A 61,416-nucleotide genomic window follows, 5' to 3' on the forward strand; every position below is an offset into this window, starting at 1 on the left:
TATGCTGTTTCTTGGATTACGGATTTTATTCAAGGAAGGTTTGAAAGTGTAATAGTGGTGAATTTTTTACTTTTTATGTAACCGTAGGCTATGCCTAGTATTACGGGAAGAGACAGTCTACCATTTCTTGCCATTTGAGGGACAAAGAAGTGCACACAAGTCCTACGTGAGATGGAGAACGAATCTGGAACATAACCTCAGTGTTATGTGGAAAGTTTTAGTGATAAAGTAATGAACAAAAGATAGCAGATAGTACTATTGGTACACGATACTACCACAATAGTAACTCCATACCACCATTAAAGGTACAATAGAACACTTATAAAACAGTGTATTTTTATTGTGTTTTTCCTTAAATTCGTTAAATTATCATCGGTTTATTTTAAAAAAGAAACGTATCTTTTATTATGTTCCGCTGGATACACAAATTATTAGACAATTCTTTATTTTTTTTTTTTTGTATGAATTTAAAAGTTTTAAATATCCTAACAATAAATTCGTTCCTCTCAAAACATTGTCTAGGTAAGAGGTGAGACCCATGATCATCATCATAATCGAAATTTACTCCTTCGAAGCACCTCCACCATATTTTAATAGTTTTCCTGCTTACTGAATGCACCACTATCGGTACACTTGCCCTAAATGGGTTCTTCTTCTTACTTTTCTTATTCTTTACCGGCACAAAAATCTCAAGATAGATGTCTAGGCCTGGCATTTCTAGCCCTCTATAGCTTTATTTATCCTTAGCGGGATAATCAGTCCTGCGTACGGGGGATTTGTCCGGATGCGATTTTGGACAGGTCTTGCTGTGTGGAAACCGGCGCCGCTACCAAATAAATCACCGAGCAGTTTCTCAATTGCGGAATATAATAGATCGTATGCAACTGCAGATATCAATAATTCCACACCAAGAGGAAGTTTGTATATGCATTATTTGCCCGCACTGTTGCCTAAACCTTCTTGCAATATCGTCCTTCAATGCCCAAAAACCTGAAAAAGGTACCAGTTGGAAGTGCTTCTTCGTGGCATATTATCACTAAACGTTCCACCAACGCTCCAAACGACCCTGTAGGTACTGAAGCGTGAAAGCGAAAGGCTTCCGTACCGATAAACCTACCACATAACAGATCGGGTGGATCTAGAGCCACACAGCACTCTAGAATGCTTAACACCGCCCCACGCGCTCGTTGAGTTTACTCTTTCGCATCAACATCAACATCAATATACAACTTCCGTCAACCGGATTTCTGAAGGTTATGCCCAACCGATCATACCGTTCGACCGGTGATCGATGGTTACGCATGAGAAAGTTGCCACCAGGTGCATGTGCGGCGGAGAGCACACCGCCGCCAATCAGACAGGAAGTGTTCAATAAAAATGCGACCGATTGTATAAATGTTTCCTAAAAATCGTCCAACAACCGAATCGTTTTTTCTTCCAGTCGTCTATACTTAGTAGCTCTTCCGATTGAATGACGTCTGAGTTTTGAATTAATTGTTTTTTTTTTTTTTTGGTATAACAATGTCGATGTACAAGTTTAATTTATATGTCCCTGTACCGGTGTTTGGTATTTTAAGATCAGCCTTGAGGTGATCGGATACTTGAACCACAGAGTTGATTTTGATGCACGACACGCTTCATGAGCGCAAGGGATGTGTAGTTGGTTGATCTGATTTGAACGAAAATATTTGACGAGTGATTTTGTAATGCTTCCTGAATGTAGAATGGTAACACGGTAAACAACATACAAAAATGTGAGCCTCTTATTATTTAACCAGTGGAATGGGTTGTTACTCGTTGTGATTGTTCGTGGAATGTTCTTTTTAAAATGCAAAGACACTGACCTTATCACATAGCAGACGCACGAAAGCCATCAAACCGACTCAGTCTGAAATTGAAATGGTCGATCGATTCTGCGCCAGTGTGATTGTTCGATCACTCTCATCCATCTTCGACCGATGAGGCAATTTTGAAAGAATCGTTCCAAACTATCACTTCAAATGCATCGAATTATTGCGATTATGAGTTTTAAAGGGGCGGCCCGGTGGCATGATGATAGCGGCGCCGGTCTTCACACGAACGGACTGGACCGCAAAATCCCATCCGGACTAATCCCCCGTAGCAGAGAACTTACTATCCGGCTACGTGGTAAACTACGTCTAGTAAGCCAGAAATGGTAGCCATGATCTAGCAGGTCGTTACGCCAAGAATAGAGAGAGAGAGAGAGATTTTTAAAGTGTTGTATTGAAAATAGTTTTACCAAAAGTACATCAAATGAGATAACTGCTACTGAGATGCTGCCCAAAAATTCGGTAATAGGAGGGTTTGGATTTTATTAGTGGATATTTTCAATCAAAAATACTTGTTTATTGAAAGTTGAGCTTGTACAATGTATTTCTAGTTCAACTGCTTATATACACCTGTGAAACATAAATTCTGGTGTGTGTTCTGTTTTATGAACTTGTAATCTAAGTTCTAAGGACTTCTTAATGAGACAAAAACGTCGATTATCCGGGACCTGAATAACCGAAGGGTGACCAATCCGTGAGATAAAAAATGAAAGCTAGTAGAATAGTTTTGAATTTATATCCAGTTGACCCAAGAGGAACTTGAGAATTTTCTATAAAGAGTTTCAATTCCATTTATGAACTTCTAATCATAAAAACATATGGATTCTGGATTGACGTAGACCTGTCAACTTAATCTTCAATTATTGCAAGTACAAAGCTCAAGGGCCTATTATTCGTGAAAATCGGTTCACCGACATGCCCGGATAATCGATGTTCTACTGTATTATCACCGAAACCAATGCCATTTGTCAAACGACATCCCCTAGCCTTGTACCCCGCTATTTGATCTACGGCAATAGTAGTGCTAGTAGTAACAAAATGTTAGACAGGTAGGAACAGTAAGGTACAAACCAGGACAAGAGCAAAAGGAACTCTACAAAATATCTGCAACACTGGGCAATAGCTTAATCAGAGACCAGACCATTATCGTTCTAACTCCGACGATGAGTTCGTTCATCGCTTAAACTAAGACATGAAATTCAGTTATCGCTCAGTCTCCCACGTGGAGTTCTGTGATCGTACAAATTTCGGCTTGGAGTTTCGTCAAGATCAAAGTAGTGGTCAAGGAGTGGACCGTACTTAGTAATAACGAAGATTAATAAAGATGTATAGAACTAAATATTTATGAATCTGAACCTATAGAGGGTATCTATACTTTAGTTCCGTAGCAATAAGGCTTGGTCGTTCTTCATAAATAAAAAAAAATCAATAAACTATTCGTTTACAACTGTATGATCTAAAAACAGAAACCAAACGAAAGTTAGATTATTTCCAATAATCTGCTCCAAATGTGGATCATAAATCATAAATCAGTTTTTCGAACAAGATTCAGAAATTATTTCTTGTAACTATTCGCTTTTATTATCATAAATTAAGTAAAAACCATGACAACAAACATAAATACCAACACCATGCTGTACACAGAATCACACTGTTTTTTTACATTTCCTTCTTACGTTGTCAGTAAAACACTTGCTGTCGGGGAATACCACACCATCTTTCACAAACAGCGTTGAGGATCACTTCGGAAAGATTTCACTGAGGGCCATATTTATTCGGTACGTTCCAATCAAACACCGTCCCACACTTTTTGTCCAAGAACGTCACCACAATTTGCAATCTCAGTCCCCGTTCAATTATCTCGGCGTCCGCTCCTGTACGAAACTCTACACGGTTATGCAAATCGCACCGCTACTTGAGGATCGCTTGCTGACCTCATCGCACTTGACAGCCTGATAGTAAACATCGCCGACCCGCCGGTAGGTCGGTGATTCGTCAGCAATCAGCGCAAGTAATAATTCACCGAAATCTACACAGATGACAAATATGCCGTGCTTCCAGCTTCCATTGGGGGAGATGGTTTATCAAAGGTTTCCTGCTGCGCAATCGGGAGCAGCCACTATCAGTTGCAAAGATGCGTGTACCACGATCAGTTGGTTCCTGGTCAATCCTGCCGTCGCTACTGGTGCTGGGTATTTGTTTGGGGCCTGTGCTTGGTTCTTCCAGCTGTAGCCGAGTGTACGACAGTAATGTTCAGTGTGGTTTGCCCGTGTTGCATCCTTCCGGTCTGCCGAAACATTCCTCCGAAGCGTTGCGTGGTGAATTTCCGTGGCATGTAGCTATCTTCCAGATTGAGTACCGCATCCCGGTGTATAGTTGTGGAGGATCACTCGTCAGCAACCGGTACCTGCTGACCGCGGCTCATTGTGTGGTTAATCCGAATAATGGTTACACACTGAGCCCGGATAACTTCCTGCTGCAGATGGGTTACCATGAGTTAGGTTTGGCAGTGGAAGGATGTAGCCAGCAGATGGGTGTGAAACGGGTTTACGTGCATCCAGAGTTCCGTACCGGTACATACCGTCATGATTTAGCCATTATCGAGCTGGAACGACCGGTGCAATTCAATGACCGCGTGCTCCCGGTGTGTTTGGATACGGAGGAAGAAGATCCGTCTTCGTTTTACAGACAGATGGGCAAAGTTCCAGGTTGGGGCTATACTGAGTTTGACGAAGTGTCCACCGAATTACGCATGACCGAAGTGCCGACCGTCAACTACACGCGCTGTCTCGCAAGCAATACACAGGTGTTTTCCAACACAATCTACGACGGGATGTTCTGTGCTGGGTACGCCAATGGAACGAACGTGTGCAACGGTGATTCTGGTGGTGGTTTCGTCACCTATCGGAACGCACGTTGGGAGCTGCAAGGGATCGTGTCTTTTACCGCTTTGCGTGACACAGAAATGACCGTCTGCGATACGCAGCAGTACGCCGCGTTTGTCAAGTTGCGCTACTATAGAGGCTGGATCGGAAGTGTGCTGGATGGTACGTGGCAGTGGTCTAAAAGTGAGAAGTTGGTACAATTAGACGACGAGCAACCGGCGGAGATGCCTACCGACTGTGGTAAGCGCAAGATCAACAAGATGCCACTGATCGTGAACGGTGTGCGTAGTATGGCTGGCGAATGGCCCTGGCATGCGGCCATCTTTGTGGTGTCGAAACGTTCGCGTGACTATCTCTGCGGTGGGACGCTCATCAGTCGGCGGTACATCTTGACGGCGGCCAGCTGTGTCACCGATTGGCACTACCGGAAGCGACCGTACATCGTGCAGCTGGGTCAGCACCAACTGTGGGAAAGTTCACTGACTGGGCGGGAAGTGCGCGTACTGGACATTGAAACCAGTGACGATAGCATGATGGCTCTGTTGAAGCTAGAGGTGGATGTACAGTACGACGACTACATACAACCGATATGCCTGCCTGCTGAACAGCAAAACACTACCAACGAAGCACTGCGGATCGGTACGAACGGGCTTATTGTCGGCTATGGGCAAACGGACCCCGACGGTAATCCGTCTGAGCTCCTGCAGGCTACACTGATGCCCATCGTTGACAGCGGACTGTGTGCGATCTATCGCATCTTTGACAAGCGCGAAGCGCACAAGATGTTTTGTGCCGGACATGGCAACGGTAAGAACCGTGGTCTCCAAACTGCGGATCACTTTTTCTAACCGAATCGTTCAATTGAATTTCCCTCCAGGTACTAATGCGTGTCGCGGTGACCAAGGTGGTGGATTCTACGAAGAGTCGCAACAGAGCATCTGGACACTTACAGGCGTGATCGGTAAGATCAATCTCTATCGCAAGCGATGTGATCCGTACGGGTATGTTGGAATGGCTAACGTACTACACTATCTCGAGTGGATACTGGGGCGACTGCGAAGTGCACTGGCTGGACCATCCGACACCTTCGAGGTAGTGCCTCCGACACCCAAGGGACACTCGAAAGGTTGTCGACGTAAGCATCATCATCATCATCATCACCATCACCATGGATCACAAGAGCATGGCACCGTCACCAGTAGACCTCACAGGCAAAAGGGAGGTTCCGGAGAAAGTGGGTCGAGCGAGAACAGCAACGAAAGTCGCGAACCCTCCATTACTTCGGCCGTCAAGAACGTGATGCAGGCGAAGGTGGATTTGGTGAAGGACATACACGGTGTGGCCAGTTCTAAAATTAAGAAAATATTTGGTTGAATAAATTCGAACCATGGAGCACTAATCTCTGTAGAAGCTTAATGAGATATCATTTCTATCAGATCTTTTCCCATGATATGTCTTAATGTGGGAAAGAATAATTCCATCTATCTTTCCCGTAAGCGACCATCTTTATCAATGCCACAAAGCTACAAACGACTGAAGAGCTGGAATGATGGGATTCTTTTTTTTTTTGCAGTACTTCCAACACAAACGCAAACAATCCCAAATGAGGCTATCAATACAAAGTGCAAATTGTAAAATCTCTACCGTCCTGCTCTGCCTTGTTTAAACAAAAACCTGCTTCAATGCTAAACAAATAAACGCAAAACCCACACGCCCGGGGTGATGATCTACAGAATCTCCGAAGCGGGAACTCCAGCAAAGCCAAACACAATTATGGGTCGTTAACTCGGTCGGCTTTTGTTTTCGTTCGTTCGTTACGTTTTGGTGTGCGCATTTGAAGTGTTCCGGTCCGTACCACTAATACGTGCACGCGACCGACAGAACCGGCAGGTGCCTCTACAAATCGGTTACAACAAAGATGGCCGCCAGGCAGGTAGTTGGTACGGAATTACCAAATCACCTCTTCCTGCCAAACGTTGCTGTTATTTCAACGGGTGAGAAAAATGGCTCGGATTACCGCGCTAGTAGTACGGCTAAGTAGACAAATTCCCATCACCAGAACGTCATTAAGAAACGCAACGAGCCGGTGGCAAGTTTTGTTCCTGTCCAAAACGGAACAGATGTTTAGTGGGTCATGAAGTAATTGAGAGATTAGCGATGACTTAAGCATTCGGCTAAGTTAGCCATTTTTGGGGGACTATTCCAGCACGCAGTTGCCGAGGATTAATGTCAACGGTTTGGAGAATGTAGTTTTCAACCATCACCTGCCCAAAATCAAAGCTTCTATACAGTGACCCAGAAAGGGCGGTTAAAGATCGTGATCATAAAAAAGAAATGAAATATGTTCAGCACGGCAAACAAGTTCTCGCTAACCCATGACGCCCTCTGTCCGCTTGATCTGATCTGTAACTCTTAATTGTTACCATTAATTTGATAACTTTAATACCTCTCACACGGATACCCGTTAGGATGATCTTTCATCTCTCGGCTGAAGGCTCCACGGTGGAATTCATTGAGCTCATTTTTTATTATTTGTCTGCTAATGAATGTCACCCGTCGTGACGTTCAAGCACGGTTCCGTACACGAATGGGCTTGGGTGTACTGTTTTACGATCGTGGGGAGAGCGCGATAATCGTTGAGAAGAATTTTATAATGCTGTGGGCCTAGCACCCATCTTCACCGATTTTTGTTTCTTTTTGGTTCGCCTTCTTCACCAAACTTCATCGTTACCAAGCTTCAACCGTGACCTCTTGGAGCCTTCCTTTACTGCTGCGTTTGATGAATGTTTTTGCTGCATTCTCCCTGCCTAAGAGCTGCTTAGAACGAGAGCTTTTGATATCATAATTAAAGCAAACCGACCCCAAATTAGTTAATGAAGCGCACGAATTTGTGCACCGGGTTTCCTGCCATAAACGTTTCACTTTTGGGGGGAGAGGGCTTTTCGAAACGAGCCCGCCTTTGGGTTGGAAGCTCATCCGGGAAACCTGTTTTCCGCATCGCAACGAATCCGTTCCAGGTCCGTGCGTGGTTCGTGGCTCTTTTCTAGATACCCCCATCCATCCATTGAAACCACCAAAAACTGCGAATAAAAAAACCCGCGCACACTAACGGTACCCCATGGTCGGTATTTTAAGCAACTTTTGCATCTCGCGACAGGTTTTCACTCGTTCCAGCGAGCAGCGAGTTGGAGGAGCGGGGAAGAATTTGGGTTGGGTCACCGAAAGTGACGCGCAAAATACGTAGAACGCTTGCCGAACTGGGCCTCCGAAAAGGTAAGCAAAACAGAGCCGCCCAGTGCCGTTGAAACGGCACAACGACACCCCAAGCCTACGGCACACCAAAAACCTTTAGCCCGCGCGCGAGAGTGAGAGATTCCTGCCCTGGCAGATTGCTAAAGGTTGATGGTGAAAAGAAGAAAATATCACCCCACCCGGTTCGCTACACCGTTTGATATTTAAATCATGCGCCAATTGAGCGATCGGTTGGATCTTATGGCACCTTCCACTGCAGTGCTGTGTGTATGGTTGCTTTTTACTCCTCTTGCATCTCTGCCACAGTGCCGGCAGTGGCCTTTTACACTGCACACTCTTCGCGGTTGAGTTGGCATTTAGCCACACAGCGAGGAGGTCTGATCGATTCAGGAAGGATGGTACGATGGCAGAGCAGAACACCCCACGTTCCGGGTCGGTTCATGTCGCCGCCCGGAGGACAACCGCAGCTGGTACCGTCGCTCGATAATGATTAATTGCAATGTGCCTTCCCCCGTGTAGGAAGTATTACATTTCATTACTCAATCGATTTGGTTGTGTGAAAATGGCCCGGCGACAGGTTTTTGCTTTTCCGATTTGCATTTCGCCAATCGATCCGCTTCCCCGGGTCAGACGGACGGACGGATGGCGTTTTGAAAAGGCGTTAGAAATGTGTCGTTGTACAGGAGGTTACGAACTTCAGTCAGTCCCCGGCATCGCGATTGCGCAAGATTGACAACGTAGCGTTAATTAGGAAACATTAGCAATATCTGTTTTTGCAACGGTTCTCTCTTCTTCTGGCGTTTGGCATAAACCGGTTACCATGTACAAGCTTCAGATATTAAATAATACCCTTTCATATGCTACGCTGCTCAATGAAGATGTCATAGAGCTTCTACTTTGGGACACTTTATAAAATTGAACTTAATCATCACATCGCAGCAAAGGGAATGAAAAGTTAAGGTAAACAGAGTCAACCCATTTTTACCACGCCCTATTGTTAACCGTTACACGCCACGGTCTGCTCAAAATTCAGGTATCGCAGCGTAAAGTTAACGACTTCCAGAATTCATCCACGCAAACAGCGAGTTTCATCCGTCGACATGAAAAACAAATCATGAATCATGTCAACATTTTCCCCGTCTTCTACCCTTTTGCACTGGTGGGAACAGTTTCCCACAGTGCCCATCCGAAACTGAGAACGGATGAAACAAGATGAAACACCCAAAAAAAAAGGGGGGGACAGAGAATGAAATGTATGCATATGTATGTAACGGCTTCATGGTGACCTGCAGTATGACGGGGGGTACCGTGCCCGGTAGTATCGCAACAGTCTCTTTTTGGTATGTGTATGTCGGAAAACCTGTTCTCCTTATTTTGTGAGGGTTTGTTTTTCGGCTTTTAGTCATCGAGACCGACAGCGAGAGCGATTGCCCGTGTTCTGCAATGGTTGTTGACCCAATTTCTAGCCGCCATTCTCGTCGCTCGAATATTTCGTTGAATGCTGCTTAATGCTTTTGGCTTTCTTATCATACGCTTTCAAACCGGCAACATGGACAATCGCCATACCAATGATGCCGGCAGGCTGAAAGGTGCCGTTACTCATTTGGGAAGCAGTTCCAGGTGCGGTAATGATAAATATGCTGCATGATTTTTCATCTTACATTCTCCATCGCGTTATGCGTGGCGTTGCCCTTCGCTGTACACCCAAAACGCGGTGTACAGATGAAGCTAGATATGTCACCTGAATTCCTACTTGGCTGTTAACGTGTTACCTTTTAGCTACAGCTGTACACGGTACCGCACACAAACCGTCCCACTCCTTCTCAAAACAAATAACATCGACATGTACACAGTTTTACTTTCGATCATCTATTGACTTGCAGGCACTTCGAATATCTTCGCCGTAAAATCTTCCGATGTGGAGAGGATAATGTTTCGCTCCCTATCGTACACAACATCCTGAATGTCGTTCGTATGACCGTCGAGTGTGAATCGTTTCGCACCGCTCCGGAAGTCCCAGGCCTTGATCAAACCGCCAAGCGTACCAGCGCAGATTGCATGATCTTTCAACCAGACCATCCTGCAAAAGGTTAACAGGAAACAGATGAGTATTAGCAGCTGTTTACGAATTAATAGAAGAGGAATTTTCCCTTACCTCGTAATACCGGTAGGTTCTTCATCCACGCACTCGACCCGTTTCGTCTGTCTTGCCACGTCCCAGATCGTTACCTTACCCTGTAGCGTACCGGTTACAGCGACTTTGATTTCGAATCCAGGATAATCGATCAGCACTGCCTCCAGCAATGCATCGCTCGGTCCTGTTAGCATTCCCAACACACCGTTCGGTCCCATAACGTACGAGCTACCATCTTCCGCACCGGTTACAAACAGTTGATTTTCCTGATCGATTGACAGCGTTGTTATGTTCGTCTTGTGTCCAACGGTAGCATCCACTTCCATGACTGGTGTGCCTGACTTCAGATCCCACAGCTTAAAGTGTCCATTACCATACCCAACTGCAAGCTTTTTACCATCATGTGTCAGTTCTGCCGCTTCCGTTTTGTGATCCTGCCCCGGGAGTACTTTACAATCACCGGATGGTATACGCCAGACGTACACATCGCCCGAATCACATCCCGCCAGCAGCACATGTGCGGCGCTGTGCCATCGCATCCAGCACAAATCACCCACATTGAATTCCCACACTTTGCGATAGTTTTGCTGCACTTTAAACACCTGAATGTAGCCAGCTATGTCGGCGGTGGCGGCAAACACACCGTCGTAGCTAAATCCGACAGCCACCACCGAATCGGTATGATTCGTCACCTCGAACTGTACCTCACCAGAGCGAATGTTCCACACGTACGCCTTATCATCCTCACCGCCAGTTATCGCCAGATCTTCCGTTGGATGTAGCGCACCACAGAACACAGTGGCAGTGTGCTTTGTGAATGTTAGCTTTGCATCATCCCGATCGCACGTTCTGAAGGAAACCGTACCTCCATCATCCTCTTTTGCTTCTTCGTCGTCTTCGTCAACTGAAACACACGTATAATGTAACATTTAACAACCAGATTGATGAAATATATATCATGCAAATAATTAACTTACGATTTGCTTCAGCCTCCCAGGCGTCGAGCACTTCATCAGCATCGCCAAGTAAAATAACTTCTTCGTCATCATCCTCATACTCCAGCAGATGCTCATCCATCGGTGATCGTGGCGGGGTATTTTCGCGCATTTTAAAACCCGCTGTTTTAAAACAAAACCACAGAAAAAACACACGGAAAATGCTGTAGAAATCAGAAAATTACACGATAGTAATTCCGCTGACTGCCATGTGGTTCGGGAGGGCAAAACAATAACAACCAAAGAACTGAACTTCCCAACGCGTAGATATAAACACATCCATCACATTTTGCCGGTTGTCGGATGTCGAACATCGTGTTTCGAACATTCCGTCAGAACGGCGTAACGGTTTTCGAACTTGTCGGAAAAGTGTTTGCAATGTTTGAAATGTGTGTGCATGTGATGAAATCTGCAAAAATCCTTCCAAAAATTGAAATTCTTTGAAACGCAATGCCAAACGAAATGAGTGTAAAAACATGGTACATATTTTAGCTATAAAACTAAGAAAAGGATTGTTATTCTACATAAATAAAGCAATTTCGTTTATTTTGTGTAAACTGCTTGGCAAAATTCCAAATTGAAATTACACGAAACAAACTTACATTGGTCGAACTGTTTACGCCATAAATTATGTTGCATTTTCGGTGCACATGCTTGGCGAAACTGTTGCTGTTGCGCACACACCAACCATCCCGTTCACACGCGTTACCAACCGTTCGAGCACTGTCGTGCCGTTTCGCTGTTTGCTGCCGGTATGTTTTCATCTGTACACCCCTTGTACCAATACTCTTACCGACGGCAGCATAAAATCAGCATAGTTTGCATTATGCGAAGCCAAGTCTAGCGGTATCGGGTGCCGCTAGTTCGCCACGCCAGTGTGTGAGTACCACCGCACCGAACCACATGTGCTCGGGGTTTTTTGGCTGCGTCGACGTGCGCATGGAGTGTCGTGGAGCAAACGTGTGCGTTTCATTCGGTGCCGTTTCGAATTCGTGCCGGGGGTTGTGGTTGGACGTGTTGCTAGCGCACTGCTTAGAATGCGAAGCGGTCTCCGGTGCTGTACGCCATTCTGATGCTTCCGTTGTAGACTAATTCCTTTGGTTTTGTTTTTATTTGTATTATTCTTTCTCGCTCCACTGTTTCGTTCCGGTTCGTTTATGTTGTGCCGTTAAAACGTGTTAATCGACACATCCCGCGAGTGATCCGCGCGGGGGCCGAGATTTTCGGTAGTGAAATATTTGTTCGTGAGCATTTTACGCGCATATCCCATATACGTTCAACGTCAGCATCGGTCCGCATAAAAACGCAGCCGAAACAGCACCGCGAAACATCGGCAAATCCCCCTTTTATCCGGCACGTTTGCGTACTGGCCGGTGATAGCGCAAGCGGCAAGAATAGGTAAAGTTGCGTGAGAAAAGTGAAATTTATCCCGCCCGTCGTTGATATGTACACGTGGATACCCGCCGTCGGGGGTGCATGGAATCGATAAAAGGGCTGTTAGTGTCGGTTGTTGTTACCGGACTTTTGTTGGACTGCAGTTTTGTTTTTTTTTGCAGTTCACGTGGCTCGCAATTGTATCGATAAGTTTCTTTTTATCGGTGGTTCGAAAGTTGGGGAAAAACATTACCCATTGAAACGGCAAACATGAACACGAAGCCGACCGCACAACTGTTGAAATGGAATTAATAAGTTAGACCGCCCGGGTTATGGTTGGTAATTGTGAAATCATTATGAATTCCCCGTTTGCTGAATCAACAGAAAACCGGACAAAGAATTTGTTTATTCAGATTCGGATGAGGTTCTTTAGCCGTGCGCCGTCAGTTGGGGAGGGAAGAGCGGAAACACAAACGAATTGCAATGCGATGCAGTGGAACCATGCCCATTAAAACCCTTTTCTAATCGATTTTCCGAACTGTGATACGGACGGTATTACACTGCAGTGCAATAGGAGCACCGTCGGTCGTATGCTTTTCCTGGAAGAACGAAAGACGCTTACGTCCGCTACGTGCGGATACGGAATCGTTTTTTGTACACCGTTTGTGCGACATCAGCATTGGCCTGAATTGCTACTGGGAAGCCTTTTAAGTTTGACACAGTTCTCACAGTTGTCGCAGTTTTTGTTTTTTTTCAATTGCAAACAAAAAGCGACAAACTGCGTTGCATATAAACCATTCCCAACCTCGGTGGCTCGGTACGCTACCTTTAAAGAGCTACCAGCTGCCGCTAATCAGCTCTTATTTGTCTCGCTAATGGACTGAAGTGGATCGTATATGATGAGCGTGACGTTCGCTTGAATTCGCATTGAAAGACACCTTTGTCCGATGCTTGTATTTCCGTGCCGGTCAAAAGCAAATACCGCCACCATGCGAGTCCTCCAGTTTTGGTATGCCGGATTCATCCCGGCTCGAAATTGCTAAAGTGCGACAGATCGCGAAGACGTTTGAAATAGTTTGCGGTACTGCGCATTGGATTCTTTGCTTAGCGATGAAAGTGTACAAGCCTGTTTTCACATCCCGGGCAAATCCCTGCACTCCCAGACGTAAGTAGCTGTACTTATGATCCAGCCTTAAGGGTCTCTCGGTCCACGAAATGGATGTTTGGTTATGTTTTTTTTTCTGCTCTTTCCACAACCGGCCAACGGGCGAACTTCCCGAAGACGTTCGATGCCTGCGGAGCTGTGAACGAGAATAGTGCCGGATGATTTATAGTGCGACACCCGGCAAGTGGATGTGATTTTGATTGAATTATCCGGCTTAATGGATGGCGTTTGTTTGGTGGGTTTGTTGATTTCTTCGTACCGTGTGCGCACGGACGCACGAGGGCTAAACACACACGCTATCCAAGGGAGTATGAGAGTGTGATAGGGAGGGGTGTAAAACGATGTTATATGCGTAGATAAAGGATAACGTGGCATTAGAATATCGAAGGGACACTACACCTATGTCTCGGTAGTAATGAAAAGTGTTTCAAAGTATTGATACGATTTGGATGGGGTTCTAAAGAGTTAGAATACGAAAGAATTATGCGTATTATTACACGAAGCATTTCAGCAATTTATAGTTCATTTCCAAAAAAGGAAACACATATGGTAACCTTTCGTAAATTAAAGTAATTTATTCAATTAAGTGCGACTACAGGACCATTACTCAACACCATTACAACGAATGTAGAGTGGTACAGGTAAAAAAAATCACCTAACAACCTGTAAACCATCGAAAGAGTTTCTAAAAATAGTGTATTGCATGTTTTCAGGCGCTGTCAGTCCATGCCATCGTAACCGTACGGTTAATGTGGTACAGTTCATTTGACCCTTTCCGAACTATGACTTTCGTTCTAAGAAAAAAGTATGAGGTAGGAGTTCGAAATTACCTTTTTATCGTATATTCGACATTTTATTTAAAATATCTGGAATGACTGGAATCACAATCGTTTTGAAAAGGAAGTACTGGAGGGATACTTAATTTCAAATAATCTATAGGAGCGTAAATTAAGGAAAGCCTTGTTCGATAAAGTTTGGTGGTAACTTAAAACAAAGATTTTACTACACTCTTACGCTGTTTAAGAGAGTTGAATCATGCTCTTCTCTACAAAATCAGCTAAGTTGCTAGTATTTTTTTTAAATATTTCTCAAAACTCTCTCTCTCTCTCTCTAAACTGTGTAAAATTTAAATTGCAATTTCAGTATGAACAAACTTATTTGAAATTTCAATAATGTTAGTTTCTTTAGCAACTACGAATCTCTTTCATGTTTAGGATATGTTGAAATTTCTCTCCCTCTTAAAGAGCTTTAAAGTTCCACCATACGATGTGTGAATTTTTAATCAGCTTAAGAGTTGCACAGACGTTTGTTGCCGGACAGCGATGTTCTGAGTTTAATTTGTCCAAGTATGATCATCGAAAGTGCATAAAAGTTCCCTTTCTGCCTTAATCCACCTGTTCAAAGTCACTTTTACCGTTAAGATTTGCTGAAACACGTAACGGTGCGGTTTCCAAACTTGGAAAGCATAAATATGAATAACGGGTTCTGCAACAAATTGCAACCAGGATGGGTTCAAAACTGCTGTTCATCAACACTCGACCACTGAAAACACTCTTCCCGATGGAGTATACTTCTTGATCGGTATGTGTTGCGTTGTGCGCGCGTTTACTTTACTCACTATTAAGAAGTAACAACACGCGTGCCGCGGGGAAAATAAAAGGAAAAAAAAACCTTGTCAAACAAAACAAGCAAAACAGCGTCAACCAACACCGTTAAAGCGCGCTGTACGCATTTTGGGATTCGACCCGACAGCCATTTTTGGCATCCACGATCACGAGCGATCGAAACCATTCCGTGCTTATCGCCGCATTGTCATGCTCATCTTGCGTGTGTACTACCGGAAAGAGAAGATTTAATTCGGGCGGTGATGAGGTAGACGATCGGACAGAAGCGAAAGACCCAACCAGTAGCAAACTGCAATCCTCGCTGTGGACTTACCTTAACCTTGCTGAGAGGAGTATAAGCTTACTTTACGGCAGGTTATTAGAATTTTATGGTTGAAGTAGCCAAGAAAAAAAACTCCGGATTCATTCTTATCATTTCAACCTCTTTGTGCTTTCCGTTACAGTTCTGAGTACACACGGCGTCAATATTATTGCATCAGCACGTACGGCATTCCTTCTTTCCCCCGTTTGGCGTTCATTACTATTTGGGAAGAACGCCAAATACACTGCCCGTACGCACAGCGGGTGCCGATCCCAGTCGGGCAACCCATCATGTGGCTTCGTGCGCACAGCATAAACCCGGTGCTTGTAGGTAGAAACATTCGCATCCCATAAGTCGCACAACCTTCACGCGGTGCCTTGGAACTGCTATGGTGCCTTCCTTCTGGCTAGTGTGCTGTTAGTGCCCGGTAGTGGTAACAGTGTGCGGTGGTGAAAGTGTTATCTCTGCAGCATATCTCAAGCATCGTTATCAGTACGTGTAGTCGAACTCTATCGAACGTTTGCGTGAACGTGTGCGATCTCGGGTGTAAAACGATCCCAACGCGTACACCAGGACGACGATGGCGAAAGTCGGTGATGTGGACAACCGGCCGGTCCAGCAGGGCTTCCGGCGTGAAAGCGACGAGGGTGTGGTGGCGGCCAAGGATGGCCACAGTGACGGTGGTATTGAGATGAAGAAGGAGCTCGGGCTGATGGATGGTGTGGCGATCATAGTGGGTGTGATTGTCGGTGCCGGTATCTTCGTGTCGCCGAAGGGTGTACTGCTGTATTCCGGCTCGATCGGTGTGGCCATCATCGTGTGGATATTGTCCGGTGTGCTCAGTATGGTCGGTGCACTATGTTACGCGGAGCTGGGTAATGTATTGAATTGAATGTTTTTCTTTCGTCTAGAATTTTTAACTAACGTCACAAGTGCAGTGCTCCGAGCGAGGTTCCGACATTGGTGAACCCTGCCATATGACCCTGGTTCGGGCTTTGTGGTTATCAAAGTAAAATTAGACGTTTGATGTGCATGCCGGCCAGCACCTGCTGGAAGTTGGAGAGCGCGAAGAAGGAAGCAGCGGAAGTTCTGATAAGAGTCGCTAATAAACGTGAACAGAATTGATCTAGAAAGTTTGTTTTACAGATTTTTAAACACTAGAACTACCAAGCGTTTAAGGCGCTTTTCATTGATGATCACGTTATAAAAAATTTCGAAGTGCTGGATAATGTTTAAATACGTTTTTGAGTTCATGCTTTAGAAAATGTATTTAGAAGTCATGCATAAACCACGGAAGAATAGTTTTACCCCAAAATTGAGTGTGACGAAAATGAAGCGTTGCAGTCAATATGACTGTGTGAATAATTCTTTAATTATTTTTTTGTTGAATAATAGTAACACTTAAATATTGATGTACGTACAAGAAGAGTTTCTAGAAACTCAAAAAATAAAGGTAAAATATGATAATATTTTACTTTACGATGCAACATGAGAGTGTGCAAGATATAAGCTTTTTTAATATTTCCATTTTGAATAACATGCTGAGGAAACATCTTCCGAGAATCTATGGCCAGACAGTTGTATAAGAAAATGTATAAACCGTTGATTTGTTCGCTGTTGAATTCCTTAAAATATTACCTCGATAAATTATGGGCCCAATTCCAATGCAGTGGTTCCCAAAACCGGTTTATTCCATTTTCTGGTGCTCTTCGCGCATCCTTGCACATCATTTGCGGAACCAATTTCAGGGGAAATATAAAACATGTTCCACTCCCACCTCACCACACTCATCAACCTCTGTCTACTATCTTCCAGGCACGATGATACCAAAGTCTGGCGGTGATTATGCGTACATTGGCGAAGCGTTCGGACCGCTGCCCGCGTTTCTGTACCTCTGGGTGGCATTGTTGATACTCGTCCCAGCTGGAAATGCCATCACCGCGATCACATTCGCCCAGTATCTGCTGCAGCCGCTGTGGCCCACCTGCGAACCACCGTACGAATCCGTGCGCCTGCTAGCCGCTGTCATAACCTGTAAGTGCAGTTAAATTTCGTTATCTTTCAGTGTTTCGTTCCTTGCAAACGTGGCGAACAGCGTGTTTTTATCGTGTGCTTTTCAACATTTACACCCCGCAGGTCTGCTTACCGCCATCAACTGTCGCAATGTGAAATGGGTCGCCAGAGTGACGGAGACGTTCACCGGGATGAAGGTGTTGGCACTGCTGGTAATTGCTGGTGCCGGTGCATGGCATCTGATGAGCGGGAATACGGAGCTGCTCGAGGCCCCGTTTGCCAATTCGAAGATTCAGCCAGGATTCATTGCGGTCGCATTCTACAATGGGCTGTTTTCGTACTCGGGATGGAATTACCTGAACTTTGTCACGGAAGAGCTAAAGGATCCCTACCGGTAAAAGAGCATCTTCGTTGCCATTTTGCCATCACACTGCACTAATAGTGATGTATGTTTTGCTTTCCAAACAGAAATTTACCCCGTGCCATCTGTATCAGCATGCCGGTCGTCACGATCATCTATGTCATCACAAACATTGCGTACTTTGCCGTCCTCCCACCAGACGAGATGCTTTCATCGCAAGCCGTTGCGGTAAGAATGCAGCTCAGCGTACCAACACGATTCTCAATATTTCTTTAAACCCATCTCTTCTCTTGTCCATATTGCAGGTTACGTTTGCGGAGAAAATGCTAAGCTTCATGGCGTGGACGATGCCATTGTTTGTGGCTTGCTCCACGTTTGGGTCGCTAAACGGTGCTATCTTTGCCTCATCGCGGCTCTTCTTTGTGGGTGCACGCAACGGACATCTTCCGGCGGCACTTTCACTGATCAACATCAACTGCTTAACTCCGATTCCTTCATTGCTTTTCTTGGTATGGAAACCCCGGCAAGTGCTCTGCCTCCTAGGACACACAAACTTCATAGATGCTGTCTTTAATTTTAGTGTGCCCTCACGCTGTTACTGCTGTTCATCAGGGATGTGTTTGCGATCATTAACTACGTCAGCTATGTGGAGATCCTGTTTATCTTCATTTCGGTAGCAGGTCTGCTACGGTTACGGCAGAAAGCTCCTGATGCTCACCGACCCATAAAGGTATGTGCAGTCGCATAGGAAGCAGCAACAACGATCTGTTTAATCTTTATGATGTTCTGTTTTAGGTCTCGCTGATCGTACCGGTTGTGTTTCTGCTGACGGCTGGATTTTTGGTCATATTCTCCGTGTTCGAGTCACCAATGGAGGTGGGCATCGGGACCGTTGTCATCCTGTTGGGGATTCCCGTGTACTACGTTACGATTGGCAAGCCCTGGGGATGGCTGACGAAGAAATCCCAATCGTTCAACCGGTTCTGCTCTAAACTGTTCCTATGCATGCCCAACAGCGAAAAGTTAGACTAACAACGTGTTACGAAGCGTACGTGACGGTGGAATATTTAAAAGCACAACTATCGGTAGCGTAAATCGAAACCCTAGGGATATAAGCGATCATCCTAGATCAGGAGGGTACGTCGAATGTATCAAGCTCAAATTAATCTCAACAAACACTACTGCTCTTGTCGATTACCCATTGCTCACATATCATCAGTACTGTGTATATAGACAATACGACCAGGAATAGTAAATGCTGAACGAGAAAGAATGCTGCTAACACGGAAACAGAACAACCCAATTGCCTTCACACTACCGCCTATTTCCACCGTGATAGGTGCTATCGACAACTCATCGATTTCATAGGTGTCACATTAAGCGTATAAGAAGCGGCCTTGCTAATGTCGTTTGGTAGTCAGATCTCTATCCAATAGATGTCCTTTCGATTTACCTTCGGAACATCTCGTTCTGTTTATGCTTTAAATTTATAGTTAGCTCAACGGTGAATCCAAAACAAAAAAACAAAAAGAATGTTTTATAAAAGAACAAAACAAAAAAAAACGAACAATGGTTTCAATTATGTGTACAGCTAATAGAAGCGAGCAGGTTGCACTAAATGTAATAGTTAAGTAATATTTATCTCATTTATTAATGCCACCTCCATTGCATGCCTCTGCTGATAGCTGGTGAAGTTGAACGACCCCCATTCTGCTTCAAACATTTCAATTATTTGTGTGATTCATGTTCAAATTCAAGAGCATCGCTCTAGCTTCAATTGTATTCCATACAGAGAATTGCTACACAACAAAACAAGACGTAACAGAATAACGAAGACTGTTATCGACTATATTGAATAAGGGATTTTATACAATATATTTCGATTTGTAAGTGAGTTGTAATTTACACCAATAAAAAAACCGTCGCTAGTATCGAATCGAATGCTTCTAAAGGAAGTTATCACAAGCACTTTAGTTCTTGAATATTTCGAGCCTATAGCACGTAGGAAACATCATAGCTCATAGTAATGTTTTCATAAAAATTAATCTCGGTAACAATTTTGCGACGCTTAGCTAGTGACAGGCGGTAGGAACTTGATGGTGTGTAATCGTACGTGTTGTGTATCATTAGGGGAACCTTCTTGCCAGGTTCCATTTCGTATGTGGCACTATCGAGGAAAACCTTTCGACCGGTACCTTCCTCAGAAACACTAATAACAGCTGCTTTGTTTCGTTCGGACAGTAGAATTATAAACGGACCGTAGCACTTCCCGCATTGACTCTCTCCTGCTCCATCGATGTCTGACACTTCCGTACAGCAATTGAGAAGCCATTTCGTTGTACCGGTTGTTATTTCACAGCAGGGACAGTGTGTCTCAAAAACGCTCGGTTCAATGATCCACGTATGCTCGAACTGGACCATTTTGGAGATGGTGTAGATTTTTTCCATTGCTCATCAATTTAAACCCGAATGCTGTTCAATGAATGGATCGCATGCAACTGTGTATGTTGCACTTGCTTCTACCTCCAGAGCTCTGTTCAGCTCTGGTTGTAGTAAACTGATAAGATAGTAGGAGTTTACTACTACCACGATGCCCTTAGACCTTTAGATTGTGTTAATCTTATCATATTTATAATCTTCGACGCAACTGTTCGATTGAACCCTTAACGGTAATTACAAAAAAAAATCGTTAAATCAAGCATACTGCACAAAACGACCACATTACTCAGTAGCGCAGCTTTGTCCCACCCACAAATGATTCTTCAGGTTCAAACAGGCCTTCCCTTAATTTGTAGTAGCAGAGCGTGCAATCCCAAATCGCACACCTTTGCCCATAATTAACTCAGCATCAATCTGTGTCTAGCGGGCGCTGGCCAACACTTCAATCCCCATTACAGAGTTTATGCGCGGACCGTTCCGCCGGCTACAAAGCCGGTCGGTGCCGCCACACCATACGAATACTAATTGAATCCATCCGGCACGGGTAGATTGGTTGGTATGTACGCCTACCGTTGGCGATTTTGATCATCGCCGAGATGGAATCGCACCGACCGTGACGAACGGTGACGTCGACTGTGTCACACACAACTTTGTCACGCCAGTAGCTGTAGCGCGTGAGGTACGGTTTCGGTATACAGTGTGTGCTGTTACTGTTTTGGGAGGAGGATTTGGTTTGGGATGTAGCATCCCTCGATTCAGACATTTGCGTCTCCCGGAATTGTACGACATAGAATTCTCCAGTACCTGATGACGAAGCGAGATCTCCAACATGGACGATGGAGAGTACGCTGGATACATACTGATGCTCTTTACGTCCAGCGTGCTGTGTCTACCTCCATCTATCAACTTCGCTAGTCGCATGTCTACGTCATAGTCTCCTGTATCCATAAGTCGTCGGTAAAGGATTTATGAAATTGTATCAAATTGACTTAATCAAATCATATCGCGTACGGGGTGTGCATTTGATAAGAAGCACAGCGAAAGGGTGGACAGCCGTAAATGCGTAATCACTACCGGAATCAGGAATTTGCAAACCACTTCTAGATGGATTTCGCCTTCGGACAGCCATTGGCCATCAACCTTCAACGGCGTTGTTCCAATTTTCAGTGTCACGAACACTTGCCAGCCGTTGTGTGAGCCACTTATACCACTTATCGAGAGCGCCTAAGTATGGTACAGGCGTGAGAAACGCCAGTGGCCACATTTTGGATGTAGCCTAAGCAACAGCTACCATTTGTAACAGGAGCCCCGTTCGGAACATGACCTCCGAAAGGAATATAACGAGAGATCTTTGATTTGTTTTGCAGTGTAGCACCAACGCTCTTACTAGCTTGCAGCTAAACAAACCTTCAACTTACCAACGCAGAAGCTAAAAGTGCAATCGGAAGGTTGAAGTGTCGTGCTGCACGGCGCGATAAGCTTAAATCACCTTTCCAGGGTGCCCTACACGTTGGGGATGATAGAGAGAGTTTGTGTCTACAGTGAGCGCTGTGTACTTTTGTCGGGTTTTTTTCTGTTGTTTTATGCATGTTGTGCAGGCAGTGGTCTATTATCGTTGTTTGTTAATAGTATCGTTATCCTGAAAAGCTTTGTTTATTATATAAATTGCTTGAATCATTTATTTTCTAATATTAGCTAATATATGGTTGATAATACGGCAAAGAGCGGTCAGAATGTGATAATAAATAAAAAAAAACATTTTTTATTTGTTAATTATTTTATTTCAATCATCCCTTGCTCTTCTTAACACCTTGATTTTGTTTTGTAAACTTGCTTTTCAAATTTTAGTAAACTGTCAATCTGACCGAGTGCCGTTGTTTGTTATTAGAAATATTAATTTGTTGTTGTTATTGAAATTACCAGCGTAATATTTTATGTAAGTTGCCTGGCATATGTTCTTAACTACTAATAATTTTACTTTAAACACTCTCTTCTAAACATTTGAAGCTTGTTTTAGAAACTTATTTTCAAAAATTTAGTAAAATGTCACTCTGACGTACACGTGTGGTGATGGCAATGAACGTTATTTAGTAATTTAGAAAACAGTTTGTTTAATGCTGTAGTCTACTTAGGGTATCTGTGTTTAAGTTACTCTTTCTTTATTCTCTTTTCAATTCCAATTGTCTTTTTTTCTGTTTATCATCTGTTTTGGTGTATTGTTTTCTTTCTTCATTGTTTCTATTTTCAGTGTAAAAGTTTTCCCCCCGCTCTCATGAACCGGGGATTCATTTCCTGATCCGCCAAACGGCAAACTCCACTTAAAGAAAACACCAACCACAAACGCATGACAAAACACAGTGCGGTGCACACGGGCAACCAAATCGTCTTCACTGCGTAAAACCAGTTTCGCAATGTGCAGTGCTTTTGTTGTCCTCGTTCAAAACAACCACCGGAGGCGAAGGCGAAATAAAAGCATCCAACATTACGAGCATAATTGCAACAACCCGAAAAAGGGCAATTTGTGCTGATTGCAAACCAGCACCACAACACACTGGCGAAACGTTAACCGAGCTGCGCTGAGCTCATTCGGTTTGGCAACCCGGCGCGATCACGCGCGTACACTTTGCGCGCAGCTGGCGGCAAATGATGACCGAGGTGTGATGATCATCGAACGGACCGAGATCAACAGTCGGCCCCGGAAGCTGTGCCGCACACAAAAGATTCTTCGTTTCTCTCCTCTTTTCGGTGCGAGAGCTTCGCGTACACATGTAGGGTACGAAAGCTCTCAGCGCGTGATCCAACTGCTGATCGTGCACGCTCTTGTGGTACTGGTTTGCGCTCTCACGACCAGTCGCAGTTTGAGTGTGTGTGTGTGTATGTGGCCGAAGTGGGGGGGACACACACAGCGCGACAAGGACTGGATGGAGCGAACCAAAACCGGACGGGTTTATCCCGCGAAACACGCTCCGTTTATCTCAGTAGCAATAATGTCGTTGGCTTGATCGAGTGTCCGGACGAGAGTTTGTCTGTGCGCGTCGCTGTTACCGGGGGCCTGTACTCATAGCGGTGGCATTTAGGCATCGAAGTACTGAAGAAGGCTGCCCAGTTAGGTGGCACTTTCGGGTTTTTTTTCTCCTAGGGAGGGGTGGCTTCACCACTGGCGGTTTATTTGTTTATATCAATAATCTCGGTTCGGGGTGTTCTCCAGTTACGGTTGCTCCATTTTGTTGTGTTTTTTTTTGCTAAGAATAGTTGTGTGCGAACCCCCCAACTGTGCTGTGTGGTGTACCTGTGGAAGAGGACGCTGTACCATAAACGAGTACAGCACAAACGTACGCTTCACGCTTTGTGACGCATCCGTGGTGTCCGGAAATAGTGAGGCAAACATCAACAACAAAAAGTTACAATACAAAAGCACAACTCTCCCTCCTGTTCCAACCCCGTTCCGATAGGGGAGGGTTGTAGAGACAACCGAATTGTCAACCTCATTAAAGCGAAACCCACCGTACCGGTGTGGTGTGTTTTGTGCGTGGCGTTTAGATCTGTAACCCTGTAAGGGTGTTTTCGGTAGTTCCAAAAGCGAGGTGCCCGTTGTGGTACGAAAAGTGAAGGGAAACGGACGCCAGCGTTAGACGCAAATGCCACGAAGTGGAATGTGAATCAGCGAGGGTTGTGCCGAAAAGCGTGCGATTTCGGCCAAGGGAACTACTCAGCTCGGCCAAATATTCTCTACGCCAGAAGTCAACAGACACGGTGCGATACACTGCAACAGGTTGCAAAACATTCTCCTGCGTGGTCGAAGCGAGTGCGAAGAACCAAAGTCAAATCACCGACATAAGAATGGCCTCGGCGAAGATGTTGGGCTTCTTGCCATCGAGCGCGTTGCTATTGCTGGTGGTCGTGTCTGCACACCTAGTCAGCATCCGTGGGGCGGGGAGCGACACGGTGACGGAATTACCGGCAGCATCGTCAATGCCACCAGTTATGCCGGTGGCGTACAACGAAAACAAGTTTCTTAAATATCTGTTCAACAAGTACGGCAGCAAGGGAGTGATCTCGTTCGAGGTGAGTTCCAGCCAGCAATTCGAAAGGCTCCGCAAACCGAGCGCGCGCCCTTGATGATGGCGATGATGATGAAGGGTGTTATTAGACGACGTTGAATTGCACACCGATGCTTACATGCCAGCGCGCACCAAGATGCTAAGAATGGTCAAAATGTTGCATTAGTATTTCCATAAATCTCCGTCAACGGACGGTTTACGGACGGTAAACAGTGGCGTCATAATAACGCGCCCCGTTACGTTCACGCCGCGTCTTCACTTCCCTATCTGCTTGTTTGCTCACACGATCGTCACGACGATAGTGCAAGACAGTTTATAACCCAGAAATGAAACTTTACAACCCACCTAAATGCATCCCACAACATCTCTGACCGTCGTTTCGTTTGGTTTGTCTTCCTACCATTCCCTGTACCTCCGCTGATAGGGTTTAGAGCATCTGATGCATAGCCTTGGACTCGGCGGTATAGATTTTACCGGTTCGCACACCCTGAAGGAGCATCGCCCGGATGGGTACGATTTCGGTGACTACGATATTTATGACGGCGTGAGTCAACACGGGCACGACCACGACCATCATCATCACGATCATGATGGTGATGGTGCGGCGACACAGGTCCCACCGGTGATAACGTTCGCCAGCTCACCAGTGACCACCGGCGATCAGCGGCCCCAGATCACCGACAAGCATCCAGCCGAGCAGAAGCATGGGGCGGACCAGCAGCCAAGCAATACCAGTGTCCTCACGGTACCGCGCACCGGTACCGCAAACAGCAGTACCATCCCGCGATCGGTCACCACGGTGGTACAGGATAGCAAGGTGTCCGGCGCAGATGATGATCACGTGTGGCAGGAAATTATCTTTAAAGACATGCACGATCCCAGGCATCGCCATCCGCGGAACAAAAGTAAGTCGTAGTATCCCGTTTGTTAGAACAGCAACCTATCTAGCCTATCTATCAAGGAAACAGCCCGGGACTGGTATTAGGAGTTGGCCTATAAAGATAGGGACGTAACAGTGCTCGGCAAAAACAAATCTCCCTCTCTCAGTATGCAAAAAAAAAAACCATTCCTCTTAGGTTGACTTGGTATTTAGGTCAATCCCTCGGAATGATGTGTGCCGTAGGATATATGAAGAACCACTCAGCAGATGATGAGGAGCGATTAAGCTTAAACGGTGGTTGTCAATTGACGCCACTCTGTCCGTAGACGAAGTCACTTTAATGTTTGGCCATTTCGTCTACCTACGCGCGGTGTTTAAACGGCACCGTGATCTTGTGCTAATGTGACTAATAAGTAGAGCTAGATGGATGTCTGGACAGGTCGCACGTAGCCACTGGCCATTGTTTATACCATCCCTGATAAGCCGGAGAACCGCTCGAGCAGTTCGTGTTGTTGCGAATTGCCCACGAATGAATGCCAAAATCTTTCCCTTGCCAGCACTTCGGGTAGTTTGATCTCGATAGCTTAACGCTTGGTCGTTGTATGCACAGTTGATTAACAGCTTTATTTCGGGTTTCTGTTGCGTGTATGTGTGCTGTTATGCATATCTTAATTATGATGCATGTTGTTATCATCCCCACCTACATTGTAGTGTGTTACAGAACACAGACCACCGTGGCGACATTTTAAAAAAAACTGCCATAGAAACAATGAAACAGACGGACGTCAGATGTGTGATCTTACCACAAGGTCCACAAGGTTCAGTGAACGGATCGGATCGCACGATCGTTTTCGGCATTTTCTTACCGCTGGATGCTGAATTCGTTTTTCTATCGACACTTTCTTTTCCGGCTTTCTCTTTCGATTCATGATACATTTTTGCATGTTCCCAATTGCGTTGGTCATGGACGATTTGCTATGACGCAGGGTTGACACATCCAAAGCAGAAGGGATGCACGATAAGGATTTGGCTTAATGTTTTTGTTCTTTCTTTTCGGTTATCGAACAGTCCGGCCCCTTCTAATACATGTATATACTTCTGTAGGAAATAAAAAAAAACTTCTTGTTCGCATTCTTGGTAGGAATTCTACGCTGTCCACATTCCTGACCGTGTGTTGCACGTCACGCAAAGAATGCTTCTTATTGCCTATGCAATCCACACGCGCTCGCCTAGTAACGGAAAGCTCTAGCCATCGGATAGGGAATCCGTATGCAAAACACATCACATTTCATTCGCGTATGGTAGAAAAAATGAAGGTGTGCAGAATGTATCGACAGTGAGTGGGGATTTTTTTTGGCATGGGTAAATCCCATTTAACGATATTACTATAAATAGTCTATTGAGTTAAGGTACAGGAACGCTTTTCTAATAGAAAGGCATCTGTAGACAAGTGAAGCATTCAAATGTCGAGGAAGTTTGAAAGTGCATAGACCGTACCATACTGTAGTGATGAGAATCTCGACCGCTCTAATCCAGGAAAGCCCTGCATATTTCGAATTTCCGCGTATATCGAATCATGGTGCAAAATCGTTTATACTTCAAAGTGTCAAACTCAACTTCCTTCTCTTCATTTTATTTAATCAGCAATTCAGGCGATTTTTTGTATGAAAACACTAAGAGAAAGGTAAAATGAATGGTTTATACGACAAGAGTAGGCTTGGTCAACCAAATTTTCACCGTTTTGGCCAGATTTTGAAATTGTAGAGGAATGTAATCAACGGAGGAATGTTCAATATATCAAGAAGGTGTTCACATTTGCTCAATGATTTAGTGGATCATTGATAGAGCTGAATCTGGATAACGAAAAGAGCCTTTTCTTAGAGAACTTGGATTGTTATGCCTTTTATTCTCATGGATGACGGCTGTCCGTGTGCTACGATATTGTTGTGTAGGCTTCGATGGTTAGATTATGTGCGGAATGAATTTTCTAAACGAAACTGGGCAGTTGTCTATAGAAATAGATTGTCATTTAAGGCACTTTAACAACCTACGTTCATAAAACATAGCACCGGTCGTTAACGGCTGTAGTTGCGAAGAATTCATAGTAACATTTCTGGTGGTTGCCTTAAGGTAGTCCGCCGGTTTCTAATTTTGTACCGTTCTGTTACGAAACAGAATTGAACTTTCTCATCACTACCATACCTCAAACAACTAGCCTTTATGCTTGTTTTGATGTTCAAGAACCCTGCAATACTTATTCAGATGCCTGTAAATTAATCCAAACAGTAATTATAACATCAGTTCGTAATTGGTTTTTATTTTTGTAGAAACAGTTCCTCAATCATTCCTTATAAGGACATTTGAAGATATATTTTGTGTCTGTCTAAAACTTTGGTGGTATACAGTGGAAAGTAGTACCATCTTACTTTATGTATTTAATTAACAACTGTATAGGTTTTGTTCATATTCTTTTCTGATACTACTACCTCAAGTGACCATGGTCCTGCCATTTCCGATAAAAAATAGTTAAGTTAGAGATAAGAATTTTAAATTGTCGCTTACTGAATCTTTGCCTCTGGATGAGGCTGAACGAGTTGGAATTTGTTCCATTACCTTCAGTCTGTGTGCCAAGAAAGCTGAGAGTTTTGCCATCTCAAGAACCTCGAAAAACCAAAGCACAACACGAGAGTCCCATTTTATACCCTCTTGCAACCGGATGTAAGGGTTTTGCGACATTTACAATATTTATTTTGTGCAGGATCGGCACGAAAACAGTAACTGTTTGTGTGGAAAGCAATAATCATCTCCAGCGCACGTGGCTCGTTTGCGAATTGTTGTACCGCGTTTAACTATCGTTTAAGTCACCGGGTGAAATAGCGGTACCATGCCCGGGGGATGCGATCGTACATGTGTGCACAGGGGTGGGCACAGGCAAATGAGCGATGGAAAGCAATAAAACCGGAGTAGATAAAATAAAATTCTCCATTCTCCACTCTGGGTCTGGGGTTGTTTGCCATCCATTGTGCTAAGCGCAAAAGCGCCAAGAAGTTGACGAGTGAGAAAACAAAACAAAAATAAAACACAGACACACGGGCGAAGATGATGTTTCTCTAACCGTGCGTGTTATGGCGGATTTGGCTTCACGAAACCGGTTTCATGATTTAATGTAGCGAGGTTTGTGGTAAAACCAACGTTTGACCGTCGGCATCCCGGCATTGTGCAAACAACCGGCACCGCTACACGCTCAATAATACCCCCTTTTCGTTCAAGCGTTCTTCGGAAGTGATTATTTTCTCATTTCGCATTAGCATTCGGAATGTGGTGGATAGGTGAAAGGTTACCCGTCTCTGAGGAAATTCATGCTAGCATAAAACATCGACAGACATCAAAATGAAGTTCACCAACACACAACCACGCCTTACAATGCATGTTGTGCCAAAACAAGATGGATGGCCTCGATGTTTTATTCACCCGGAAGAATATGCAAATCGTTGATTGGAAAACCCTTTTTTTTCGTCAAATAAGGTCAACAAGTCACTAAAACAGTGCTCCAGAATAAACCGATTTTGCTTTAGTAATACTGAGAGATTATATGTTAACCCATTACATCCCGCAGGAACGCATTTTTATCCGAATGGCATTATTCATTATAGTCTTATAGTCATTATAGTCAAAAAATGACTCAAAACAAGAGGGTCTAGGACATTATGTTCTTTTGGCCATCCTCAGAACTCGAGATATCTGAGGATTAAAAATTCAAATTTTCCATACAAAGTTTTATTAACTTTTCTTCCATTGATTCAAATTTTGTTCAAAAATATATTCTAAAGCTTGTATTTAATCATTTTATCACAAATTTAATCAAATTAATATAAGTTAATTTCACACATTTTGAAATTTTCGTTGACCGTTTTTATGATTATTTTTTTCCAAAATTGTGAACACTACAAAACGTGGCATAAAATACCAAAATTAACCAACGAAGCGTTCCTGGCGCTAAAGGCACATTTGAATTATCAACGGATAATAATTTAAAAAGTAAGGTGATTTAGTTTATTAGATACAGATTTATGAAATTAAAAAAAAAAATTGGCCTTCGAAATTTCGCACGCTTTCATATACAGACAGCCCCCGAGATACGCGGGTTTTGGAAATTTTACAGAAGAGTTAACTTGTGCTTGAGCATAACAAATAAGCTAATAATCATCTATATTGCTTAATCGGCTATAACAGTGCGGCAAAGAATTGATAATTGATGTTAATAGCTTTCCTAATCTGTTACATAACTTTTTTTTTTCTTAACTCCACACTTCTCATGCTAGATGTGCCATTCTGTTTGTCGCCGATGTCTATCGTCCATCTGGTGATGGAGGAGCCGCTGCTTGCCAAACATCACAACTTCCGCAAGGCAAGGTCCCTATCACACGCGCATCCCTTCGCACCGCCGGCAGACGATGAGGTAGATCCCGATGCACGCATCGAAATTACACCGTCCGAGTTCAAGGATCTTTGTCCGGCATTTTTGGTACAGCTGGATCAGCGGGCCTGTTCCCAAAAGCTACACAAGGAAGCCAATCCACAACGGGAGAAGAAGGCATTTTCGCAAGGTTTGTTAATGTCGGCTGTGTTTTCCAATTGCGCATGGGAACTTTTTTTCTAACTCTGCTCCGTTTTTTTTTATTCAACAGCGTGGATCTACGCTTCCGCCTGTGTGCTGATCATTTCGCTGTGTGGTCTGGTAGGAGTGGCAATGGTACCGCTCGCTAAATCCATCGCGTACGATGACATATTGCGATTTCTGATCGCACTCGGCGTAGGAACGCTATGCGGGGATGCACTGATGCATCTGTTACCGCATGCACTGCTGCCACATGACGATGGCGATCATCATGACCATCACCACGACGAGCTCGATCACCACGACGGCGAACATGATCATTCGGCGGAAGCCCGTGCCATGTGGTTGTGTCTGTGTGCGTTCGGGGCGGCATTCTTCATGTACAGCCTGGAGATGATATTGCCGCTGTTTCGGGACGGGGATGAACATTCACACCACGGCCATTCGCATGCGCACACGCAAAGCTCGAATCGGGTGGAACCGAGAACGGTGCAACAGTCGCAGCACACTAACAATCATCATCCCAACTATCGGAGTGATGACATCGAGCTGGATATGGTGGACGGTACGAAAGATAAGGAAGCCAAAATGATGCTAGAAAAGAAAAGCTCCCGCAAACCGATGGCAGCGGTAGCGTTTATGGTTATACTGGGCGATGGGCTGCACAACATCACGGACGGTTTGGCGATTGGGGCAGCCTTTGCAGTCGATCCTGTTACGGGGCTGGCCACCTCGTTCGCTATCCTCTGTCACGAGCTGCCGCACGAGCTCGGTGACTTTGCTCTACTGCTGCAAACCGGTGTCAGTATTAGGAGGGCAATATTCCTCAACATAGTTTCCTCAGTTTTAAGCTTTATCGGTAAGTTGATAGACGATAACGTGGCGAGTAATATTGTTTCAAAAACATAGTAATTTAACATTTCTTTTGTACATTGCACAGGCATGGCTCTCGGATTGCTACTGACGGGTCTTCACGAATCGGTCGTCAGCTGGATCTATGCGGGAACGGCTGGCACATTCCTGTACATTGCACTGTCCGATCTGGTGCCGGAGATGCGCAACGATGTAGCTAAAAGTGAGAAAAAGTTGAAGGTGATTCTGATTCAGCTAACCGGCTTAGCTCTAGGAGCTATCATTATGTTGTTGATTGCGCTGAATGAGACAGGTCTTCGGAAATTGTTTGATTAGTACGATAGTATTAGATTCAGTATTGTACATAGTGTTAGAAGAAATAGATTGTACTGTTTTTTTTAAATTAATGAGTGAAACATTGCTGGAACGCACAATTAAGCGAAGTGGATATCAAAATAAGAAAGAACTCCTTGCTGAACCTCATGAATTATGTTACCGATTACAGGGTCTTAATTATGTAATAAAATGAGATAAATTTTATTATTCAATTCTAAAGTTTGTGTATGATTTCCTCCAGTTGAACTCGTACGTACTCCCCTGCAAACTGTCAATTTTCCATTTTGAATTTAGTAACGCACCGTAACGCACTGGAAGCTGTCAAACTGGTTGTCAAATCAGCTGTCGCGGGTGTTTATTTACATTCCGGTGCGTGTACTGATCAGCTGTATTTCCAATTGCAAAAGATAAAACTCCTTCACTATGTTGGATAAAGTGAAGCACATAATTTTAGTACTCTCTGGTAAGGGTGGGGTAGGAAAATCTACTGTCAGCACACAACTTGCCTTAGCTTTGGCGGAAGCAGACCATAAAGTAAGTCACCCAAAATAGGCACAAGCTTTCTTATCAGCTTGGGGAAACAAGTCGTATCATCTGTTCTGTGCATCTTTTACCCCATCACCGTAGGTTGGCCTTCTCGATATAGACCTATGTGGACCCTCTGTACCCTACTTGTTGGGGCTTGAAGATCAAGATGTACACCAGTGTGATGATGGCTGGGTGCCAGTATACACCAGCGCCGAGAAAAAGCTGGCCGTCATGTCGATCGGTTTTCTGCTCAAGAATCGTTCCGATGCCGTCATCTGGCGGGGACCTAAGAAGACTGCCATGATAAAGCAATTTCTGGAGGACGTGAATTGGGACGAATTGGATTATCTTATCATTGATACCCCACCGGGAACATCCGATGAGCATATCACCGTGATGGAATGTTTGAAAACGGTCAACACAGACGGTGCGATTATAGTGACAACGCCGCAAGAGATGGCCCTGGAAGACGTGCGCAAGGAGGTAACGTTTTGCAAGAAAACGGGCATTCACATTCTAGGGATAGTCGAGAATATGAGCGGTTTCGTGTGTCCCAACTGTTCGGAATGTACTAACATTTTCTCGTCCGGCGGTGGACACTCGCTGGCAGAACTGGCAAAGGTGCCACACCTTGGCACGCTGCCAATTGATCCGCGTGTCGGTGAACTCGCCGGTACTGGCAAGTCATGCGTAAAGGAACTGCCCAACTGTACCACGACCGAGGTGCTGCAGAAGATTGTGCGAACGATAACGGTTGGAGCTGAATAAAATTGTTGTAAAAAGTTGGAACTTTTGTCTATTTCAAGTGAATTAAAAATATTTTTAGATATGATCGCGCACAGTAACTTTGTGATAGTAGTGTGGCGCTATTTCGGTGAGCCAATGCTGCTGGATTACGGTGATATCCTTCATGAACAGCTTGGTTGTGTGAATCAATTCGCAGAACACAACCCACTGGGGTTGCTGTTCAGTGTACAGTGCGGACAGCGGATGGATGCTTAATTCGGTATTACCACGGACCGTCCTGTACACACCCGAATGGTGCAGATAGGCAGCGTACGGGAAAAAGCCAGCCACGACGCATCGGCAAATCGTTTCCACATTGCCATGGCACGATCGCAGCGGAATGTTTAGCTCCCGTTCCAACATTCCCGCCAGCTGGGTTTTGATTTCGTGTGCCCGTTTCAGGTTACGGTAGATGAGAAAGTTGCGACCACAAAATTCTTTCGTTCGTCCCGCTTCCACGAAGGCACAGTACACGTTCAGCAGTGTGATCAGATCACCCTCGGCCACCTCGAAGTTGCGCTTGGCAATGCGTCCTCTTATCGCGGCCTGTCCACCGGCCGGCTTTGAAAACACGGACTGCACCTGCAGCATTGCAATAATGATGAGAATTTCCTCGGAGCAACCCATTTCACCAGCCTTAAATAGCATCTTGGCCATCATCGGTGGTATGGACATTTCCGCGAGAAAGTATCCTACCGGGGACGTTAGCGATCCGTCCACATCGAGGGCTTCCAGAGCGTACAGCGTTTCCAGACATGCGAGCAAATTCTTGGCAGGAGGCGCTGAAGGAAATGTAAAGCGCAGGATGTTGTCTATGCCGAGCGCTTTCAGGAATAACACCGTGCTGCATAGATCCGACCGGCGCATTTCCGGTGGCGTATGCTCTGGCAGCTTTTCCCACGCGTCCTCCGTGTACAGGCGATACACCTTTCCGCTCCGGATACGTCCGGCTCGTCCAGCACGCTGTTCTGCGGCCGCTTTGCTTACTGGTACGACTACCAAACTGTCCGTGGTGCTATCTGCCGAATACCATTTCAGCTTCACGTATCCACAATCGATGACTGCAAGCAAACAAGGTGGGGAACGTTATAAAGGATTTTTATTCGGAACACTTTGTGAACTTACCATACACAATTCCCGGAATAGTAACGGACGTTTCTGCGATGTTCGTCGCCAGTACAATCTTCCGGACACCCTTCGGCGCGGTAAAGAACACCTTCAGCTGGTCCGCGTTTGCCAGCGTACCGTACATTGGCAGTATTTGCATGTCTTCCTTGCCACCCATCTCTAGATGCTCCTTCAGTAAGTCTACCGCTCGCAGTACCTCCTCCTGCCCGGTAAGAAACGCCAACACGTCACCCTTCGGTTCGGTGCGATGAATCTTCATGACCGTGTTAACCGTTTCCTTCACATAATCCGGACACGGTTCCTGCAGGTAGAAAATGTCCTGCGGATACATACGACCCTCCACCGTAAGTATCACGGCCGTATCCTTGCCCGCTTTCGGCTTGAGGTTAAAGAAATCGCGAAACAACTCCGCATCTACGGTGGCCGATGAAATGATGATCTTCAGACCGGAACGCTTCCGGGCAATCTTTTTCAACAGTCCCAGCGCGGTATCGGTTAGCGTGTTCCGTTCGTGCGCTTCGTCTACCATGATAACGGCATACTGCGTCAGCAACGGGTCGGCCAACATCTCCCGCAGCAGGATACCCTCGGTCATGTACTTGATTTTCGTCTGCTCGGGATCACATTTTGAGATGAAGCGGATCGACACACCGACCGACTCGCCGCACAGTTCACCCCGTTCCGTGGCGACACGGTCGGCAAGGGTAATGGCCGATATGCGGCGGGGTTCGGTAATACCGATCAATCCCTTCGTATGCCATCCAAACTCGTACAGGTACTGGAATGAATAGATAGGAAGTTGAGAATGAGAAATATTAAATTTAGCAATTCCTCTGGAGTTTTATGTTAATACGACACGTTTACAAAAACCAAACTAGAAGAATGAAGTTGTATGGTGTTGTTCTCGTAACATGACCAGCTGATCAAAGCATTTTGCACCGTAAGGTCACGGCGGCTTAGTGGTGTATTAGTAGCGGCGTCGATCTTTACACGACAGGATCCGTCAGAAAATCCAATCCAGAGCAATTTCTCCGTACCGTGCGGCGATGTACTCTGAATTTCTAGCTACGAGTAAATACAGCCAAAGAAAGCGCGCGAATAGAAATGGGGGGCCTCTTTTCTTCCAGACTTCTCTTGAGGTGTGTTGTGCCGATAAAGAAGCGTTATCTCAAAGGAATTGATTTGAATTTTTGAGTAATGATGGAAAAACATAAAAAATACAGGAGAAGTTTATTCAAATACTTTCCTCTATTTGCCACCGATTTTCTGTTGCATATGGTTCATATTTTTAAGATACTAAAGCCTTGCGACGTTAAGAATTCGTAATAGGATCGTAATATTCACCAGTAACTCTACAATTGCCTTTCAAAAATGCTTCTGCTACAAAGCTTCACAATTTGAATAAAATCAATTAGAAAATTTCCCAACAATTTCATCAAAATTTAAGAAAACGGAACACTAACACACTTACAAACAGCTGGACATTCTTGTGTATCTTTATTGTTGTGATTTGCTTTCTGAGTTGATGATAGCATTCACAGTCGAATTCTGCTACAACAGCACGCAATCAACGATCTAATATATATGTATAGATATATTCATATAAATAAACCACCATCTCTCTCTCTTTCTCGAATATATTCATATATATATATATATGCTTCACGCTCGTTATTTGTAGGTTCCCGTGGCAAGAACGCAAAATGACACATCTCACTCCATTTAGTCGTTAAAGGTTAAGATTGTTTGTTCCCCGCGAGGGATACAAATAGCACTTAATGTCCAGTGAAGGGAGGAATCGGAAGGACGATACGGGAGGGAACTTATTAATGATTTTGTTGATTAGTGCACAGCACGTTAATGTACACACACGCAAACGTTTCAGTTGCGTTTTCATTTGCTAAGTAGTGTGCTGCATCATTTATCCAGCGTTCGTGGGTAATGGATTTGGCCGAGCAGTGTACACAAAGTGAAAGCACACCCAGTACCGCGGTGTCCCGTTTAAGGGATGTTTTAATACTTAAAACAATAACAAAAGAAGAAGAAGAAAAAAAACGAATCCTTGCTTATAAATCTATTCCACATCCTGCATTTTTTAAAAGGAAAGCGATAAAAGTGTACAAAATGGGGTTCACTACAGGTTGGGAAAGGGGTGGTTTTGTTTGGGGAAAGTTTGCTAATCTCTGTACAACGTATTAATAGAAACGCTCCGTTCAATAAAGATAGACCGCCGCTCCTGCCTGCTGACATTACAACACTGTACACAAGTAGAAAACATGTTTGTGGTATTAAAATACAGTTAACGTACTAGAATATAGGATTAAAGGATCGTAATAATCATGAAGGCTGTTTCAGTGTTGTTTCTTACACACAGTTTCATATACTAGAGCTTCTCCTCTCGCTGCTCACCTGCTCTGTGCGCTGTGCAATCTCTATCCTTTGCCCTAAACAAAACGATTTTTCACTATTTGCACTTGTTTTACACACGTCTTAGCCGTGGTTCACCCTATCACTGCACAACATACATAATATAGATATACAACGATTCTCATATAAACAATTACCACCACTCTCAACTGATGATTGTAAAACTGCCCTTACTATGTTCGAGCGTTTCCTCTTCTAAGGCTTAAGACGTTAAGGTTTAATAGTTTCAGCTTCCGTTAAAAGAAGGGAGTGTCTAACACATTCACAATAATACGGTAAAACACACGACAGCGTAAATGGTGTGATGTTTAGTTTTTCTTCCGACGAACTACATGGAAAATCCGAACCCGAACGGTTGGAGACATTGCGTTTTGCGTTTTGTGTGAGGTGTATGTTTGCACGGCCGTGCTGCAAACGGTGACCACAGAAAGGATGAACGGCTGTTTAAACCGGCGGGACGGAAAGCGCGGATATGTCTGCGCGCTGCGGCTTAGCGCAATCACAACGAGGTATTGTTCACCGTTAGCGATTTGTAGATAAAGTTCTGCACACCGAGCAGATGCATCTCGGCAACGCTGATGATCACCAGCAGCGCCACGTACCCGGCGTACTGGATCATCCGCAGGTACTCCCACAGTTTATCACAGAAGATGCTTAGCAGCAGAAAGTGGAGCAGCGCATGCACGTTGAAGATGCGCCACAGCCAGGCAATGAAGAAGAACCCGGTCGACCGGAACACTGACTCCTGGTGCAGGTACTGGGCCGGCGTTACATTTTCCCGCTCGAGCATATCCTGGTAGATGGCGATGTACCGGTTCCATCCGGTCGAGCTAAGCAACAGCATGCCGGTGTAGCACAGCACCTTGCGGGCAACTTTTTTGGTCGTGACTTTCACCTTATAAATTACACCCGATTCAGAACTTTTCGATTCCGACACCGGTATGATTGACTGGAGCTGTGTGTAGCCGCGCCGGGGTGGATTGTTTTTCAGAAATACGAACACACCGATCATTAGTGCAATACAGCCGAGCCCATCACAAATTCCATCGATATAGTATCCGGCCGACCCGATATCTGAACGCTCGCCCCGGATGTGTTTCTTTGCCCGGGCCACATGCCCGTCCAGATCGTCCAGAAACGTGCGGAACTGGAACAGCACCACACCGATACGACGGTAGCCGAGCGAATCCGACGCTATCATCCGGCCGGCCGCAATCGCAACGAACACGTGGAAAAACGAGATCATGTTCGGCGTTACCAGATCACCCTTGGAAAAACCAGCCACATTGTCCACGATCGTAGCGATCGGTGCGAACAGATAGTGGTTCGTGTGGTCCAGCATCATCGCCTTCACGGTAACGTCGCACAGCGGATTTAGATCGCAGTTTACCCAGGCCACATCCTCGTAGCGCACGATGTGCCGGTTCAGCTGCAGCGGCATCGAGGACGACGGTGCCAGTACGGGCGATGTGACCTTACTGGCATGGCTACCACCCGGTACCGGTTTCAGCAGCGTGCTGTTGGCGGCCATCAGGAACGGATCGGTATCCCGGATCGGGTAGTCCTGGATGCGGATGTACAGATTCACATCCATCCAGGCGAAGAACGCTATCAGCAGAAACAGCAGGGACAGCAATATTTTGCTGACCTGCGAGCTCGGACCCACCATGATTATCGAACGGAGTTGGCGAGATTATCGTGGGCTATTAACACTGGATTACCTTTCCTAACAACAAATATTCTTCTATTCTATGTATTTGATGATTTATATATCGTGATCTATATGTGGATTTGACAACAACACAATTCGCTCGATTTGTGAACCTTCTTGCGGAAGAAGAACACGCACACGGTAACCGTCACGATCGACAGCGAAAGACCAACTGCAACACGGACCACAGACAGTAAACGTTTCTGGATAGGGGGACTACTACTACTAATACTACTACAAACTACTGCTCCGTGTTCGTTCCGTTCGGTCGCTGGCTCGCGCGCGCCCTTATCGTACGTCCTTCCGAACCGCGTGTACGTGCGTGCTGGGCGTGGAGGATGCCAAAGGTTCGTTGCGCCCTTCGTGCAAGCCTTCTACCACACAGCGACGAACTGAAACGAAACAGAGAAACGGGAATAAATGAAACGGTCTGACTGTCGTCTCGGGAAGGTCCCTTTTTGCCAATGGGGTGCAAAGGTGGTCGCAAAAGAACCCTGTGAGGGATGCAAATATGCCGAAAGTGCTTTTTACGTCGAACTCTCGAACGACACTGTTTGAATTGGGAAGCATAGGGATTCTTTTTACTGCGAAAAGTTTAGAAAGTTTGTAGCGAAAAGGAGTTGGTTAATTTGCAATTATTCCACGCAAATCATTACGAATGCATACGTCACATTATAGTGGCGGAGTTGAAAATGAAGCTGTGCTATCAACACAGTTTATTATTAATATAATAATTTTGTGTTAGGCGCGCAAAGAAGTGTGTTTCTCTTAAGTTTCACTAAACGATGAGAAATGTTTCTTTAATTTGTCAAAACAATGAACACTTTACATGAAAAGACATTCAGGTTTTGTAGTTTGTGCATAGTCCATTAATTTTAAATCAAAATTATTTTTTTATATTTTAACGATTTATTAAAAAAAAACTATTTTTCATCACGTTTTATCACTTTAGATACTGTACAGTACAATATCTGAATGTGATATAATTCTCCGACGAAGTTCGATTTTTGTTTGAACAGCTCATAATACATAATTTCGATCTGATCCCACCAAATATACGGCACGGTTTTACGATGCGAAAACCGGGATAAACAATAATTATTTACATCGCGAATAATTACAAATTAGAGATCATTTTAGCTTTTCAAAAGCTCTCGTTTATGATGTAGAAAGTATATCTTTAATGTAATAAAAGTAATTTTTAACGAACCATGCTCAGTGCACGCAATAGTTTGTGAACGGCTTTTTTACTGTACAATTTCCATATAAAAAACGTAATATATAAATAAAAAATTTGTTTACGTATTTTTCCACCATGCTCGCCGTGATATCCAGCTCTCCATAAAGAACCGGGACCGGCAGTGATAGAATCTGTAAAATTTGCTTCAAAAACAAAACACGGAACAATCTATAATTCATCGTTCAATACCCCTACACAACAGGGAACAGAGCAGACACATACACACCAGAGCTTCCGGGTACGATAGAGCACCTCGTACCCATTCGAAACCGAAAGTCACGAACGATGGAAATGCAATTTGCATAAGTGAGACATTGTGTGGACAAGGGAAAAATCTCCCCCTTTGGCCTGTCCCAACCGGACCCCTTGCCGAGTCGAGTGGCGTCATTTAGAATGGGTAGGTTTGTCGCGGGGTTTAGCTGATCCTTTAACAGTTCAACCTCGGTTGTACGAGTCCTTGACATCGGACCGTATCGCGATGCACAAATTGTACATGGCCGATCGTAACCAGAGGACCACCACCGCAACGCAACGAAGGAAGAAACATCGGTGACACAATTGTATAGCCTTTGTGCCAGCGAGCGACCCGCGCGTACAACTCTAGTGGGAAATGTCACATTATCAAGGTAATATCACTAAAGTGCCAATCCTTTTCGAGTTGACTTGTGTTCGAAATGGAGCGGAGGTTTATAGGTTGGGAACGGGATTTCCTCTTGCATAGAACTTTACCGCCCAGTGCAAACATCACCACAAAACCTATGCGCGATGACTATGTAGGACACGGAATGCAAAACATATAGAAGGGGTATGTGCCAGAGCTGACACCATGGCTTGTACTGTGTCCTTTGCTACATTCCCATCCACTCGTTCATTCGATCCTGTGGGAATGGGTTGTATGAATAATGCACAAGGCAAGTTGAACGATGGCGAACGGGAATGGTTTTTTTTCTCGGCCTGGCATGTACCGTTTCCGACCTATAAGTAAAACGGAAAACAAAAATAGAAATAAATTGCTTAACCGAGCGGTAAAAGATTGGGCTTCCGCTTAAGGATGGATTAGTCATTTCTTTTACTGAATTGATGCTTTTTTTTCTTGCTTTACAGAAATATTACAGCACAATTAATAGGAAATACGTTCGGTAAATTAAGGATTAACTTTATCGTCATTTGTTATCGAATTTGTGTCTCTTTTTCTGTACCATCTGCCCAAAACAGACACCTGCAATTTTCCTGAAACATTGCAAAAGAAAAAAGATCACCGAAAGCACTTTCACTGATTGTGTTCGCTGCTGGCAAAAAAGAAAAACTTTCGTATCCAAACAAGCGTATCGCCTACGGTGTGTTTTGTTAGTTTTGTTTTTACAATGCTATCAAGTTCCAGTTCAAATCCACATTTTATGCGATGTGCACATCGATTCACAAATTTGCTTTGCATGTAGAAAATAGGTATGAAATCTTCAAGGAAACTTTTTTGCTAACAGGAATATTTCAACTGGAAATTAAAAACTTTCCAGATGATACTTTCAACTCGTGTAACACCATCTTAGGGGCAAGGTATTTATAAACACGCTATTGAAGCAAAACGTTATCCTCGACCCCGCTCAAAATCAACAAGAGCTTTCAGTAGTACCAGTATCTCTGTTTCTACCCTAAATGTCGTCTGTCGCCGAAATTCGCATGGATATGAATTAGATCAAATTGGAGAAATAAGACAGTATAAACGAAACAACGTTAAGCTGTGGATGGCAACCATCCAATATGCGACTCCCGGTAAACCTAACGTGCTTACTGATGCTACGATACGTGCACGTCAGGTAGAGACAGCTAGTAAAAGAACTCTTCGGTGTCACCCATACAAGCTCGAAACATCCTTCCGATTTTGCTCATAAATGTTGCACTCACAAGTTTATCCGATGGCGTAGTTCGGTACCATACGATCCTGGGTAGCGGTGGGTTAATTTGGGGTTTGTTGTGTTGTGTCCTTCTCCTTTACCTACACCTGATCCCGAAGGGATGGCTCACTGGCGTCATAAACTGTTGATAGTAGCACCATAAATAGTTTAGATCCGTCGCGATAGACAAACCAAACAGGGTGGACCGTTTTAAGGTGCCACAATTATGGATGCCAACGGTTTTCACTGTCGCAGTTGTCTACTAGGGATGAATGAATCGAACAAAACCTAACGGATATAGTGGAATTTTTTGGTGCCCAAAGTGGGCTACGAAACTAGACCAAACAGCGGTTCTGACGAATGGTTGCCAAGCGGTTCTAAAAATAGTACCCGTCCTCATTAGTGCCCATTTTACGATGTTAGACACATTCCTATCGTTAGGATAGATAGATGAATGATTTAGTGTCGCGTGTATCCTTTCTGGGGAGTCCTTCGGTGGGTACGGGGTGATTTACAGGTGTGTAATTTTGTTTGTTTTTCATTACTTCGGAATCAACATACAATCCCACGTCAACATCCCACTAAAAAAACAATTGGAAAATACGCATTTCCATGATGAATGATTTGTCGATTGATAAAGCTAATGAAATTAAATTGGGTAGCCGCTATTAAGATATCTTGGAATTATTGAAATATTGATCAGTTATGCCCTGCTAACCACGCTTGAAAATATGCAATCACTAATTATTGAAATAATTTTGGTGAACTGTGAATTATAGAGATAGCATTAACTCTTCCTTTTAGCGATTATTTCCTTATAGATATACTTTCTTATAGCAAGCGAACCCATGAAATCTCCGAGTCTTCATTGATTAAGCGATCATTTAAAAAATACTTTAAAAAAATCATTTAAAAATGCAATCTTCCAGAGACAAACGCTCAAGACGGAGTCTTGCACAAATTCTCAGGGTATACACATTTAATGCGGTATTATATAAATCTAAATGGCACCACAAGGCACTTCAATTGAAGAAAATTTTATAATTGCAGAAGCTCATCACAAAAATAATTGTCAGATTCGCCAACGCTAAGTGGCAATTTAAGCTAACGAACAAATATGCCATTCTCACGCAACCCACACTGAAGCCCTATCCACGTGAGTCCGTTTGCATCAACGGTAATTTCGAATGCAACTTGAAATTGCCTTCAGTTTTTAAAATTCGATGAATCTAAACATCTCCAAGTACACACGACTATTCCATCGTAGAGCAGAAAGCACGATACCGCTGCATACCGCAGGGGAGGGTTAAAGAAATTAAATGTGATTGTTTCTAGGCGGCAGGGAAGCAGCGGCAGACGGGTGCGGCAAAATTATCGCACTCAATTGGGTGGTTTCGTTCGAGCTTGCAAATCATCATCGCGTCAAACATTCTGACCTTAACATGGAACCCCCTCCGGGTTTCCGGGCACATGGAGTTAGATCACTTTCAAACTGGTGTGCGGCTATTTTATACGATCAAATAGCGTCATTCCGAACGATGATATGAACTGAGGTACGTTCAACAAAATGGGGACGAACCGATGGAATGCATTTCCACCCTTTCCGAAAGGCACAAATGAGTTCGAAATTTGTGGTGCTGTATTGCACACGATATTGCTTATCTACTGCTAGTGATTCATTCGTTATCAAAGCGGAACGGAAATGTATTGGTAGGAGGGTCCAACGTTTGGTTGGCATCGAATCTTCGTCCTGGTTGCGAGAACATCTTCTATTGGTTTTGTTTACGTGTCGCCGGCGTAGTTTAAACGGTGGCGCTGCTTACCTGCGGTACTTGTGTGCTTTTCCCGGATCCGGTTTCACCGACCAGCACGAGCGTTTGATAGTGCTCGAGACAGTACAGAATCTGGTCACGGTACTGACGTATCGGTAGACGTTCGCGCTGAGCTGCAAGATTAAGCGACTGGTGGGCGTTGAAGACGAACGACGTTACGTGATCATCCGCTGGTGCCGCGTCGCGTTCCGATGCAAACGATTCGTCATCTAATGTAGCGCGCCACCGGAACCGGGCACCATAGGCATTTATGAAACATGAAAATAAAAGAGAACACCGTAAAGAATGTTAGTGTACGATCTTGACAAAAAACAAAACATGTTGTAGATTACAAACAAAACGCACCAACTAGCGAATGCGGTTATGAAACTATCCGCGGCCCCGATCGGAACAGGCAATAGCGCGAAACTAATTCAATTACAATATACCGCCTGTCTGAACTCTAGCGCTAGAACGTGGTGTTCGCGGCACTGAACAACACTAACACGGCTGAGCGATGTTGTACGGGTGAGAACGATCCGCGAACCAGCAGCTACACACTGCCCATTTCACGCATATAGTCTCAACACGCGTAAACTCTGTGGTCTGTGATAATGCTGATAAGCGGATGGCACGATTGGCCAATACACACGTATCGCAAAGTTCAACGACAATGCCACGAAGCTAACAAACGTTCAGAGTCTTTCGGTGGAGACCGAAGGTATGGGCCACACCTTGTGGCAACATTATCCACCCCAAAAGGGGTCGTGTGTGTTTAAAATTTGATAAACCAAACCAATCAAATGTACCTGCCTGCTAGAGGATTAATCGATTGCTAGGAATGACGCGTGGAATTTGGCTCAGGACTTAACCAAGGGAGGAAAGCTTATCAGAGTCAGTTTTATTCAACCGATCGTTTGTGCACACTCATCGCACGCAAGGTTTCGATAACGGGTGTGAGAATGAGTTACAATTTATTTTTTTCTAGAATGTGAAGTGCCGCTTTCTTCGCCTCAAATATCGGCAACAAAAACGTATCGGTTTCTCTCCATGCGCATGATAAACATTGGCCGCGATCGTACGCACGTTGTCGTGAGAAGAATGGCGATCATTAATATTCCACACCACTCACGCTTGTTTTGTAAACAAAGTATGCGCGTCCAGGTGCCAAGCGCAAATCATACGTGCGTCGTTGTACCATTTATTAATGGTAATTGCCATTTTACGGAAAGGTAAAATCAGTGACCCTTCGTTCTTTAACCGATTGGGGGGGTGATCGAAGGAAAATGTTTCTCACGTTACTAGGTACAAAGCTGCGGCTGTCTAGAATTGATTCACAAAGATAGTTATACGATATCACAGCAGACCAAGATTACTTGGGGATTTTTTCCGACTAGTGGATCTCGCCACTAGATACGGTGAAGGTGCAGTTCGTATACTTATCAGTTAGCGAGGCTGTTGGAAATCGTTACTACGCTGGTGGTGGAAATTGCTTGCTGAAGGCATGTAAACTCAATTAGCTTTTCACATGAACGTGCGAACGAGCGAATGAGACGCAATGCCCCCCGAGCAGTGGTGTGGTGTGTGAAACGATGATGGCAGGCGTTCGCTAATTATTACCATATGCTGAAAGTATACATATCGTGGTACCCATCGTGCGATGGCCGCACTATGCCAGATGCTTACCCGGTTTGAGGAACTTTGGAAAGCGGCTCGCACTCATAATCCACCGAGATGCGAGCAGTGTTTTGCCGTTTTGTTGTGCTGCTGGTAGCAAGCCTTCGAAGTACCCAAAAATGCCGAGTGCGTTGTTGATGTTTTGCTGGTTGCTATAGAAGCAACGGGAGCGTCCTGTAGCGTTCCAAATTTACCGATGACTCAGAAGACGTAGTAGGTGGTGGCAGACAAATCTATTACGGCTCATTACGGGGCCAACTGGACACACTTTTAACCTTGGCTCTGGGTAGAGTAGGGTAGGTTGTTTCGGATGAGAGCGAATGTTTATTTTCGCCGACGAATCACTATCGATGATGTCACGCGCCAGCTATGTTCGCGGGTCGTGTATAGGGTGGCATGAAGAACAAAACGAATTGCACTTGCTTAAACACATATACACACACAATCACCAATTTCTTACGGGAACGGTTCACTTCGCTGCTCAAGGCGAAACGGAATCGGCCACCAGTAACAAGACGTACTGCTGTTGTTTTTCTTTTTCGTTTGTAGGTCAGCGGGATTTTCTTCGCGATTCGATTTCGTTCCTTCTCTTTTGCGTTGCTTTCAAGGAAAGGGTGGTTTTGGACTCGCGTTCTTGAGCGTACGCTTGCACACTAGTATGCATAGGGGCTAAATGTTGTTCACTTCGCTGATGTAGATGCTCATCCGCTTGCGTTATGCGTAAATGCGTTACCCTTTAGCGGATCTTTCCACCAGCTGCAACTGTTCGCCACCGCCAGCTGAAGTAAATGGTTTTCACGCATGGATTACCATTAGACGGTTGGCAAATGGTGTGGATTCGTTTGCGGGCGGCTTTCCTTGTGCGTTCGTCGGGTCGATAAGCTTCACTGCCACTTCAAAACACACCTGATGGCGTTGGGGTAGGCATGTTGTGTACACTTTGGAGAGATGTGATTAAATTCCACTTTTCCTCACCGCTTAGACCGAATTCTTCATCACAAACGTGATGGTGAGAACGACGGCAACAACGTAAGCTTATTTAACAAGAAATAGAACAGTAATAATGTATCCGAAAACTGGATATCAGACGAAAATTGCAAGCGTACAACGCACCAAGTAACCAGAAACGCGAACTGAAATGAGAAAAAAGGATCAAACAACACTCGATGCCGAATGACAGTTCGCGTATGGTGTATATGACGAAAGGTTGAAAAGTTCAAATGGAGTCAGCTCTACTGCTCGTTTATTTATGATTAACCGTAGTGTCAATAACCAAATCTACACCTTAATCTCTACGACCGGCATACCCGGGTATCCCATACATTTTGTATGGGGAACGCAAAGATTTCGTCTTTAAACTTAAAAATCTTTTTTTGTATTGGAAATTAAAATTTCAAATTTGGAACACAAAAGCGGGCATTAGTATTCTATACAATCGTGAAAAAACAGAATTTTAAAAGTTCATGTAGAATTTTTTAATGGTGTTTTTATGTATGAAAACCCAACTTTTTGACATCCCAAAATGCAAAAGACAGCCGGACGGACTAACATTGTCAATTTACGCTACAGAGTTCAAGAGTGCACGTGTTTTTAAGGCATTTTTACTGCATTATGGTCAGCAATTTTATCTTATATGACTTTAAAAAGATTTTAACTAATTTTACAATTACGTTTTATTAACATTCAGACGATTTTTCAACATTTTGCAAGTTTTAGCCCACCTTCGGGGGCATTGCTATTGTTGATGTTGGTACCTTGGGCAGCATATTGGTTGTCACACCTTCACCAAGAAGAAGAAGAAGAAGCTCACGTAAACAACATGAGAGAAGCCGCTGCAGAAACGAACGAGTTTTATCTGCATTTATATGAAATGCAGTTGTTTACATGTTGAAAATAACAGTGAGGAGTCTTCTGCATCTTCTGCCATTGCGAATAAAGCCTTATTCGCTTCTTTATCACCGTCATGTTCGTGCAACCGGTACCACCGTCATGATCATGCTGCCGGCAGAACCAAAGGAATGAAAGAAATGAATGTGCTTTTTTACCATGATACAGGTCCATCTTGTACTAGAAGAGGGTCCTTAACCTTTAGATGATCCTTTTACATCGCACAACAGCTCCAGTGCCATCTCGCAGTGGTTAAAATAGGTTACAATTTTCATCACCGCATCCGACCTATGAATGTGCATGTGATATTCTTCGTCGTGAAAGTTAAATTATTATCGCACGTTTGGTTGCAAGCAGAGCTCTTGTTACAATATATTTGCCCCTCTGATGTATTCACAATAGTTTACGCTACGATCACACGAAAACAAGACGAGACAAACTCATGACGGTTTGATGACGGTAATGATGATGCTGTTCCACTGGAATCAGTGTCCGAAAATGCATGTAAAATAGAGACTATTTATACCTCCATTCAATTCAGGAAACACTTTTCGCTGAGGCCGAGGCTTCAACGAAACCAAAATACATACCGACCTTTAACTGCACCATCAATTTGGTGCATCTAGCGCAAATTCATGACGAAGACATACACAGCAGTGCATATTTCGCTTGACTCCATCATGGGTGCTTTTATAGCCCTATATTAGCCCCCAATTCAACACAGACGTAAAAGACAAATACATAACATACTGAAGATTGAGACACACGCAATACGAGTTCGATTCTAAATATAGACGGTAAAATGATTGAGGGATGCATAGAAGAAAAAAAAACCAAGAGGGAGGGAAGGGTGAGAGGGGAAGGGGGGATGAAGCTGAAAATTTTGTTTTTGGCAGCGTTGCCAATTTTTTGGCTGCGGCAAATGTCAAAATCGGTCTAAACCCTCGTTAAAAAGACGTCTTTCGGCGGTCTAACGGCGGGCGGTAAGACCGCCAAAAGACGTCTTTTCAGTGACATTTGCGATCTGGGATAACATACTGAAGATTGAGACACACGCAATACGAGTTCGATTCTAAATATAGACGGTAAAATGATTGAGGGATGCATAGAAGAAAAAAAAACCAAGAGGGAGGGAAGGGTGAGAGGGGAAGGGGGGATGAAGCTGAAAATTTTGTTTTTGGCAGCGTTGCCAATTTTTTGGCTGCGGCAAATGTCAAAATCGGTCTAAACCCTCGTTAAAAAGACGTCTTTCGGCGGTCTAACGGCGGGCGGTAAGACCGCCAAAAGACGTCTTTTCAGTGACATTTGCGATCTGGGATGTAGCATTCAATAACCTACTGTGATATATGAACTTTGCCTAGTAAAATTTTGTAATAAATCAATTTGTCGGCATATAATATTAACAAAAATGCATATTTCAATCATATAATTTGTGTATGTTGAAGATTGTGAATGTTTATTGTACTTGTATGATATTTATTAGATATTATGCATGGAATTTAGAGTTCAACAACTGTTACATTTGGGCATGTTTGTTGAATCCTGAGCACATACGGGTTTCTTGCCTTGAACGCCTGATCCTTTGTATTGTTTTATATACAATATATATGCTATTGTATATATACTATTCTATATACGTATTATATACAATATATATATACAAATTATATGTTTGAAATATGCATTTTTGTTAATATTAAATGCTGACAAATTGATTTATTACAGAATTTTACTAGGCAAAGTTCATATATCACAGTAAGTTATTGAATGCTACATGTCAAAAAGTTGGGTTTCCATACACAAAAACACCATTAAAAAATACTACATGAACTTTTAAAATTCTGTTTTTTCACGATTGTATAGAATACTAATGCCCGCTTTTGTGTTCCAAATTTGAAATTTTAATTTCCAATACAAAAAAAGTTATTTAAGTTTAAAGACGAAAAATTTTGGTTCCCCATACAAAATGTATGGGATACCCGGGTATGCCGGTCGTAGAGATGAGGGGTATAAAATGAAATTTGCGAAAAAATAATGTTTCCAGTTATCCAAATGCCACATATTGGATATTTTCTGAAAGAGAACTAAATTTCCTAAAGATACATTAAAAAAAATCAGGTAGCTATCATATTTCAATAAAAAGTTATTTAAGTTTGAAAACGAAAATCATACCCGGGTATCCGGTCGTAGAGTTGACGGTTAAAACAAATTTATTCAACAGTTTGAGGATTCATAAATTAGTGAGATATAGATATTAACATTTGTTAACTCTTATTGCCTCCAAATAAAGAAAATAGAACGTTTGAACGGGTGAGAAGTATGAAACGGACACCGGCTTCGAAAAGGCCTTTTCGGCCATTGCGATGACAGCTGTTGATTTGTTTACATTGCGTAGCACCATCAACAATACCCGTTTTGGCGTGCGTGTTTTTTCCGAAAGCGGTGAAAAATTCCGGAACTTCGGAATACTTCTGCAAGTACACAATTTTATCATGTCCGATGAAGTGGATCCGGTGGAGCAAATGCTGAAGCGTACCGGTTGTCTAAATCTTCACCACAAAGTGCAGGTAAGTACCGGGTTCTGGTTGTAACCGTTGCACATAGTTAATAGACATGATGTGTATTCTTCAGGAGTGCATTGCCGAAACTGGCGACTGGCGGCTCTGTCAGGACGTAGTTAAAGATTTCAAACTGTGCATGCAAGATTACACTACAAAGCAACGGGAAAAGTATAGCGAGAAATGAACGCGTTCCGCGCATTGTTCGCCCCGATCAGCGGTGGTAGTTCCGCCATGAAAATGGTGCTGGTGGTACGGTCGGATTTGGGTTTGAAGAAGGGCAAAATTGCATCCCAGTGTGCCCACGCAGCTGTTCTTTGCTGTATGCGGGCCTCGGCCGGTGGGCCTGGTAAGAACAAACTAGAAGCATGGTTAATGCAGGGCCAGCCCAAGATTGTGCTAAGGGTAGACAGTTTGCAGGAGATGCATTTATTGACGGAACGTGCCGAAGCGATCGGTGTTATTGCGGAGATAGTGCGAGATGCCGGCAGAACACAGGTGGCGAGTGGAACAGAAACTGTACTGGGATTGGGTCCGGATCGCAGTGCGGCGATAGATTCATTAGTGGGCAGTTTGAAATTGCTGTAGATATCTGTAAATGATGTGTTCAACAAGTAGTTAATGTTATTAAGTTAATCAATTCTACAGCGTTAGAAGTTTATTTTAGTATTAGAAAATAATTAGTAGAAAGAGTATTGCATCCGAATTTGTTATCTAATCTTCTTAATATGTTACTTTACAGGAAGCTAATTGGATCGTTAAATAAGTATTAAGTTTTTCGTTTTCTGGGTGCTTGAATATGTTACTTAATCGTTAATTGAAGCATTCACACAACTTTAATGAGCAATATAGCCAAGATAAATGCTCATAAATCTTAAACGAGGTTATAATTGTGTTTAAATTGTTCACAAATATAGCTGCTCAATTGATAAAATTCAACTCATTAGATTCTCGCAAGCTTTAAGAATGTGATCATTTAATAGCAATTGAATAATTTCGCTAGTATGACATCGATGCTCATAAAACTATACAATGGAGGATGAATTATACAAAAGGTAAACGGAGTATTTTAAAATGGTTATGATCATCAGTTAAGACTTATTTAAAGATTTAGTTGTTTCCTTCATATCTAACAGTTGTAGTCTATTCTATCTGTTGATCGAATTACTCATAATTACTATTCTCGCTTTGAAATTACTATTACTATCTCTAATTTGTGATTGTCGGTTGTTGCATTGCTTAATCACACATTCCACACATATCGTGTAACGGTGCAATGACTTTCGCTTTTACAATTCATGCTGCGCATTCTACGACCTAGGTCTAGAAGAGGCTGGGCGTGAGTGCGTGACGGAAGCTGTCGCAAAAAGAATGCTATAAAAGAGGGCCAAAGAATCAGTGAGAGTGAAAGAAAACAAGCATTAAATTAACGTTAATCCGCATCCGATGAGGGACAATTGTAAGTCGCGTATGTTTGTGCCAACTACCACTACCACCATCGTCCATGAGCGATGAAGTGCATCGTAAGGGCAAAGGCATGTGCGTACTACCCTCATGCGTGTTGTACGACGCAGTTCACGCTCCCCTCACCCGGTGTGAGATGCTGTGGCTAATGCTTGTCGAGATTCCCAGCAGTGCGAGGGGATTGTGAAGCGTGTGTATGCCGCGGAGTTGTTCGTGCTGGTGTGGGTTGGTCACGCCGCGAGTTGAATGAAGGAAACAATAGCTCACTCCCACCACTGCGACTGATATCTTTTGCGTTTTTGTATAGCACTCAAACAACGATATTTAGGCGACATTAAGTCAAGGGAATTTTTCATATGATCTGGATGCGTTCTAGCGCTGGCAGTAAGCCACAGTGAACGAAATGGAATTTCATAGTGGACAATGAAGATAGAATAATTTAATTTAAAATTGTAAACTAAACAAGTCAGGTATTTTTTTTGTGCAAACAGCCAAGCAAAGAAAATTAGAATCGTCGAAATCTTCTTAGATTGCGTCGTGCTTAATGAATTTTTGATAAATCCTTTACGGATGCCTTAAGAAGTGTCTTAGATTCATCTTCAGGTCTTCTATCGAATGCTGTTTTTGGATTATTTTGTCTGATTTTACAGATATGTCAATTTCAGGAGTCAAAACTTTAAAATGCGTAACAGCATTGGAGATTTATGAATTGCTCTAAAATTACTCTTTAATGTTTCTTTAATGCAATAATGAGGATTTGCAAATCTAAGTGAGTCCTTGCATCTTTAAAGATTCGTCAAACTTTAGGGATTCAAAAATCTTTATGATAGAGATTCAGAGTCATATGTTCGGATTTATGATTCCTAATCAGAGACACCAGAGATTCAATCCTGAATCAATCATCGATCAATCTTTGATGATCATAAATCTTCAGGATAGAGACTGAATGGTGAATCAGAATGAATGAATCAGAATTATCCACCACTATTCACAGTAAATTCGATAGAAAATTGATAAACGTTGTAAGATATATCTTATTTTTTATTTATATATAAGATTTGATCACCTCATCATTTCGATTTGTGTTTGGAATTCAAAGCCTCTTTATGCCATATCGAAATAAAATCGATTTGTGTTGTAAAAATTCAATATTTCAAACAGGTAGTAATTAGGTAGGTTGTTCTTCAATAGCTGTTTTAATTATCTTACAGAACATATTATAGAGAAAAGCAACAAATACTCCATGCCATCCAATGGTTTTAAAAAGAGTCTCAATTAAACAAGAACAGTAAAACTACGCACCCGATCGTCCCATAGTGCAAATGATGTGTGCGAACGCGACACCAACCCACATCGCCTGGGCGGATGGCTTCCACGTCGAAAACAGTTGATCTTTGTCTGCTAGCGTGGTCGTGACATCTCGCAGCGGGTGGACGATAGTTGGTTTGTTCCGCTCCGGTTACGTCGGTGTTCAGTTGCGCTGATCGCGCACACAGTGAAACGGTTCTGCTGTTGCGGCAGAACACTCGATCGAGAACGACGCAGTGCGATCGTTAAAAGGAACGGTTAAGTCTTCCCCAAAGAAGGTGTCGTGTGTATATCTCGGTGCGTTCTAAGCTCCGGTAATGGTGGTTATCTCTGAATGACATATGGTTCTTGTGATAAGATTAAACGCTAACGTTTCCTCACTAAACACGGTGTGGTGGTTGAGATCGTAGGCCAAACTTTAGCCGTGAAGTGGTTGTTTTTGGCGGACTGGAGGGAAAACTGAAAGACCAGAGTCATCGGATGAGATAAAGTGAATTGAAAAAGGTAATAGAATGGTTTGGGGTTTAGTTTCGTTGAACCATTCGATTGGGACGCAATGTGTTTGTGTGTTGAGGGTGTTTTGATTTGATTACGCGTTCTGTACGGTTAGCAGAAATTGGATATTGGATTCGTCAGTAGTGGTTTATCCGTTTAGTAAACAATATCTCTGTTGAATTTCAGTAAGGACCTACAAAGAACAACAAAATCCAACAGAGCACACACAACTTGGTCGCCCAAATTCTGAGTAAATTCTTGCCAAAGGCGTTGCTAATTTAGCATTCTTACTGTAGGTGGCACTAAGTGATCGACTGAGAGAACTGTGGGTACGTATTAGGCCAAGGTGACCGACTGAGTTGATGAGTGGTCGGAGAACTGAAACGCAAATAAATAATAGCAGCTCAACTACAGTTCTGCAGCCTTTCAACCACGATGTAATTGAAGCCGGCTCTGATCTCCGACAGCAGCCGCGTACATGCTGAGGGTGATGCATTGCCAACGGTGGAAGGTTTATGGTCCAATGGGTGCACCATGCGACAGGCGCTCCCGAGTTGTGTGTCGACGGTTGCATTGTTTACAAGCCCATCAAGCTTATCTGTCAAGCTTGTCTCATTTTTCCGTTCATTTGCACAGCATTTGAGCAAATGTTTCTTGGTGCGATAATCGTTATCTGCCGGTTTGTGTGAAGAAAAATGGTTCCAAATGTAGGTCCAGTCTGATACTGTCGCACCAAAGTCCACCAACGCGCGCGGATGATCTCCGCGAACCCGAAAGATGATCATCTAGCGTTGCGGTCGATGTGGCATTGGCGGCATCGTACCCCTAACCTTTCGCGACATACAACAGTCGGCCAATCAGGCACGTCCGGTGGACTTTGCGCCCGTTCGGCTGATCGACGAACATCTTCCAGCCGCAGCGACGACACCAGCGAGACGCTAACGATGGTGCGCAATACTTTCAATATACTCCACTCCAGGCCATGATCAGCTGTTATGATCGTGCTTTGGAACACTGGGACAGCAAGCAGCGGTACGGAATTTCCGTATCCCCTCTTTTTTGTGTGGCACCTACGCCATTCCAAGCGGGCACGTGTGACATTCCCACCGAGGTCTTCAACGCCCTGAACTTGACGTACGGTCCGCTTCTCGGTGCGATAATCAATTGCAAAGTCATTTAACCTTCCAACCAACCTGGTGCGCTGGTGGTGACTGGTGCTTAATTAAATTCCCGACACAGCCGACAAACGTGCGAGGTCTGCGCGTCGGGAAGCAAATGCATGTTTCGATCCGTACTATTTGCCGCTTGTATTTACATACGCGCTAATAGGGCGCGCGAATGCCAGAAATGGTTAATCGGACGAATGAATGGGTGGTACTGTTGGTGGTAGTATTCGATCATTACCACGATTACGCTCCGGGATAATGTTTATTTTCCCTGCCGGGCATACTACCGGGCACAACCACTTTGGCCACTTGAAGTGTGTATGCATTTTGATTAGGCACAATTGATTAGAGCTAAGAAGACGGGTGCTGTAGAATTTGCGAGGAAATACGAAGGGGCATGATTACGCGAAGTTAGCGCAATAATGATACATACTTTGAATGGTCATGGTGTGAATTGAGTCACGTTTGAATGTTGTTTGGGAAAAACGAAAGCTGTAACCCATACTTACTGAGAAACATCTGTTCTTGCTTTCCTAGTTCCTAAAACTTGGTTTTTGAATTATTTTGTATTAATTATATTTGAACCTTTTTTTTATTTTTAGATATTATACTAAGGAAACAGAATTGTCACCCAATTGAGACACATCCATCCGGCCACTACACAGCTAGGTGTTATTTCACTCGCCCCTCGGGGGTGGAATTTTGCCGGGAAGCGAGTTTACCAGGACGCGCAGCAATTGGAGCCGAGAGCAAATCATCCACACCGAATAATCACACCATCGAACGAACCGGTGCCGGTGCTGCAAAACCAACGCCAAAATGCTGGTCGCGTTGAATTTGAAACAGAAATTTCTGACACTATGCGGCATCACAGCTGCCGCCGTAGCCGCGTCATTAGTGATCGGACAAAGATTGATACCGCAGTCGATACTGACCGGTGTCGTTTTTTACCTAATTTCCGGCGATAGACCCTCGGCCGTGTACGCCAGCATCGTGTCGCTGCCGCGAGACCTACGGTAAGGGTGGAACGTGGTGCAACTTTTGTTCTAGCATTAAGAAGATGATGCATCCATCCGAACCGGCAGCATCTAGAAGGTCCACTGTTGCGCTAGACTGCTGGTACTGGTGCACACTTTGCCATACATTCGGGTGATGATGATTTATGTCACCGTTGAAGCGCTCGTGTGGTGATTGTTTCTAAGTAGCGATAACACGTTCTAATGTGCCGCGGCTGTACCAGGGGGACATTTGGGACGCAAGTTTGATTCAATTCACGCGCGCTACCGTTCAACGGTAAAATTGCACAGCGCAGCACTAGTGCAGCCGGTTTCCATTCCTAATGATGTGCCCGGCCGGTGGTATGAGGGAAGAATGTTCATACGTAATGCTTCGCGTGTGTGTGTGTGTGTGTGTTTGCATGAGTGGGAGGGAGATCAATTTCTCCGGGGCTATCACTAACCTAGTATCCGTGGCAGTGGTAACACTCGTTTAAATCATGCCAAATTACAGTCGGTCGCGTGGTTATCTCATGCAACCAGCCGGCGGTTGAATTGTAAGCAGGGCTTATCTTTGGCAACGCACGGGAAACGAATGTCGGTTGTGAGATGATACCCTTCAATCAGGGTTTTAATTCAACAGCTATCTTGGTATGTAAATTTTACGCAGATCAAACGCAACTGGTGATCATTTTGGGAAGTAAGGGATATTAATGTAATTAGATGCTGTGGTTCTACATTATGCAACAATCGAATGTATTTGTGTTACCTTGTAATGTTGGTTGATCTGTTCTTTTTTTAATTTGCTATCAAGCGGAGATACACGCGCTGAAGTGTTTGCGATCTTAAAAACAATTACCTGAAATATTGAAAAAGAAGACAAATTGTAAAAACACCAATGCTGTAAAATTGTGATAAATCCATTAAATTTACTACACAAATCATTGAACAACATACAAGAAAATGAATTAATAGTAGAAATGTAGGGTCGTAAGAGTAATATGTTTGTTTGTCAGTAATGTAAGCATCATTGCTAGCAGACCATCACACAATTATCTCACAATTTACATCGCGTGTCGTAAATTGGCTTGATGATCGTTGCGATTATTTGTGAAAACATTCATGTGACGTTTAAGTGAGTGCGATAACACTGTAATAATTAGCGTGTTTGTTTTTGAAGTACTTACAAAGTAGAAGTATTTAGAACATTTGTTTTGTGTGTTTTTTTTTAATAGTTTCATATCTATTTGTTCCACAGGACAGCAGTTATCTTTCTGAAGCTTAATGTAAGCCTTTACCGATACGAACGCGCTGGTGCGACGGTGGTACAAATCTTCGAGAGTGTCGTTGCGCGCCACCCGAACAAGGTAGCGTTCCTGATGGACGATGGTCAGCTTACGTTCGCACAGGTGAAGCAGCTAGCCGACCGTATTGCGGCCCACTTTTACGCCAAGGGTTTCCGGAAGGGCGACACGATTGCGCTGCTGATGGAGACCCGGCTCGAGTATCCTTGCATTTGGCTCGGTCTGTCGAAGGTTGGCATCGTGACGGCGCTGATCAATTCGAACCTGCGGAAGGAAACGCTGCGTCACTCGATAACGGTGGCGAATTCGAAGGCAATCATCGTGAGCTCGGAGCTGGCCGGAGGTAAGTGATAATAGAAACTGTCAATCAATCATCTTGGCACAGGCATCCGTGTCTTGTGTATCTGGTACGGCTGATGTGGCCAGCCCGGCATGCGGACCCGGTTTGTCTTAGCAATTTGTCCGGTTCGGTTCGAGGTAGGATTGAATTCTTGTTTTACCGATTCATCTCGGTTCGCTGCACATGCCGCAACTTCCATCCCGGGGAAGGTTGAACATTTTCCTTCGGTACGTTTTCCCACACGGAGCAGATAAGAAGGAATGACGGAACCCTACAATCTGGTTTGAACGAAACATGCCTGTTCAGTCTCAGTCCTGATGAAAGGGTTTTGTTTTTTTTTCGGGGTTTCAATCTAATGGAATGAGAGAAATAGGATTCCAATACCTGAGCCTAAAAATTGCTACACGTACTCGAAAGCCCGTCAATATTACCGTACGAGCAGGACTAGCGATCGGAGCCATTTTGCGGTCATCAATCGTATCGCTCATTGTCAGCATTTCGGAGCAAACCGGACAGGCATGTTGCATTGGTAATCTAACGAATTTTTGTTTTGTTTTTTTCCATACCTCGAAACCGAAGCGAAAAGATAGCTTTCACCGGAAACCTTCGCAGGACAGAGGTTTCAGAGGGTCCAATGGGAAGTTTTTTTTTTACCTTTCGTTATGACGAATGCATGAGACATGATCAAAATTGAGCTTTTGAGCGATTTTTTAATTAAAAGTGAAGAGCAATTGGCTTCGTTGATGAAGTTAGTGGAAATGAGCAGCAATTGTAGGAAGTTGTATGCAAAAGCGATAATTGAATATCAGTACGAGGTTGGTTGAACTAATCAGCCGGAAGAAATGCAAATTTTGTACAAATCGCTTGAGGCTAAACATGCACGCATGTTAGATTTTTGATTGATTGGTGGTATTTTTGTGGTTAGTTAGACTTTGCCCTAAGTGGTTCTAGACATCACTGGAAATGGTAATCGACCACACAACTTTCAATCGAAATGTTTACAAAATTTTTAAAAATTGAGTTGATCTGCTTTTAGTTCAGTTGATTTGTGTTGTTTCTATGTGTTTGGTTATTATTAGATCTTGTTTTAATAATTAAGATGTTTTATTTTTTCGTGTGGTTCGACAACCATCTGCCGGATACGAAAAATGCCATTTTTTTCATCACTACAGTCCATAGTATAATTATTAGTTTATTAGATACATACAAGATCATAACATAACGAAGTAAAGTTTTTTTAAAACTAATTAAAATTTTTAAAATAACACTATTTACATATTTTATTCGAAATGCCATAAAACTATTTTTAGTTTTGTAGGAATAGGGAAATAATTGTTTTGAAAAGTTTTGTTTTTTTTTTCTTTAAAAAGTGACGGTTATCTTGTTTGTTATTTAAGGGTCTGCATAGGAAGTCTTAGGTTAATTCTGTCTTGATTGTTTGATAAATGGATTACACAATATATAATGTATTTGTTGCATAATATAAACATATTTTGTCTTGATTAAAAATTCGTAAACAAAATTTTCTAAATATTTTATTATTTTAAACTATGTATGTTATTATTTTCAGTGCTTCATTCATACATCACATAGCTTGTTTTTTATCCGTTTATCGTTCCATTTGTATGTTTACAATCGTTTATCGTTCCATTTTTATGTAATAAGTATTCAGTTAAATTATAGTAACTCGTTTGTGATTGACTATTGACTCGTATGGAACGTGAACCTTAAAAACAGATCAGAAATTCAGGAAACCATATTAAAGTGTTGAAAACCCAGTTGAACAATCTCCAAACAATTTCTAATATTGATATAAATTGACAGCTATTCGATACAGCAACAGAAAGAAGCATTTTTCATATGCCCTCGATAGGGATAGGTAGTAATTAAGAAATCATAATCCTTTGCCATGCAAATTGTCTGGTGTATTTTTTTTTTTGGTCCAACCAAGTGCCCCTCACACTACCGTACGACTTCGGCGACGAAACGGAGTAAAAATCGTTAATATTCCCACTGTCTTTTGCAGCGATCGCCGAAATAAACGAGCAGGAAGGCATAAAAGGCTTACCGGTACATCTATTCCGCACCGACGGTGCCGACACCAGCAGTAGTGACCCATTGCCAGGTAAATGAGTTTTTATTCAATTGCACCCGATCGGATCCTTTGCATGGCACTTTCTCCCACCTTTGCGAAGGCGAAGGTGGGGTGAGAACCTCTGACCCCCTTAGATTGCAACGGTCCACTGTTCCATACCACCCTTGCGGTCGATTCTGAACCGGATGCTTACGGCCCTTTTTAAAGCAATTGTCCAATCGTGCCGATTCGTTTTCTTGCGCTTCTTTATCTCCCGTATCGTTCATTCATCGGCACAGTACCGTGACCGTAATTCCCTCAAGCACACACCCACCCATAGAAATGTGTCCCGGGGAGGGGTAGGAAAATAGTGAAGATGGTGGCAGCAGCATTTAAGAATATTCCACCGAGTCATTCTCCCATCTCATGCGGCCAAACCAATCTCGATGTGTAGTGAGCGAACCGGCGTGGAAAGCGAATCACCCGCTTCTGGGCAAGACACACAGCGAGAACGATCCTGTCCGAAACCTCTGCTGTTTTCCCATAAATTGCACACATCTCGATTCCGATGATGTATATTCGTACGGTACCATTCGTAGCCAGTCGCTGTTTCTTCAGGCGGGCGCAACCTTGTGTTCCATGGGAAACTCCACTAGCCGGCGCACCATCCTTCCCATTGTATCCTTCGCACAGTCTCCCACACACACACGTGCCCCGTTACCCGCCGATCTCTCACCTCTCCTGGCATGATTGGCCTGGCTGGTTAGCTGTGGCGTCGTTTGCACGAAGTTTTATCACCCGGCGCCCGGTTTGCCAACGCATGCTTACTCCCAACCCAAATCCCTACGAACGAACGACCGGTGTGTGAAAGGTGTGAATCGCTCCGGGTAGTTGAGTATGCGTGTGTGTGCGCACCGAGTTGGTTAACGGTGGTCTCACATGTGACCGAGAAAGGCGAACAGGCGGGCGAGAGCTTTTAATGCGATACGATATAATTGATAATCATAAATCATCTTCTCACGTGCGCAAAATTTTTCTGTTTTAGATGCCGAAGATTTAAGGCTCAGCGTGGATAGTGGCAGCAGTAGCTCAAACGTAGATTTAAGCGGTATCCCGAATGATATATCACCGAAAGATAAATTGGTTTACATCTATACGTCCGGCACGACCGGTATGCCGAAGGCGGCCGTCATCACCAACCTGAGGTGAGTGCTTACTGTCCACGGGTGCTTTCGTATTCTGGCGAGTCATTTGTTTTGGCTCTTATTTAGCACATCATTTGTTCACTCTTTTGTCAGGATTCTTTAGTGTTTGGAATTGTAGCAACGCATATGTAAAGCATTACCTTTTTTTGTGTCCTTTTTTGAAGCAGTAATTTATTGTTTTTACTTACTTTCATTATGACGGCTCTTCGTTGTATTATCGAATGAATCTTTTATAACATTTACTGCTTATTTTTCATTAAATTTAACTTCAACTTTTAAATATTTTTGTTGTGATGTTATCACTTTTTTCCCTACCATGTATTGTATCTGTTGAGTTGTTAATGATTATTACGTGAAGAATATTGATGACCTTTCAGGATAACTTTTCAGGGTCTTTATTTGCCCGTTTCACAATGTTTCAAAAAATAACTAGAAGAGCTTCTATTGTTCTCACCTCTGCACGTACATTTTTATCATCACTCCCAGTCCGTATAGCAGCAATTTTTCTTATCACCTTCATTGTTACGCACCATCATCGTCAAAGTGTTGGTGAACAAAGAGCAAAAAAGTATTATAACAAACAAAACAACTGCTGGGTAACTGGTGCTTCCCTTTCCAAGGTACACGTTCATGGCCCTCGGATGCTATTACATGCTGAGCTTCCGCGATGACGACATCATTTATAATTCATTGCCACTATACCATTCGGCCGGCGGTATGATCGGTGTCGGTAGCGTGCTGCTGTGCGGTGTGACAGCGGCTTTACGCAAGAAGTTCTCCGCCTCAAACTTCTGGACGGACTGTATCCGGTACAAGTGCACGGTAAGCAATCGCGCGAATGATCTTGTGTGGTGACGACATTTTTTGTCACAAGCTCTTCTCTTTTGACAAGAGAGAGCATCGTAAAAGTTTTCTATTTTAACTTTCCCTTTCAACTGGCCGCATTGGTGTTGCATGGTTGTGGGTGTGTGCTTGATTTTGGGGGTGTGCTTTTTTAGGTGGCTCAATATATCGGTGAAATATGTCGCTTCGTACTGATGACACCACAGAAACCAACAGACACACAGCACAGCGTGCGGCTCATGTTTGGCAACGGTTTGCGGCCCCAGATCTGGCCCCAGTTTGTGTCGCGCTTTAACATTAAGCAAATCGGAGAATTTTACGGTTCTACGGAAGGTAACTCAAACTTGTGTAAGTATTTTCCCCTGGAAGAGATATAATGAATTTAAAAAATCTAACTGAGTAATGCATATTGATAATTTTTGCAGTAAACATCGATAACACGATGGGAGCCGTTGGTTTCGTTCCCAACTTTGCCAAAGCTATATACCCCGTAACGTTGATAAGGTATTGTGTTAATGTTCATCTGCAATTGCTATTGAATTTGTTTTGTATAGGCAATTACATTTCCTTATTTTAGGTGTGATGAAGAGACGGGTGAAATTATCCGTGGCCCGAATGGTTTCTGCATAAAGTGTAAACCGGGCGAGCCGGGCGTGTTTGTTGGTAAGATCAACCCCAAGAAAGCATTGAACTCGTTTGTTGGGTACGCAGATAAGGCGGCGTCGGAGAAGAAGGTATTGCACGACGTGTTCCGTAAGGGAGACATCTTCTTCAACTCGGGTGATATTTTGGTACAAGATCTGCTCGGAAATTATTATTTCAAGGACCGAACGGGTGACACATTCAGGTATGGGAATGGCGCATCACATTGAAGCGAGTGTTACACATTCAACGTCCATTGTTTTCTGTGCTGCTCATTTTAGATGGCGCGGTGAAAACGTTGCTACATCGGAGGTAGAAGGAGTTATCACAACGATCGTGGGCTTAAAAGATTGTGCCGTTTACGGTGTGGATGTGAGTGAATGATTAGTCGTGTAAAAGGATTGCAGTAGACCTATAACGTTAACACCTTCCCATACAGATCCCCGAAACTGAAGGTAAAGCCGGTATGGCCGCGATCGTTGACCCGGAGGGTAAGGTGGATATGGAGCAGTTGGCTGCTGGAATTCGGGCCAGTCTACCTGCATACGCTAGGCCGCTCTTTATACGTGTGCTCTCCGAAGTGCCGATGACGACAACGTTCAAGCTAAAGAAGCGAGACCTTCAGGTGGACGGGTACGATCTGAACAAGATTAAAGATCCTATTTACTTCCTGCAAAGCAATGGCACGTATCGATTGTTTACGGCGGATGATCACGCAACTATAAGCAGTGGTAAAGCGAGACTATGAGCAAAAAAGCGGTACGGCGCAAGCTAGCGGCAAAGGGGCATGTGAA

At 43.8% G+C, this 61,416-nt stretch overlaps 10 protein-coding genes across 11 annotated transcripts in view; 7 read left to right on the forward strand and 3 right to left on the reverse strand.

Moving 5' to 3' along the window:
- Positions 1-3,934: 3,934 nt before the first annotated feature.
- LOC128297566 (transmembrane protease serine 9-like) lies at positions 3,935-6,109 on the forward strand. Its single transcript, XM_053033236.1, has 2 exons — positions 3,935-5,542; positions 5,613-6,109. The coding sequence occupies exons 1-2, from the start codon at positions 3,985-3,987 to the stop codon at positions 6,107-6,109; spliced, it is 2,055 nt and encodes a 684-aa protein (XP_052889196.1). The 5' UTR covers positions 3,935-3,984.
- A 3,677-nt stretch (positions 6,110-9,786) lies between these two features.
- On the reverse strand, positions 9,787-11,341 carry LOC128297511 (angio-associated migratory cell protein). The gene is made up of 3 exons (XM_053033167.1): positions 11,099-11,341; positions 10,143-11,025; positions 9,787-10,067 (listed from the first exon to the last, which is right to left on the reverse strand). Exons 1-3 carry the CDS (start codon positions 11,226-11,228, stop codon positions 9,857-9,859), a joined length of 1,224 nt encoding a protein of 407 aa, XP_052889127.1. The 5' UTR covers positions 11,229-11,341; the 3' UTR covers positions 9,787-9,856.
- Positions 11,342-12,012: 671 nt separating this feature from the next.
- Positions 12,013-19,488, forward strand: LOC128310572 (Y+L amino acid transporter 2). Of its 2 annotated transcripts, none has more exons than XM_053047245.1 (8): positions 12,013-12,514; positions 15,724-16,456; positions 17,397-17,615; positions 17,718-17,988; positions 18,063-18,183; positions 18,261-18,464; positions 18,536-18,685; positions 18,751-19,488. In XM_053047245.1, the coding sequence occupies exons 2-8, from the start codon at positions 16,162-16,164 to the stop codon at positions 18,985-18,987; spliced, it is 1,497 nt and encodes a 498-aa protein (XP_052903205.1). In that variant the 5' UTR covers positions 12,013-12,514; positions 15,724-16,161; the 3' UTR covers positions 18,988-19,488. The 2 variants fall into 2 exon arrangements, with proteins under 2 accessions (XP_052903205.1, XP_052903204.1); XM_053047244.1 differs by lacking the exon at positions 12,013-12,514 and adding an exon at positions 15,230-15,634.
- Positions 19,489-24,234: 4,746 nt separating this feature from the next.
- Positions 24,235-31,141, forward strand: LOC128298810 (zinc transporter ZIP10). The gene is made up of 5 exons (XM_053034609.1): positions 24,235-24,459; positions 24,880-25,360; positions 29,658-29,942; positions 30,024-30,812; positions 30,894-31,141. Exons 1-5 carry the CDS (start codon positions 24,235-24,237, stop codon positions 31,139-31,141), a joined length of 2,028 nt encoding a protein of 675 aa, XP_052890569.1.
- Positions 31,142-31,520: 379 nt separating this feature from the next.
- LOC128297941 (cytosolic Fe-S cluster assembly factor NUBP2 homolog) lies at positions 31,521-32,450 on the forward strand. Its single transcript, XM_053033657.1, has 2 exons — positions 31,521-31,675; positions 31,769-32,450. The coding sequence occupies exons 1-2, from the start codon at positions 31,565-31,567 to the stop codon at positions 32,435-32,437; spliced, it is 780 nt and encodes a 259-aa protein (XP_052889617.1). The 5' UTR covers positions 31,521-31,564; the 3' UTR covers positions 32,438-32,450.
- Positions 32,451-32,491: 41 nt separating this feature from the next.
- On the reverse strand, positions 32,492-45,405 carry LOC128310340 (probable ATP-dependent RNA helicase DHX35). The gene is made up of 4 exons (XM_053046963.1): positions 44,351-45,405; positions 42,677-42,894; positions 33,581-34,361; positions 32,492-33,516 (listed from the first exon to the last, which is right to left on the reverse strand). The coding sequence occupies exons 1-4, from the start codon at positions 44,385-44,387 to the stop codon at positions 32,492-32,494; spliced, it is 2,061 nt and encodes a 686-aa protein (XP_052902923.1). The 5' UTR covers positions 44,388-45,405.
- On the reverse strand, positions 35,219-43,076 carry LOC128310341 (ceramide phosphoethanolamine synthase). Its single transcript, XM_053046964.1, has 3 exons — positions 43,031-43,076; positions 42,677-42,894; positions 35,219-38,113 (listed from the first exon to the last, which is right to left on the reverse strand). Exon 3 carries the CDS (start codon positions 37,677-37,679, stop codon positions 36,510-36,512), a length of 1,170 nt encoding a protein of 389 aa, XP_052902924.1. The 5' UTR covers positions 37,680-38,113; positions 42,677-42,894; positions 43,031-43,076; the 3' UTR covers positions 35,219-36,509.
- A 3,255-nt stretch (positions 45,406-48,660) lies between the features above and the next one.
- Positions 48,661-48,998, forward strand: LOC128297980 (cytochrome c oxidase assembly factor 4 homolog, mitochondrial). The gene is made up of 2 exons (XM_053033700.1): positions 48,661-48,795; positions 48,860-48,998. Exons 1-2 carry the CDS (start codon positions 48,721-48,723, stop codon positions 48,971-48,973), a joined length of 189 nt encoding a protein of 62 aa, XP_052889660.1. The 5' UTR covers positions 48,661-48,720; the 3' UTR covers positions 48,974-48,998.
- Positions 48,970-49,419, forward strand: LOC128297978 (uncharacterized). Its single transcript, XM_053033699.1, has one exon. The coding sequence runs from the start codon at positions 48,970-48,972 to the stop codon at positions 49,372-49,374; it is 405 nt and encodes a 134-aa protein (XP_052889659.1). The 3' UTR covers positions 49,375-49,419.
- A 4,415-nt stretch (positions 49,420-53,834) lies between these two features.
- The window catches only part of LOC128299752 (long-chain fatty acid transport protein 4), an 8,012-nt gene continuing 430 nt past the window's right edge, over positions 53,835-61,416 (forward strand). Inside the window, exons 1-10 of the mRNA XM_053035804.1 lie at positions 53,835-54,235; positions 55,473-55,861; positions 57,885-57,983; positions 58,978-59,137; positions 59,758-59,959; positions 60,136-60,328; positions 60,406-60,484; positions 60,558-60,827; positions 60,904-60,994; positions 61,062-61,416. The exon at positions 61,062-61,416 is cut by the window's right edge and continues 430 nt beyond it. Of these exons, the coding sequence (XP_052891764.1) occupies positions 54,039-54,235; positions 55,473-55,861; positions 57,885-57,983; positions 58,978-59,137; positions 59,758-59,959; positions 60,136-60,328; positions 60,406-60,484; positions 60,558-60,827; positions 60,904-60,994; positions 61,062-61,370 (1,989 nt within the window). The 5' untranslated portion in view covers positions 53,835-54,038 and the 3' untranslated portion in view covers positions 61,371-61,416. The remainder of the gene's footprint in view (positions 54,236-55,472; positions 55,862-57,884; positions 57,984-58,977; positions 59,138-59,757; positions 59,960-60,135; positions 60,329-60,405; positions 60,485-60,557; positions 60,828-60,903; positions 60,995-61,061) is intronic.

Source organism: Anopheles moucheti, chromosome 2 (genome assembly GCF_943734755.1).
Source record: "Anopheles moucheti chromosome 2, idAnoMoucSN_F20_07, whole genome shotgun sequence".
NCBI lineage: Eukaryota > Metazoa > Arthropoda > Insecta > Diptera > Culicidae > Anopheles > Anopheles moucheti.

Excerpts from the sequence above, each read along its gene's own strand:
- LOC128297941 (XM_053033657.1), top strand. The coding sequence starts at position 31,565 with ATGTTGGATAAAGTGAAGCACATAATTTTAGTACTCTCTGGTAAGGGT. Across the intron at positions 31,676-31,768 it reads TGGCGGAAGCAGACCATAAA|GTTGGCCTTCTCGATATAGA; the intron begins GTAAGTCACCCA and ends CCATCACCGTAG.
- LOC128310341 (XM_053046964.1), bottom strand. The coding sequence starts at position 37,679 with ATGGTGGGTCCGAGCTCGCAGGTCAGCAAAATATTGCTGTCCCTGCTG.
- LOC128297511 (XM_053033167.1), bottom strand. The coding sequence starts at position 11,228 with ATGCGCGAAAATACCCCGCCACGATCACCGATGGATGAGCATCTGCTG. Across the intron at positions 11,026-11,098 it reads CTGGGAGGCTGAAGCAAATC|TTGACGAAGACGACGAAGAA; the intron begins GTAAGTTAATTA and ends CGTGTGTTTCAG. Across the intron at positions 10,068-10,142 it reads GAACCTACCGGTATTACGAG|GATGGTCTGGTTGAAAGATC; the intron begins GTAAGGGAAAAT and ends AACCTTTTGCAG.
- LOC128310340 (XM_053046963.1), bottom strand. The coding sequence starts at position 44,387 with ATGAGTGCGAGCCGCTTTCCAAAGTTCCTCAAACCGG. Across the intron at positions 42,895-44,350 it reads TCCAAAGTTCCTCAAACCGG|ATGACGAATCGTTTGCATCG; the intron begins GTAAGCATCTGG and ends GCGCTACATTAG. Across the intron at positions 34,362-42,676 it reads AAAGCACACAAGTACCGCAG|TACCTGTACGAGTTTGGATG; the intron begins GTAAGCAGCGCC and ends TATTCATTCCAG.
- LOC128297566 (XM_053033236.1), top strand. The coding sequence starts at position 3,985 with ATGCGTGTACCACGATCAGTTGGTTCCTGGTCAATCCTGCCGTCGCTA. Across the intron at positions 5,543-5,612 it reads TTGTGCCGGACATGGCAACG|GTACTAATGCGTGTCGCGGT; the intron begins GTAAGAACCGTG and ends ATTTCCCTCCAG.
- LOC128297980 (XM_053033700.1), top strand. The coding sequence starts at position 48,721 with ATGTCCGATGAAGTGGATCCGGTGGAGCAAATGCTGAAGCGTACCGGT. Across the intron at positions 48,796-48,859 it reads ATCTTCACCACAAAGTGCAG|GAGTGCATTGCCGAAACTGG; the intron begins GTAAGTACCGGG and ends TGTATTCTTCAG.
- LOC128298810 (XM_053034609.1), top strand. The coding sequence starts at position 24,235 with ATGGCCTCGGCGAAGATGTTGGGCTTCTTGCCATCGAGCGCGTTGCTA. Across the intron at positions 25,361-29,657 it reads TCGCCATCCGCGGAACAAAA|ATGTGCCATTCTGTTTGTCG; the intron begins GTAAGTCGTAGT and ends TTCTCATGCTAG. Across the intron at positions 29,943-30,023 it reads GAAGAAGGCATTTTCGCAAG|CGTGGATCTACGCTTCCGCC; the intron begins GTTTGTTAATGT and ends TTTATTCAACAG.
- LOC128310572 (XM_053047245.1), top strand. The coding sequence starts at position 16,162 with ATGGCGAAAGTCGGTGATGTGGACAACCGGCCGGTCCAGCAGGGCTTC. Across the intron at positions 17,616-17,717 it reads GCTAGCCGCTGTCATAACCT|GTCTGCTTACCGCCATCAAC; the intron begins GTAAGTGCAGTT and ends TACACCCCGCAG. Across the intron at positions 17,989-18,062 it reads GAGCTAAAGGATCCCTACCG|AAATTTACCCCGTGCCATCT; the intron begins GTAAAAGAGCAT and ends CTTTCCAAACAG.
- LOC128297978 (XM_053033699.1), top strand. The coding sequence starts at position 48,970 with ATGAACGCGTTCCGCGCATTGTTCGCCCCGATCAGCGGTGGTAGTTCC.